This window comes from Lytechinus pictus, chromosome 2 (genome assembly GCF_037042905.1).
Source record: "Lytechinus pictus isolate F3 Inbred chromosome 2, Lp3.0, whole genome shotgun sequence".
Lineage (NCBI taxonomy): Eukaryota > Metazoa > Echinodermata > Echinoidea > Temnopleuroida > Toxopneustidae > Lytechinus > Lytechinus pictus.
Genome location: NC_087246.1, coordinates 54,512,279 through 54,577,187, shown reverse-complemented (window position 1 = coordinate 54,577,187; position 64,909 = coordinate 54,512,279). Strand labels below are relative to the sequence as shown.

Here is a 64,909-nt window from a genome sequence, read left to right as displayed (position 1 = left end):
AAGGCTGTTTTCACAAAATATTGCTAAACTTTAAACTTCAATAATTGTATTATTTGTTATCCGATTTTGATGAAATTTTCGGCATTTTGCTCAGTGAATTATACTCTATGTATTAAGATATAAATATTTTCAGAATGGACCATCCCTTTAACTCTAATTGATCTTCGAGAATAAACACATTTGAGTAATGATATAAACCGTGATATCGTGATTATTAAGGGTTTTTAATAAAGGTCATGATCAAGATGGTGAGCTCTTTGTATTGACATAATTTCCCTTGTAGACGGAATCGAATTTAGGGCTGAATCGCAAATAAAGACTTTGTCCATACTAATTGATAATTTTATAAATAACTTCCCCTTAAAAAAGTTATGTTCATCTGGCCCGCCTACCCTACTTCTCTTTTTCATCGTTCTCCCCATCTTTCATGAAACTTCTGAATAGGTATTGAATTATAAGATATGTAGTAACTTTTCTAATAAAGCGCATATTTGAGTAATTTTGTTTCTAATGTTGTATGTTCGTACTGAGTATTAATGACCTATTGCAATTTATTTTTCAACCCCCACCCCTCTCCCTCTACCTCTGTCACACACATTTTCTCAATCAACACATCTTTCTTTCACTCACCCCTTTCCCCCTCTTTCATCCTACGCTGTATCTTTCCTTGGCTTTCATATAATTTCTAACCCAAAAGAACAAGGCCCTTTATCGGATCAAAGACATCTAAATCAGGGGAGCCGGAATCGGGAGGGGGCATATAGCATTTTCAACTCAACAAATAACGAGGCAAGAAGAAATATATATTTCTATTTTCCATGACCATGACCAAAAATTGTATAATAAATCCTTCAAAAAAACACGCTCCCTCGCTTTCTAGAAACTTACATGTATAGCAAGAACAATAACATTCGATCAAAATAGCATTATTCCTCCACTCCTGGAATATTATTCGTCAGGACGACCGAATTGCCGCCCAAAACTACTTGTGTCACGAGTCCCCTCCCCCAAAACAGGTTAGCCCCTTGGATGCCCCCAATCCAGAATTGCTTCCGATGTGCTTTACTATACTTTTCCATATCCCATACACACATTCCACAGAAAAATAAATTCAACCGACAAACAACCATTTGCCTTTATGGAGCACTTTATTGAAACGTATTTTTTTTTCATTTTGCTACTATACCTGAAAAACAAACAACACAAATTACATCAACATCATATTTTTTTTTTAAGGCTTGCGCAGTTTACATTTCAAATAAGTTCACACACATAACGTAAATTTTACAATAATCTACAACTCGGGCAACAATATAACGATTTTTCGTTTAAATTACAGGTCCTTTTATCTAAACTCTATACATCACATTTTTAAACCCTAGCATATTATTAGTTAACACCATCATAAAGCTAATTGAGAGAAGAACAATTTTAAAGGGTAATTCTACATGTACGTATATGGGACTTTTTAGTTTGCAATCCCAAAGGTGATTTTAATAGGTGTAACTTTTGAATAAAGATATTCTATCTTGGACTACATCAACCGAAGATAGTTGCCCGTTTAAGAATGTTTTCAGTACGACGAAGTTCAATATTTCTTGGCTATATATACATGTTCATAATGTAGGGGCGTCTTCCTATCATAAAGAATAAGACACAAAGTACAATATTCGGGAAAATGTGACAACGGAATGTACGGAAAATTCCGGATTTTATCAACAGAAAGTACCACTCATGACTCTATCACAAATACATTCATAACTGACATCAAGAAAACTATGCCTGATGTGGATTTTAGCAGTTCTGTCATTATCATCACAACAATTTATTGTCACAACTACTAACACAATATTGAACAAACAAAGTGTTTCGGTGGTGGAAATTACTTCATTTGACCATTGCTCTATGGAAGATGAATGAAATTTGCATTATAATACCTTTCTTATGCAGCAATACAGGCTAAATCAGCGTGCAGTACGAGCACTTTTTTCTTTTTCATTGAAGACCTTCTTTGACTTGCTATATGATAAATTGCAATTCGCAAAAATAATGATGTACGTTATTGGTAGAATTAAGACTTCTCACTATCACAATTAAAATCATAACAATTCAAAATTCAATGTACAATCCATCAATAAATCAATATTACAACATGAAAATATTGTGACCATTGACATCAAGGTTTGTTATTTCACAGCAAGGAATAAACATCGAAAGAAAACAAAAACTTTATCATCATGGTGCTTCTACTGTACTCGTTGACCATTAACTTTTATTCAGATTTCAGACTATTTCCACCAAAAATATAAGAATGTCATTCATAAAACAATGACGTTAAACGTACTTGGTCATTTAATCCAATATCACGTAAAATTAAATTGTATTCTATGAGAATGTCGACTTCTTTCAGAATACGAAGATGTGAAAATGTAACCTATCATGATAATATCATTCAAAGTTAACAGAGTATAAGTATATATTCATGAACATATGAATAGGGTATGCATTACGAAATATAAGTCCAATTTACACACTATTTACGGACCAGTGATACACATAGCCTTGAACAGGTGCAAATTTCTGAAAGGTCCAAGATTGAACCCCATAGGTTTTGCTGTTCATCCCAACATTCTCAGTGTGCCTTGGTATTATACCCCCCCCCCTGGAAGGTGCAAAGTTTACATTTATATCAAAATGCGCCAACTCCTCTATGTAGATAAGTCAGCCCTTTTCGAACCACCACATGGAACGCTTTCAAGAACATAGAAAATGTATTGTCAAATGCCCTTCATGACAATGAGCAACCAAGTAGTCTTTGTCAAAAATTGGTGATATCAAGACAGTGGCTTCATCCTGGACGCTGGACAAACGACATATTTGCAATTTTTCGTCAGCTCCGAAACCAGGGACGAACTGCTGTTCCGGTTCACCAATTTTCGACAAAGACCTCCAAGCTGTTCATTGTCATTTGACCGGCAAATTCAAAACTGTGTTTTAGAATTCGTTCCGCGTGGCGGTGCGAAAACTCGCGATTGTGAGAGATTTTCCGACATAGCACAAAGATTTTGGACAACATGTAACCGAATCTATCAACATAGCCAACAGTGAAAGGTCGCGAATCTTTCTAAACACCAATTTAGTCCGCCTCTCATACGTCTTACAATATACATGAATTTCTTCAAACGCTCCTCTACTTTTTAAGTCTTAGATCTGGTGCATCTCATACTTCTTATTCCTTAAAATTCTTTGGATATCGCACAATACTGTTTGACAGGACTGATACGACACACACACATACTTCATGATTTGAATAGTCCAGTACTCAGCATTTTTTCACACACATTTTCGCCATCTCCAAATGGCAATAGTAAGTATATTTATATCATGATGAGTGGCGTAGCGTATATGGGCGGGGCGTGGGTGTCTGGTGCCACAAACCAAGGTGTATAAAAGAGAAAGATATTATATGAGAGGCAGGGGAAAGGTTAGATAGGGTGAAAAGTCATGATTATCATGGCCATGTCTTATAAGACTCTTATTAAAACAGATTCTGATTGTATTTTATTGCAAAGTTGATCCCGGCCAATCAGGTGGCACCGTTCAACAGCCTTTGACAGTACCTTGTAACTTTGCCTTTGACAAGTCATGCTTGATAACGAGTTTTATGAAAACAGGGCCTAGGACCGTGGGCGTAGTAGGCTCTGTATGAAGACCCCGTCTCATAAACATGAGAAAGAAATATGACTGATAATTAATCTCAAACTTTTTTATAAGGGCCCCGAAAATCGACTTCACCCGTCAGTAATTGTGTTTCATTTTCAAAGTAAAGTGCCCTACCCATTACGTTACGCCATTTATCACAAAGAGGTGAAGAACTTTAATCCTAAAAACTACCATGACTACCGAAGATCCAACTCCTTGAGTAATACTGTTCACGCCTGTCGTCGTGGCGATTGTTAAATACAAGTACACGTATGAAAAAAATATTTTCCAAATGAGAAAGGAATCAGAATGAAACATTCATGTCATACATGAATCTTTTGCTTTTCATCCAAAGAGAATTAATATGAAATATATGGGACGGTTTTGTTGGGTTGATTACGACTAGATGTATGTGCATATCGAGTTGGATCTACGGTAGTACTTGTACAGAGTAAAAAATGTTCACATTCACATGTCATCCTTCTTTCGCCATAAAAAACCCCACTATTGATATTCCAAATCTTAGAAATTTTCGTCCAAAAGAAAGTGTTGTTCATTCTAAAGTGTTGTTTTTACTGTACAATTCAAACTACGATTACATCTTCTGGCTAATTTTAATATTCATTGGAAATTCTAACAATAGCTATAACAATATTCATCCATAATAAACGTCTCATAACTTAGATTAGTTAGGTCTATCGCATTATTTCATTATCAATTCTTTTCATTTTCATTTGAAAACTAATACACAATAATAATGTATATATATAACCTAATTCGTGTTCATTTAGACTGATAGTGGCACTCATTTAGCGTAAGGGGTGATCAATCGTTGGAAATGTTGGAAATACCTACTGTAATTATGCTGCCAAATTCATTATCGATCGATTCAAATGACTTTTGTCATATTTCAAATCAAAATGTACCTCAATCAACCATGCATCCTCATCAGAATCCAACACCGATAAAAACTCAAGAATGTTTATTTCAAAATTGTTTCCATGACAACGAATTTCGTCTACATACAAACAAAATGAGTGATTGGACAAGCCTTTGTTTTGATAGTATACAATTAAAAAGTTTTCTAAAAATGATAAAAAAAACTACAGAATCTTCTCAATGTATTGCCCCCTATTCATCGAACAATTTCTTATCTACAATTCAAAAAACACCAGTGTATACCAAACAGACGAAAAACAATCGTTACCAAAGTTTGCTCCATGCAGTTCCAAGGCATTCTCTTGTATAACAAACATTCAGAAAACATCCATTTGCATCGCTTTTGTTTTGAGTCAGTGAAGTAGTATAATAATCGTCCTGAGTTCCAAGTAATTTTGTTTCCATAATCCCATACACAACCACATGTCTTTCTCTAGATTTTCGCATGATTGTTTTCATTAAAAATAAATAATATTGTAATATATTTCCGGCATACGAGCCCCTGTACAGATTAAAAAAAAGAAAGAGCAAAAGAAAGCAGAAAGAAAAACATTGTAGTATACTGTATCAGCGCTGTCATAAACTAATAAACTGATATAAGTATATAAGAGGAGAGCAAAGATAATGTGACAAAGATTGTAAATTACAAAAGTTTTGATCCAAGAAATGTGTGAATTCATAAAAAAGCACAATATTGACACCTACCAATTAAGACAATACTTGCCAATGAAGTGCAGGCAGATTAGAGACATCAGAAATCTCGTACCCAACATAAAAAAATACTCGCTCAAAATGCACATCGATCTACATAAATTCTGATACCATAGCATACATAGCGGAAGCGAGTTATAATATCAAATCCATGGAATCATAATTATCTTGAGAATTATTTATGTCGGTTTAAGGAATTCAGTTGGGCCTACACTTTCAGATAACTTTTGTGAATAAAGTGTCGACAACCTGTGTAACCGATAGTCAATTTGCGAAATAAATGAAATATTGAAATTAACCCGAGGACATCAACGATTCCTTTCGAATTTGTAATTCTTTGTTTTCTTCATTCATTTTGAAAAAAAAAAATACCCTATAGCCTACTAGTACTAATCATTGCAATAGTACCATGTCTGGTTTTTATACATTCAAGTATTTCAGAAAGCTACTACAATATTACTGAACTTAAAGAAAACTAAATAAATGTAGGCCCATTATACTATAACTATAATATGTTTGGATAACCATACTAATACATTGAAGATTACGCAAATAAATAAATATCACTCAAGATCGCAATTGATCAGAAATTCAAATCAAACAAATTTTATCCGCAAATATTTGGAATAATCTGCTCTGTCTATAAATAGTAGCGTTTTGTACTATACAGTATATCTCCATCTTATTTTACCGTGAACATGTGGACCTGTGGTGTTGATTGATATTCATGACCACACCAGTCATTTAGCTTTGGTGTTAATTTTTTTTATGCTAGTTCAACACGTATACGGGTGTTATTAGAACACCTTTGGTTGTTGCTGTAACACTCTTTGGTGTTATGTTGAATCCTAGGGTGTAATCTTAACACCTATGATGTGTGGTCCATCAAGGACACCAACTAGTTTCTCAGTTTTAACACTTCAGTTATTTACAGTGTGGAGGTATGATCAAAGTACAGAGAATATTTGAGGTAAGCAAGTAAATACAAAAGAAAAGGGGTGGTTTCTGAATTTAACACGAATTCACCCCCATATCAAAGATTCCGCAAAAATTCTGAAGAGATCGCAGCAACTCTTAAATTCTTAGAATAAGTCTCTAAATAATGAAATGTGAAAATGAAGCTGTAAAGAAGAAGCAGCATGCACTTCTCGAACTACAACTCTGACAAAACATGACGCTTATATAGCGAATACAATTAGTCACATCAAATAGGCAATGAATATGTACACCAGAGTAGTAAATAACTGGATAAATATATTCCATCCGTGGATAGTAATCGTATTCACAAAATGTAGAATGTTGATACATCAAAATACAAAATACCATGAATAGAATAATTCATATATTAGCACATCTGTGGAATATATTAACTCTTGTATAATATACACTACCACATCGACACACTTTAAGACTTTTTTTTCTTTTTAAAGCCTGTCCTTGGCAATGTTATATAGACAGTGCGTTGCATTAAAGCGTTACCATGGCTACAATTCAAATTCACACTCAAAACGGCATTGTTATAACATATAAACTAAAGCTGGTATAACGAAAAAGTTATTGTATACATTCAACCCACATTCATAAAACACTGATGAATGATACATTTGCACCAAATGAGTCAAATGCTAAATTCGAATTTTGATTCTGTTGAAAATATATCGCTCTGCGTTAAAGTGATAGGTATGTACTTATGATATCAATGTTGGTAGAAGAAGAAGATGACGAAGAAGAAGAAGAAAAATAAGAAGAGAAGAAGAAGGAGAAAGAAAGAAAGAAGAACATAGAAGGAAAGAAGAAGGAAAAGAATGGGAAGAAGAATAATCATCATCCGTGAAAGTACAGTCCACTGGGTTGGTGTATCGTCGTACATGGAGAATTGTGCAGGAGTATGTATATGTACAGTACTGTGGAAGAAGAAACAGAAGGAGAAGAAGAAGAGCAGGAAGAAGAAGAAAAATTGGGAAAATAAGAAATTGGAGAAAAAGAGAGAAGGAAGGAAATACTACGCAGACCGCAACACTACCCAACGACCGCGTATGAAATTTTTAACTAAAGTTTTAGCGCCATCATTCCGACACAAATTACTGAGAATAGATGAGAAATTAGAAAGTATATTCAAACAATAGTGTATACCTCACTATAGACAATTTTTAAAAATTAAGGCTCTGTGCAAAATGACTCGGCGATATTTTCTTTGGATGTAAGGTAGTTTAGGCCAATATATTCTATACGAAATTTCAATCCGTAAAGATGCAACTAAACATTGCAAGTTGATAACAACTACAGTACCTATGTTGACATCATATAATTATAAATATAATTATATATATATAGATGCGACGAGACTGCACGTTACTCGGTAAACATCTGACACACATTTCTCATTTTCAACTTTAAAACGAGCATAATGATGATTGGTGTGATGTTCAAAAGATATATATATATATGACGATTCACATTTGATAGTAGAAGACAAGGTATTGGAGTATTTTCAATCTGCTCAATTTCTGACAAATTAAAGCCCAAACAATCCAGCCGAACACCTGGTAAAAAAAAATCACATTGTAGAATATCGTACCGGCTTATTCATGATAACCCTAATCACCTGCATTTTGATATCATTCAAAGCATTTTTGAAATGCTATTTATTCTCAAACTGTGCACAGATTACAACTCTATAGCATTCTTTCAAACACCAATATGAATATGAAAAACAATGATAGAAATAAAGGAAATAAATATATTTTCACCACTTTGACTGACGTTTCATACACCAATATAGAGACAAAAACCTACAAATGAACATGATGAACCTGCGCTGCAATACTGACCATGTATACAATATACAGCATCATATTTATTGTACCTGTTATACCATATTACTTTCAGAAATTCGAATACAGTGCGCTAGAAGACTTCTTTGTATCCTGCCATGTCAATATGAGTTTTTGTTTTGAGACTGTGACGTCAGAATTTCGGAGATCCAAGTTTGGGGGGTGATATCTGGAATATGGATTCTTTTTTTTTCTTGGTGACGTCTAACATGGATAATGCAACGTAATCTACTTACCAACCTCAGTGTTTATATTCATATTCGAAGTACTTTTTAATCTTCGTTTTTTATTTAGACATGAATCCATCTAAACATGCTAAAACTAAAACCCGGATTGAGTGAGAAAATACAAAATAGAATCAGAGTACGGATAGTATAGTGTTTGATGGATTTATCCGAATCAGTTTATATATTTTGTAAAATCAGTATCTCATCCTTTCGATCATTATCGGAGACACTGACAACCGATTGGTAATAAATACGTAAAAAAAATGAAGGCCTATCTCGATGATCTATAAGTTTGAAATCAATATGAACGTTAAATGACGATTGGAATACGTCTCATCGTATTAACGTGAATGCACTGATCATCTTCGATAATGAATGGGAATGTTATTCATGTTGACGCCAGATTTCAGATTGAAATGTTTTATGAAAAATCACTTATTCTCACTCTCTGGACTTGGGTCGAAAATTGAACTGCAGAAGGTTGAACGCATAATATCTCACCATTTTATCGACTGGTAGCTTCAAGCATCATTTTCGATTAATTGCCCCGCCAAATTGAAATATTCGTTTACAGAAGGTGCGCACCCCTCTTCTCTATACGAATATTCGATTTTGGTGCATCATTAAGTATAGGAATCAAATCTAGAGCCACGATATTATTTTCTTCAGGATTGCTTTTACATAATCGTGCAATTTTTAACCACATCCCTTTTTTGTACAGGGAGGGGTAGTAGAAAGAAAAGTCGGCATATTTCATTTGCATTTTGGCAAGGTGATTTAGCATTTTAAATTTCGTCATGCATCGTCAACTATATTTTTAGGTTCAAAACTGATTCAATCGTCATTATACAGTGCGTATCAAAAAAAGTTTACACTTTCAAAAAGCCCTGGGAATTAAAAAATATACAACATGTGGGTAATTTTTTCACATATAATCTTGAAATTAAAAGTTTTGACAGAATGTTACATTTGAGTGAGTACTGTCCATTTTGTAAAGCTCGCAGAAATCTGTTTGCGCAGAAATGCTCGTTTTCACGCTGTACCAAGGGGAAAGGGCGAAATCAAACTTACCCTGCGAAACATTTCTGATACATTTCCTTTGCACTTTTAGTCAATTGAAATAAAACGGATACATGCAAGCATTTTGTTACAATTTTGCCACCCAAATTGAAATTTCTTCACTTAGTAAACACAACCTTTACCCTTTTGTGCCAGCTGGATCTGAGGACATAACTGAATCTGAACAAAAATTTATATCAGACATCTCCAGCATTTTTTCACTAAGTTTTTATCATTTAAAGTGGGTTTACATTTCATTTTTCATTTAATACTTGTTTCTCCACACTTTTCCCAAGCTTGACAATGATTGACAAAATGAAAATCAAGCCTAAGCCATTTCATGTAAATCACAGCTCAGTGTAAAGCAAATATCGTCACGATGGCCTCGGTGTGTGGTGGAGTGGGGTGGGGCGCAGTGCACTCTTCAAAGTGTTTTGGGCAAGGAAACAAATTAACAAAGTTAAAAGATATCGCCATATCAATTTTACTAGCTAAATTCCACGTGTTCTTTATGATTACGGTCTACTTTTATTCGCATAACTATTTAAACATTCTGCGCAAATCATTTTTCACTAACTTTTCAAAAGTAAGTGGTGCTCACTCAAGCGGAAATATTTTTTGACAGTTATATAGTCATTTGCTTAAATGGATCTGAACCAATGTTTGAATGTGAAAAAATCTTCAGGATATTACAAATATATAATTTTACAGGATTTTTTCTAAGTGTAAACTTTTTTTTGATACGCACTGTAGATAGACTGATCAAATCAAATTTCTTGAGTGCGAGAACATCATCTCCTCAAGGTTTCAAATTTGATAATTTTTCAATCTGCTACAATTCTTCTTCTGATTATTAAGAAACAATGATTGGTCCGTTGCGTTCAGTTCATATCATTTCTAATTATTCTCATACATCTACAATTCCCCATCAAAATTATACCCTTTTTGGTTCAATTGTTTTTCATAAACGACTTTAGATCTCACTCAAAAATTATAATTGGCTACCTAGTGCCTTTGGTGCATTCTTAATGTCAACAATCCACGAAAATACTAATGCGTTACCAACGGGACCAGCCTAATCGTTTCTTCATTATCGGCGTTCCTCAGATTAAAATCTCCACAAATTATCTAGCCTAAGTTTTTTTTATGAGACAATATTAAATAAGCCCACGTTCATGGCCCTTACTTTCAGGATTGTACTCATAATCACGCGAGACAGTAATCATCAATTAGTTGATAGAGTAAATATCTAACCCCTGTCCTTCAGTTCATGAATATGAAGTGAATTTCTATGAACTGAACGGGTTTTGGCACCCTTTATCTTGACTACATGACTTCTCTATCAAACTCGTTACCCGTCAGTAGTTTGGTCTTTTGATGACCCCTTACGGGTCTCCCTGATTCCCAACAGCCTCTTGAGCACCGTTTTCCACTCCGCCTTCTTCCTCCTCCTCGTCCCCTTCATCTACCACATCACCAGGAGAAGCTCCGCCATCATTCTCCTCTTCATCCTCCTCGTCATTCTCATCCTCTTCCTCTTCTTCGGCTTTTTCCTCGTCCGATTCGGGCGTACCCGAAGTTTCGCCCGACTCGCCGCTGGTATTCGGGTCACTTCGGCTGCTTGCCGTCATGCCTTCGGAAGGTTCTAGTCGGTTTTCAGGCAACCAATAGTGTACCGTGCTGTCTATCACGTGACGGAAGTGCCTCATGACACGGTTTCCAATGGACTCGTATGGCTCAGCCATGATCTGCATTTTTTTTAATGATACAACATAAGAAATACATCGGTGTACCAAAAAAAAAGACTTTACATATGGCATATCAGGTATTAAGTATATCAGTATTAATGGGAAATCTTTGGGCTTCTCCTTAACATGGCACCAGTGGCGTACAGATGGGGGGAGGGGGCTTGGGGCGAAGTAAAATATATATTATTTTTTGAAAATTATGCCGAAATCTATCACAAATTGGATTTTTGGAATAAAAAATGTTGACATCTTTGCTAGCTCACTCGCAACTTTTTATGAATTTTCCCAATACGTTAAATCTGACTCCCTCAATTTTTTGGGCTCATTACGCCACTGCGTGGGATCTACACTAAATCTGACTTTGACAAAATCATGTCATTCTGTTGTTTAGGGATCTGAATTCACATCTCTCGAACAAATACCAATATTACCAATTTGTAAAAAGATATGACGTTTCATTCAGAACGCAATTGAGCGTAATATTATAATTGCTTGCTGTAAATGTGTTAACTTAAAAATCATTTTATATTGTACAGTGTACAAAAATACTTAAGTTTACGACGAAATTATCAATTCTTAAAATATGATTCTCTTCAAATTGATATTCAAATGTTCTCGGGGAAGAATGTATACAGTAATACAGTAAATACAATATTCAGTTCTTGTTTTGTAAACATGTAAAAAAAACGTATAGCAAGGGAGAAAAATAACTGATTTTTGTTACCTCAATTTCAACCTCATGATTGCCTATGACAAGCATTGCTTTATATAGTTGCTTCTCGACGGTGGTATGAACTCCTCTGCTCTGGATCGTACCGATTAGCTCCAGATCTAACCGGTTTAAAATCTCTTGACGCGCCGTCACTACGTCACTCCCAGAATCGACCATAAAAACTTCAATTGAAAAAGTATATAAAAGAATTTGTTCAAGAAATTAGTCACACCGTTATCGGTGGTCATTCGGAGAATTTACCAATAGCAACATGACATTTGGTTCTGTTATAATTTCTTCCATGAATATTTACATATATTTGACATACATCATCTAAATCAAATTCTAACTTTACGGCTAATTATCTTCACCTTGCTCCCCAACATTCTCCCGTTACAACCTTAACCCCCCCCCCCCCGATCCTATGGCCCGAATTCAGAAAGGTTGTTTTTTAAACCATCGATTGAACACATGGTTTATGCAGATTTCATGAATAAATTAGGCTCATTTACTGCGCCAATGTCCAATGCTGGCAAAGACAATGATTTTATTTACCCATGTCACCCTAATTCGGGTACTGGGGACACTATCATCGAACATTACACATGTTACATATTCAAAATAATTTCATAAACAATTATACTCACGAAGTATTTACAAATATATACAATCACATATCTACAGAATAATGGAATAAATACGACATGAAATCAGAAACGTAACGGTCAGTGAAAGGAATTTTGTGTCTTTGAATCGATTGTTGAGAGAAGGGGGAGAGACAGAAAGAAAAGGAAGAAACGGAAAGAAAGTAAGAAAAATAAAAGGGAAAGAGAAAAACCCAAAAAACAAAAAGATGAATGATGGTAATAACAATAATGTTAACATATACAATACTAACAACAATGATAATAAATGATAACAATAACGGTAGATAGATAAATAAACCAATGAATGCGTGTTATAGGATTGAAAAAGTTGGAACTGCAATGCAAAGGCACCGATATGTGAATATAACGTGAATATATATTTCTAATATAGTATATTGGACTTTGGCATAAAAATGAATCACAAAATTGATTTTAAAAAGTTAGAGAGAAGACTAATTTCCCTTTACCTAACGATTGTTCCATGAACGTGTCTTCAAAAAGAAAATGTTAACAAAAATATTTTATTCATTATTTTATTAAACTTATCCATTATAATGCTGCAAAATTTTGATAAATTTATTAATGTCGACATTTTGGAAGAATTGAAAGCTTAAACGTTTTTAATGCCTTTGGACGGCTTGTATAGGAACCATCAATATATTTGTTTCTTGCTTTGGTCACAGTGCGCTAAACTGACGCCTGTTGCCGTGGTTTAGTCCGCTATTTTATTCATGAGTCCACTGTTTTGGATTAATGAGTCCATTCTTCTTTCCCCCTTATCATGATCACTTTCTATTTGTAAGGTTTTGGCTAAAGTACTCACGCATTGTCTAAGAAAACAAAATATGTTTAAAGCAATATTCGTGTCACGTTTTGTCGTGAATTACTGAAATTCGGGTCACCACTTACCCTCTTTGAATGTTGGACCATCTGGTTTGAGTGATCGTAGAGTTGCATGGATGCAAAGAAAATCGAATTTGGCGCCCTCTAGCGTTGGTGGTTTGCCCCAGTATCCAATAGCCAGCGGTGTGGCGGACTCTGCATCTTCTATCCTCCTTCTCTTACGTAATTTTGGCACTACAAGAAAGAAAGAAAAAAATGTCATATTCATCCATGGATATTTGTGAATATTGTCTTTATACTTTTAAAATTAAATAAATATTCAACTGCGATTAACATGGCAAGACTTTTATTAAATTGTTATCAATGTCTGGCATCACTTTCTCATACATATACACAACAAAAAAGTAAGTTCCCCCTAAATCAAATTGCTGTAACTTTTGAACGGAATTATTTTGAGATGATATTTTGTGGGTGGTTTTCTACAGTCATTAAGCAACTCCTGGAGGAAATTGAGATTGATCGGTTGAGTCATGCATGAGTAATTAAAGATTGAATTAAAAATGACTATTTTTGAAAGTCACAAAAGTCGTTTCTCAGATTGTGCAAATACAAAGTTGGGCAAATGTTGTTTTTAGGTGAATTTTATGGTGCTATGCTGTTTTACTATCCATCATTTAGCCACTCCACACACAATTTTGATGTCGTATGTTCATGTTTGAGTGAGCACAATGTATTGCAGGGGCCGCGGAAGCGGGGGAGGGGGCTTCAGCCCCCCACTTTTTTCCAAAAGCATGTACAAAAATGTAGAAATGACCATACGATTTTGATTTTTTTGCATGGTCAGCCCCCCCCCCACTTTGAAAACCGTTCCGCGGCCCTGTATTGTGCCGTATCATCATATAGGTATATGATAGTATCTTCTACAACTTGTTAGATCATGTTAAAATTTGAAAATGTTGGTGGCTTCCCCATATTAAAAGTCTGGATCCACCACTGATTTGTCCATAAATTAAACTTATCATGAGAAATTGTTATAGGAAAATAATACATTTATGCAGTATAAAGAGGTGATTCGAATGTGCTCGCTTAACCATGAAAATGTTTAAAGTTCGGAAAGTGTGTGGTGATAGAATGATGGATGATGAAAACAACAGCAATTAAAGTCACATTTGAAACCGAATTTGCCCCCAATATTCACTTTATTACCCTTTAAAATGAGTCTGTGAAATTGAAAATACCAATTTTCCCACTTTGATGCGTGCTCACTCATCCATAAATAAACAAATCGATTTCATTTTTGCACAGAATTCTGCCCATAGGTTGATAAACATTACTGCCAAATGACATTGCTCAAGACAGCCTTGAAAAAAAGTTCCACCATATTGAAAAGGGGGTTACTTATTCTTAAACATATGCACCCATAATGTACACAAGTCTATGAGAGAGGAAGTAAAAATTTTAACAAATATGAAATGAGGGTTTGTTTCATGGACGGTTTTTGTTACTTCTACCAACAGTTATTTCATGAAACTTCGCACATGGCTTCAGAGTAACAGTATCTAAAAGGCGCGCACACCAAAATAACCATTCGATACGGCACAGAGTGGGGCCAAGGCCTTGAACTTTCTTCTCATTTGCATAACTTTCGAATATTGTGTGCTCACTGACGCATTAAACATCGGGATTTTCATAAAAATCAAATCAAATGAACTATACAAGGAGGTTTGTGACAGATATCCATAGTTACAAATTGCATTTTTTCCAATAACGTAAAAAAGAGCTAATCGCATTCCACATGTTCATTCAAGCGTGAATGTTTATTTAAACGCCTTTGAATCATTGAAGCATGTTAATTGGTCATGAACATAACGAAAAAGTTGAGAAAAGATCATTTTCAGTTACCAAAATGTAACAATACTTGCCTATGATATTTGAAAATCGTATTTTTTTTTTCAATAAATGTTCATTGAACCGTGAAACGATGAATATTGTTGAAGATACTCTTCCCAAAAATAACTGTCATCATATTCTATCATTTTATTGATAGAAATGTGTAAAAAATCAAATTATAGCAAATTTGAACTTGTGTTTATTCAACCGTGAAATTTAGCCAAAAAAGTTGTATCGTCTTTTAGAAAGTACCTTTTACAAGCCTTCTGACTATTTTTCATGATGAGAATGTGGAATTAGTTCCAATAAAATGGAATCAAAGTCATGATATTTGGCTTGTGACTTTTGAAAAGTGACATTTTTGCCTTCTGACGGTGCTCACTGAAGCATGACGTAAAATACGTCCATAATATTTACTCAGAGGGTAGCTTATAAAATTACCTACACACTCATGTAAAAATATATTAAAAACTCGCATTGGTTTCGAAATTATTGATGTTTGTTTAAGGGGGGACTTACTTTTTTTGTTGTATATAGTTACGTTGATAATTATAGGGAATGAGCATTAAATGTGATTTTATCTAATGGGGAATGTTTTGACAATTATAATGCATGTAGAATATTTCGTGTGAAATTTTTGGTTTGATGTTTAAGATCAATAAATTTCCATTGCTGCAAAACTACCATTAAATGTGAATGTCTGCTGTCTTTCTATAAAGTCATTTGAAATAGACAGAAGATAAATATATATGTGTACTGAGTGGGTCGCATGACTACATAAAGAAAGTTTAGTGTTTCTTTTGTAAAGATGATACCCCTCTATATTACAAAAGAGACATCATATTTGTATGTGTTCCCGTGTATGCGAGACAAGTGTATATGTGCTTTCTGATTAAAAAAACATGTATCAGAATATAATTATTATGATTTTATTCACAACTATCTGGAGGCCGCCCTTAAGCGTCATCATCCGAAAGACGTGAATGAGGACCTGATTTAATCTTTGAATCAATTTGTAAATACCATAGCTGGGTTACAGACTAACACCACAACACCCATTTAACTACTTTAAGTAGGTTTCTCTTTAAGTTTTAAAAGGTATTTTCGATGCATTAAGAATGTTTTGTTTATGTTCCTTTCTTCGTTCATTGTTCGTATACTACGCGTATACAATCCTTCATAATATATTTCCAAACTTTATGACTTTATTGTAATCCAAAACAAGTGTTAAAAACAAAATATTACAATGTATAGCTGCTCTATCAAGCATAGTGTAAAAATCATAGGTGGTGCGTGTTACTCGGTCTATTATCCAAAACAGTGATAAAATCTCGTTGACATGGATACATCCGGCTATAAACCTCCAAGTGCGACGTCATCATTCAATGGGTAACGTCATCATTAATACAATGATAAGATGAGCGTGTCACAGTCAGAATAGAAAACAATTCACTCGGGTTTGAAGCAGTCACTATATATATATATATATATATATATATATATAAATGTGTAAAGTTATACACGTACAACAGCTTTGGCAACTCTTTTATTTAAATATTGTAAAGAAATGGATGAAGAGAACAATATATATATATTGTTTTATATATATATATATATATATATATATATATATATATATGATTGGCAATAAAGTTTTTATTATTCACTCGAATTTTCGACGGTCCTCCGTCTTCTAGTTTACAATGTGGTATCAGATCAATCATTATTATGTATATATATATATATATAAATATATACATGATATCAATAATTAGTATTATTGTTATTACTGTTATTATCATCATTATTACTATTTTATCATATAAATCAAAATAAAGAATAACATCATTTAAGATGCCCACAAATTTCTTAAGAGCGCTTTTTATTATTTTTTTAAGGTGAAGTGAGCCTTTTAAATTATGACATGACTATACATATTCATAATTATATGTGCATGTACGTTGTTTCAGTAAATAGAACACTTGAAGAGATACGTGGGATATGAATATGAAGTTGTTAAAAGAATTCTTAATATCATTAATTTAGGTTTGCAAAAGAACTGCACTCGTTTTTTGCACGCAAGTCTTTTTAGCAACCAGCTCAGATGAAATAGAATAAAACCATTAACGAATTCTCAAATATATTAACGTCAAGGAAAGTGAAAAGTCACAGATAATTTTCTTTTCTATGTAAAAACTAAGGTGTCTCTGGATTCATTATGACAGTTTTATATGTCTAGGAAACTAAACGATGGAATATATATTAGATATATATTTTACTGCAATTGTATAAAAGAGGGATAACATCTGGTGGTGTAAAATCCACAACCACAAATATGGTAAAAGGGCGATGACCACTATCCATAGAGATGCATTATCTCTGTGCCGCTATCCAGTCCACATCCACTTGCTAAATAAAACCATGTCCATAATAAAATTAACGCGCGCCAAAATTGGTTAGCAAAAAAGGTATGGGATGTTTCCAAGAAATACACACCAAACAAACAAAAGATGCATGAAAGTCATGTGGGAAAATTATCGTGGCGGAATAAGCTATTTGACGAACAAAAATGATCGTTCGATGTTTGGAGCCCCTCCGCGCCTTCCAATCATCTTTTGTGTTTAATCAATTACAAACGTTGAATACGAATTCATTTTTTAAGGGCGAGATGTGTCATTCAGGCTTTGTTTGGTTGTTGACTTGCCTTGTATTTTTTCGTCAGGGTGTATAAGTCATTCACCAACTGAAATTTATTAATGGCCATCTCGAGTCCGTTGACCACAATGGAGATTCTTTTCCAGGAAATGTTTTCCATCAAGCAGGGCTGCGATTAAAAGTGCACCAATGACTCTCGTTCTAACATATTTAACATAACGTATTATAAAGCGAACGTTGTTTTTCAATTAATATATTAAAAAAAAGGATGAAAAGGGAGAGTGACTTGTCATTGGCATATCTAATTTGTATGCTTCAATATGTATGTTGCTGTTTATGTGTCATCATATACTTAGAACTCTGCTGACCCATAGCCCCCCCCCCCCAATAAATAAATAAATGAATAATAACAAAAATAACACTAGATTTTAATTCGTCATGCGGACGAATTAGGTGGTCTGTCATGATTTTTCATTCATTGTCGGCTAATGTTGTATAAAATGAATCCCGGGAATGAATCATTCAGATATGATTGATAATCTTGATCATAGACATCAAAGGAATAAATTTTGACCATTGCTAAATGTGATTATAAATGTAGTGATGACAATCGTGATGATTATAATGATGGTGGTGATAATGCAATATGTTAAATACGAAATAAAGTTAGGAGCACGTAAAATGCCGGCTTAAAAACTCTCCAAAAATCTCAGACGATTTTACCGAAATTGGCTTTCCAAAATTGCGCAATGAAAGGCGCCTTAATTTTCACAGCAGCTAATTTTTAATCGACAGTTTGATGTTTTTTATGCAAATTCTTGTTAAAAATTCTTTGTACTTTGAGCATTTTTTTTTTAATTTCACCCACTGACATTTCACAATGTCAGTGGGTATTAATTTCACAGAATACTTGAAAATTCATAGGTGATACTTTTTAAAAGCTAAAATATCTTAAATATTTTTGTTCAAATTTTCTGCTACATTTCAATAGATTTTAATGAGAAGTTTCGTAATGCTATAATTTCACAGCATTCACCTCAAAACTCATGAGTGATGTATTTGATAAAAGAACCATATTTTTTTGTAAATGTTTGCCAAATTTCTGAAAATTTTTAAACATTTCAAATAATATTTTCCGTCAAAAATTTTCAATATCCATTTATTAATTGTGTATGACTTTGACATTTACTTGAAAATTCTTTCTTGATGATTTTTACTGAAAAAAAGTCAGGTAAAAGATTCAAATACTGGCAATTTTCCCGCAAAATTTCGGGAACATGTGTAATTAACTAAATTGCACAATTTTTTCATTTCACAGAAGGTACCTGAAAATTTGTTATATGTTATATTAAGTAAAAATGAACAAACAGAAAAAAATCCAGGAATTTCCGCAAAATGTCCGGAATGAAAATTTTCAACCCAATAGCGTTTAAATATTGCAGCATTTACTAAAAAATACATAAATGATGTTTTACAATGTTAAAATTGCCCCTTAAAAAGTTCCGGCAAAATTACAAAAATTGTCCTACATAAAAAAATGCAAGGCAAGTGGGCTTGAAATTTTCAGGAAGACTGTACAATTGGTTAATAAAACATTTCTCTAAAGAATTTCTCAAAAATTACGTCCAGAAAAAATTTGCAAAAATTTAAACACATCATAACACATTGATGCTGTGGTCAAAAGTCAAAATTATTCGCACGTTATTTGTAGAGAATTGTCTTCACTATACGATATCAAAATTTGGAAGAAAACTGACCAGTAAAAACGAAGATACGGTCAAGTCATTGACGTTTGTTGCGGAAATATGTAATTTTCACTAATAACTTAAAATTGACGTAATTACAAAATCTCCAAATGAAATATTGAATATATAAAAGAGTGAGAAAAAATTTGGGGTCAACGGACTCCCTGAAGAGCTACAGTGAATTTTATATAGGCATATTTTAGCCCATTTACGCGCGCGTAATGCAAATTTGAATGGACGCGCATTCCCGTATTATTGGTCGTAAGAGGCTGAATGAGGTATCAAATTAATCAGAAGATAATGAACAATGGAAAGACATGAAAGAAATGATGACTCGAAGATGCATAACGATGGTAGGTGCAAGAACGCGCACGCATACCTGTGCGCGCGCAAATTCTTGACATGCTCAAAATGACCAGAAACGTACCCAAACTTGACCACGGTCGATTTGGGGAAATTTAAAATTTTGACGCGCGCGTACGTGCGCGTCGTGACCTTTGCATGACCTCTGATGATATGTCCTGATGACCTGTCACCTGAACTTGATATGATGCAAATATGGATGATTTTTTATGATTAGTTGCGATGATATGATCAATCATTTAATTTTACAAAATGGCGCCTAGATGACGTCATCATGATTTGATAACCTTGAAAAGTTTCCATTCCCATGTCCATAATGATGCCCATACATGACATGAAAATCAAGGAAATTGACATGCCCGATTTTGAGATAGAGGTGGACAAAGATTTGGCAATAAAAATAAATAAAGTAAATTCTGACGAATATAATAGGTGATCTGTCATCTTAATGACAGACCACCTAAAAAGGACCCCAAAAAAAAAAAAAAAAAAAAGGGGGTCCAGCGAGGTTTGAACCACCGAACCCTGGTATACCAGTCAGGTGTGTTATCCAGTCGGCCACAGTGTGTTCGACAAGCACAGAGAGCAAAATAGGAAACATATTGTCAACTTGACATTGAATGTACATTCTTGCAATTCCAAATTGGCATGATGACAAAACTCTACAAATTCTAGTTTTGAGAATAGTACAAGCTTTAAAATGAAACAGTGGAGGTATTGTCTAAAGGATACATTCTAAGCTAAAACATATTGAAAATTTGGCGAGAACAGACCAAGATTTACGGAATTAAAATCAATTTAAATGACTGTGGTGACATCATGAAACAGAAAACACTTGTTCTTAGTTCCGACGCCATTTTGATGACGTCACGATGTAATTAAGAGTCAAATGTGGCATGAAATCATATCTCCTATTCATACTCTATTCGAATATGAAAAGAAAAATTGGGGTCAACGGACTCCCTGAAGAGCTACAGTGAATTTTATATAGGCATATTTTAGCCCATTTACGCGCGCGTAATGCAAATTTGAATGGACGCGCATTCCCGTATTATTGGTCGTAAGAGGCTGAATGAGGTATCAAATTAATCAGAAGATAATGAACAATGGAAAGACATGAAAGAAATGATGACTCGAAGATGCATAACGATGGTAGGTGCAAGAACGCGCACGCATACCTGTGCGCGCGCAAATTCTTGACATGCTCAAAATGACCAGAAACGTACCCAAACTTGACCACGGTCGATTTGGGGAAATTTAAAATTTTGACGCGCGCGTACGTGCGCGTCGTGACCTTTGCATGACCTCTGATGATATGTCCTGATGACCTGTCACCTGAACTTGATATGATGCAAATATGGATGATTTTTTATGATTAGTTGCGATGATATGATCAATCATTTAATTTTACAAAATGGCGCCTAGATGACGTCATCATGATTTGATAACCTTGAAAAGTTTCCATTCCCATGTCCATAATGATGCCCATACATGACATGAAAATCAAGGAAATTGACATGCCCGATTTTGAGATAGAGGTGGACAAAGATTTGGCAATAAAAATAAATAAAGTAAATTCTGACGAATATAATAGGTGATCTGTCATCTTAATGACAGACCACCTAAAAAGGACCCCAAAAAAAAAAAAAAAAAAAAGGGGGTCCAGCGAGGTTTGAACCACCGAACCCTGGTATACCAGTCAGGTGTGTTATCCAGTCGGCCACAGTGTGTTCGACAAGCACAGAGAGCAAAATAGGAAACATATTGTCAACTTGACATTGAATGTACATTCTTGCAATTCCAAATTGGCATGATGACAAAACTCTACAAATTCTAGTTTTGAGAATAGTACAAGCTTTAAAATGAAACAGTGGAGGTATTGTCTAAAGGATACATTCTAAGCTAAAACATATTGAAAATTTGGCGAGAACAGACCAAGATTTACGGAATTAAAATCAATTTAAATGACTGTGGTGACATCATGAAACAGAAAACACTTGTTCTTAGTTCCGACGCCATTTTGATGACGTCACGATGTAATTAAGAGTCAAATGTGGCATGAAATCATATCTCCTATTCATACTCTATTCGAATATGAAAAGAAAAATTGGGGTCAACGGACTCCCTGAAGAGCTACAGTGAATTTTATATAGGCATATTTTAGCCCATTTACGCGCGCGTAATGCAAATTTGAATGGACGCGCATTCCCGTATTATTGGTCGTAAGAGGCTGAATGAGGTATCAAATTAATCAGAAGATAATGAACAATGGAAAGACATGAAAGAAATGATGACTCGAAGATGCATAACGATGGTAGGTGCAAGAACGCGCACGCATACCTGTGCGCGCGCAAATTCTTGACATGCTCAAAATGACCAGAAACGTACCCAAACTTGACCACGGTCGATTTGGGGAAATTTAAAATTTTGACGCGCGCGTACGTGCGCGTCGTGACCTTTGCATGACCTCTGATGATATGTCCTGATGACCTGTCACCTGAACTTGATATGATGCAAATATGGATGATTTTTTATGATTAGTTGCGATGATATGATCAATCATTTAATTTTACAAAATGGCGCCTAGATGACGTCATCATGATTTGATAACCTTGAAAAGTTTCCATTCCCATGTCCATAATGATGCCCATACATGACATGAAAATCAAGGAAATTGACATGCCCGATTTTGAGATAGAGGTGGACAAAGATTTGGCAATAAAAATAAATAAAGTAAATTCTGACGAATATAATAGGTGATCTGTCATCTTAATGACAGACCACCTAAAAAGGACCCCAAAAAAAAAAAAAAAAAAAAGGGGGTCCAGCGAGGTTTGAACCACCGAACCCTGGTATACCAGTCAGGTGTGTTATCCAGTCGGCCACAGTGTGTTCGACAAGCACAGAGAGCAAAATAGGAAACATATTGTCAACTTGACATTGAATGTACATTCTTGCAATTCCAAATTGGCATGATGACAAAACTCTACAAATTCTAGTTTTGAGAATAGTACAAGCTTTAAAATGAAACAGTGGAGGTATTGTCTAAAGGATACATTCTAAGCTAAAACATATTGAAAATTTGGCGAGAACAGACCAAGATTTACGGAATTAAAATCAATTTAAATGACTGTGGTGACATCATGAAACAGAAAACACTTGTTCTTAGTTCCGACGCCATTTTGATGACGTCACGATGTAATTAAGAGTCAAATGTGGCATGAAATCATATCTCCTATTCATACTCTATTCGAATATGAAAAGAAAAATTGGGGTCAACGGACTCCCTGAAGAGCTACAGTGAATTTTATATAGGCATATTTTAGCCCATTTACGCGCGCGTAATGCAAATTTGAATGGACGCGCATTCCCGTATTATTGGTCGTAAGAGGCTGAATGAGGTATCAAATTAATCAGAAGATAATGAACAATGGAAAGACATGAAAGAAATGATGACTCGAAGATGCATAACGATGGTAGGTGCAAGAACGCGCACGCATACCTGTGCGCGCGCAAATTCTTGACATGCTCAAAATGACCAGAAACGTACCCAAACTTGACCACGGTCGATTTGGGGAAATTTAAAATTTTGACGCGCGCGTACGTGCGCGTCGTGACCTTTGCATGACCTCTGATGATATGTCCTGATGACCTGTCACCTGAACTTGATATGATGCAAATATGGATGATTTTTTATGATTAGTTGCGATGATATGATCAATCATTTAATTTTACAAAATGGCGCCTAGATGACGTCATCATGATTTGATAACCTTGAAAAGTTTCCATTCCCATGTCCATAATGATGCCCATACATGACATGAAAATCAAGGAAATTGACATGCCCGATTTTGAGATAGAGGTGGACAAAGATTTGGCAATAAAAATAAATAAAGTAAATTCTGACGAATATAATAGGTGATCTGTCATCTTAATGACAGACCACCTAAAAAGGACCCCAAAAAAAAAAAAAAAAAAAAGGGGGTCCAGCGAGGTTTGAACCACCGAACCCTGGTATACCAGTCAGGTGTGTTATCCAGTCGGCCACAGTGTGTTCGACAAGCACAGAGAGCAAAATAGGAAACATATTGTCAACTTGACATTGAATGTACATTCTTGCAATTCCAAATTGGCATGATGACAAAACTCTACAAATTCTAGTTTTGAGAATAGTACAAGCTTTAAAATGAAACAGTGGAGGTATTGTCTAAAGGATACATTCTAAGCTAAAACATATTGAAAATTTGGCGAGAACAGACCAAGATTTACGGAATTAAAATCAATTTAAATGACTGTGGTGACATCATGAAACAGAAAACACTTGTTCTTAGTTCCGACGCCATTTTGATGACGTCACGATGTAATTAAGAGTCAAATGTGGCATGAAATCATATCTCCTATTCATACTCTATTCGAATATGAAAAGAAAAATTGGGGTCAACGGACTCCCTGAAGAGCTACAGTGAATTTTATATAGGCATATTTTAGCCCATTTACGCGCGCGTAATGCAAATTTGAATGGACGCGCATTCCCGTATTATTGGTCGTAAGAGGCTGAATGAGGTATCAAATTAATCAGAAGATAATGAACAATGGAAAGACATGAAAGAAATGATGACTCGAAGATGCATAACGATGGTAGGTGCAAGAACGCGCACGCATACCTGTGCGCGCGCAAATTCTTGACATGCTCAAAATGACCAGAAACGTACCCAAACTTGACCACGGTCGATTTGGGGAAATTTAAAATTTTGACGCGCGCGTACGTGCGCGTCGTGACCTTTGCATGACCTCTGATGATATGTCCTGATGACCTGTCACCTGAACTTGATATGATGCAAATATGGATGATTTTTTATGATTAGTTGCGATGATATGATCAATCATTTAATTTTACAAAATGGCGCCTAGATGACGTCATCATGATTTGATAACCTTGAAAAGTTTCCATTCCCATGTCCATAATGATGCCCATACATGACATGAAAATCAAGGAAATTGACATGCCCGATTTTGAGATAGAGGTGGACAAAGATTTGGCAATAAAAATAAATAAAGTAAATTCTGACGAATATAATAGGTGATCTGTCATCTTAATGACAGACCACCTAATAATACTATAGATTTCCTCATCAAATACAATATGGTGGTCTGATTAACATATTAAAGCTGATTTATCAAGTTTTGATTTGAAGATTCACAACTGACCATACCATTATCTGGAGTACATGAAAGAACATAGTGTCTCACAGTGTGATCACAGCGGCCCGTATTCTGAAGTCGGGTTTAAATTAAACTCGGGTTTAAAGTTGTGGTTTAAGTATGGATAGCCGACTGTGACATAATTCACTAACAGTAGATATATGATATTTCAGCTCATTTGACTCTCAAATCTTTCTCAATTTTCGAGGAAGTATGAATAACAGAATTGTCTTCACCATTGAAGAATCAGGAAAGAGCACAGCAAACATAAGAAACATACAATGTAATAAAAATTTTGACACTTAATGGCTTTCCATAATTTTAGCACAGAGTTAGACCATGGTCTAAGTAAAACCTGATTTAGAATACGGGCGAGTGTATTCACATAGTGGGCTATGTGAAAATATTATTCACACTGTTAAAATGCTCAAATTCAACAGTGTGAAGATATGTTCACACTGTGGACATCTCGACAGTGTGACTGTTCACAGCGTGTTCACATGGTCGACTATGTGATTCACACTGTTGAAATGCTTAAATTCAACAGTGTGAAGGTGATTTCACATTGTGTTCCACACTGTGAACACTCTGTGGGACACTGTGTTCTTCCAGTAGTGTGTGTACTATCTTACCTACCTATGCATGAGACTATTGTCACAGTGTATTCACAATAAAACAATCACAATCATGCACTATTAGTATAATAAATCACAACCACAATCCCGCACTAAATTAAAGGACAAGTCCACCCCAACAAAAACTTGATTTGAAAACGAAGAGAAAAACCAAACAAGCATAACACTGAAAATTTCATCAAAATCGGACGTAAAATAAGAGAGTTATGACATTTCAAAATTTCGCTTGATTTCACAAAACAGTTATATGTACATACCGGTCGGTATGCAAATTAGGGAACTGATGACATCACTCACTCACTGTTTCTTTTGTATTTTATTATATGAAATATTTTAATTTTCTCCCCATTGCCATGTGAAACAAAGTTTTATTTTCCCCTGAACGTGAGGAATTACCATTGTTTAACATTAGATGGTTCTGTCAAGTTGGTCTTTATTGTCATATCTGTAAAAAATTGAATATTGTATAATTCAAACAAATAAAAACCAAAATAAATAGTGAGTGAGGGACATCATCGATTCTCTCATTTGCATGTGACTGATTTGTGCATATAACTGTTTTGTGAAAAATAACCGAAACTTTAAAATGTCATAACTTTCTTATTTTACATCCGATTTTGATAAAATTTTCGACATTATGCTTGCTTGATTTTTCTCTATTTATTGAAATAAAAAAATTCTTGGGTGGGCTTTACCTTTAAACACCCAGACAATATTTAACTTCTTCGCTTTGCCTTGATAAGTTTAGGTACCACTCTTAAATTGAGAAATATAGTCCCTTTCTTTACGTTCAAAAAATTGTTTGCAAAGTAAAATGTATAAACAAAATTAATTATGTTTCAATCTGTGATACAAACTATCGATTCCTCTAGCTGCGATATAGCTGCATCCAAATCGCTTTGGAAATGATTTCACCAATGGAATTCCCTACTGGAAAGAACACAGTGTCTCAACGAGTGTGCCACAGTGTGAATCACGTTTTCACAATAGTCGACCATGTGAACACGCTGTGAACAGTCACACGGTCGAGGTGTCCACATTGTGAAAATATCTTCACACCGTTGAATTTGAGCACCTTAACAGTGTTAATAATATATCATATAGTCAACTATGTGAACACACTGTGATCACACAGTGTGATCACATTGGGATACTTGCTCACTATGAAAAAATGCAACAATCACGAACTGTATCTGCTCCTTGCAATACCTCCATCGTTTATCATAAACAGGAATTCGAAACAGTAAATATTTACATATGGAAGAAATAAGAAAATGAATACAATCAAAAGTGAATTAATAGGAATTGACAGGAATGTTGACAAAAATATATAATCAGAAATAAACTAAAGTAATTCCAATGACGTGTATTATTCAAGAAAGATAGAATACAGGGTTAAGTGTTTTCATCTATTAATAATAATAATAATAACAATAGCCAATTTTTATATAGCGCTTTTCCCAGAATGGCTCAAAGCGCGTTACAGCTTATTATTACCCCGGTCATTGGATTCATTTCAATCCCGCACGAAAAGTGCACAATTTCCACTCCCTGGGGAGCATTCCTTGCATTCATCGCAGCCTCATTATGGCGCTGGCAAATTCAAACAGAGAGATGATGTGCTTTCATTTTTATAAAGTAAACAAAATTAATTGATTAAAAATAGGGACAGAAAATGTTCATAGAAAATATTCCATAGAAAATGATTTAAACAAACCAGAGTTGTATCAACATCAAATTGTTGTCATCTTGATAGAATGTATTTTTAAGTCACGACGGGGTTAACGGTGGTCAATAGCTTTATATATCGACTTGATTAACAAAGTGACCTTTTGACTTTCATAATATGATTGATGACGAAGCTTGGTATGGATAATAAATGAGAAGATGCTGACTGATCATCCGCTGATGCAGAGGGTATATTGACTCATATCCTTTACTCACGGCTTTCCAAGAAACCTAGAATCAATTTACCGGAGTAAACACAGATAGAATATATTATCTGTCAAAGGGCTGGTATCAAATCCCTCCTGCAATTGGTTTTCTGAATCAGAGATTCGGTGCTTCCGTGTTTAAAAACTAAATTATGGAATTAGAATGGCTATGTCAGCATATCAAATCTCTTTCTTGGAAACTTGGAAAGTAGCATGAGAGAGAGGTGATTATTGAAATTTTTGAATATGAAATAGTTTATCTGGAGTTCAATAAACTTTAGGAGAATCAAGTTCATATCACTGAAAATGCTACAAAATCATAGTTTGTCTTCAATTAGCATATTATGCTCTACATGTAAAACCACTGAAAAAAATCGATCGACAGAGTATTATTTTACTATAAAACAAATTTTGGGGGATAAAGTAGTGAGCTTACGATGTATTTGTTTTATCATGCGAATTTTCCACTTTGCATGTGTGAAAGTAACCCTAGAAATGTGCAATCCCTTTTCTTCTTCTCCTCCTCCTTACATCGACCTACTTAAATTGACGATATTCATTTGGAATATCTCTTGTGAATGTTAATGTTCCTCAAATTGAATATAAATAGATGTGTAATTTTAAATATAATTGGAATAAAAAAACTCCTATAAATATGATTTATTTGTATATTTTACGAACATTTCGATACACAAGGATCAACCTTAGTAAAACTGGAATGTGGCCATGTTGTGTAATTCACATCAGGCTTCGTCAACAGCTCATTCATATAACTGCGTTAATATACTCAGACAACCGTGGAGTGTTAGCAAAATAGCCCCTAGCTTCAATTCGCTATACGGCGTGCATGTGAGTGACCGTAGCTGACCATTCTACGACCCCCACACGAGATGGACGTTAAGGGGTCACGTGTTAACTTCTGGAATGGCTTTAGAGAAAGCTTTGTATGCTACGGCACGGCCGAGTGGAAATGTAATATTTCGGAATCAATGGCATTGATTCTTAGGAGGCGATAAATATGGTCTCATATTTTATCATGCTAACGCGGTCAATCCACCACAGATACTAATTAACGTGCTATCATAAGACTTATCTTCTCTGTATAAAAATATTTTTAGTATTTTCATATCTAAAGAAGACGAATGATGATCATAAGACTTATCTTCTCTGTATAAAAATATTTTTAGTATTTTCATATCTAAAGAAGACGAATGATGTGAAATGATTTTTTTTAATTTACATATAATAGTAATTTTAGTGCACGTAATTTCTGCCTCACAACATTTACAAAATTGAATACGGGTTAATTTTCGTACGATTTGCTTTAAAAAAAAAACATACACTGATTGAAAGTGTTTTAACATCTACCCTAGAGTACAACATGTACAATGCGATGCAATGAGAAAAAACAAGAATTGACTAAAGCTTAAAAGTAGTAAATATATCAGCAAACATCAACACAAAATCACATTTCCTTCATGTAATGGGGTCTTTATTAAATTCAATTCAATCAATCAATTAATTAATATAAGTGATAATATAAATGATAATTGAAAACAAATAGGGTTGTAAAAGAGAACGAATCACATCTTTAACTTTCACCTAACGAATACAATGCGGTCAATCAGATCTTTTCTATAATACTCGAGGGTTTTTTATGCTTGAAATCTCACATTGCTGTAACGCAGAACATCTCCTGTAAGAAGATCGGCCTTAATAGATTCGGGCCACGACCTTGTGCTAGTGAATACGCGAACTCGACTATAACCTAATCCTACTTCGCCACATCGTAGTCTACACAAACAGACCTAAATACGTCTACAGTTACGAATGCTTGTGCCAATAGAAACAAATGATGATTACATTACACAGAAAAGAACCTATTGATAAATAAACATCTGGGGATTAAACAGATTTATATTTTCAATGACGCCTGTATTTTATCTGATTCGAATTTGCCAGCTATGTCATCGGTGACGTCACCATTTAAATTGGTTTCCATCCGTATATATCTTGCCAACGATGGCGCCACCGCAAGACGTTTGAACCCTTTTCCGTCATCGAATATGCCAACATAAGCTCAATTCTTTGGATTTGACGTGTAAATTTGTAGTTATTTATTAAAACAATGGGTTTTTTTTTCATTCCAACAATTTGTTGGAGGTTTTTACACATGGTACATGTCAAATAAAGTTCCATGTTGGCATGACTTGTTAAACAGGTGCATGGCACCATTAATCCATTACAGAGGCTGCATCTCCTGCAACAATTGGTCATTGAACGCTTTGCTTTATCAAATATCAATTATAGAAAAAATATTCAAATTTGCCAAGTTGTTTCGACGATAACCATAACGAGCTATTTAAATCCTCACGTCTGTTTGGTCATTCGTAGTGGTGTACGGACCATGGTTTGGCTGAGAATTGCCAATAATTCATTAACAAGACACGCCGTCAAATGCCCCCCCCCCTCCCTGCTGACTGAGGTCATTATCCTTTATCACATTCAACTACTGGGTCACTTGTAGGTCACGTGACGCCCATCTACAGTCACGTGTATTTCCTCAACTCCTAACCGCAGAAACTAATCAACAGTACACTATAAACCCAAATGAATTAATTCCGATGAAATGGTACTTGCCTTCATACACCGGAGTTTCCACCAGGGTCTAGGCTAATAGCTCTTCCAGGAATTCCACTGGCGTGTACCTTAAATTGATGGGACTCTATACTACGATTCGAGAAGTCATTATTTCCCTACCATCTGACAACATATATCTTAATGTGAGGCGGGTAGCCATGATAGCAGTGATTAGCTTGCCGCGTAGTGATGCGAAGGTGATAATTGGAAAGCAATGGTCTTCTCGTGAATGCAGCCCAAGGTTACTTACGTCTAATGACCTTTGCTAATATGAGCTTTGGAGATCTTCATTGGCATTATTATTGATTGAAGACTTGCACAAGATCTATGAGATGTATGTGCATTTTTCTAATATTATAATGGTTTCCGTTGATGCGCTCCTCTCGAACTTTATCGAAATAGCTGTTTTCTCTTTAGAAATATCCATAAATTCTTCTTTCATCAATCCAACTTCAAATTTCTGCTACCCTTCTATAGGGCGTTCACTTTGAAACCATTAACATATTTTACATGGAGCTCTTTCCCTTTTTTGTATTCTTTTTCTATACATGTTGTAAGCCTTTACTTGGGATTAGAAGCATTAGCAGCACCAACAATAGCATCATTGTACACAGCAGCAGCAGTAGTAGTGATGGTGGACAAACAGGAGTCGTAGTAGTAGTAGTAGTAGAAGTAGAAGTAGTATAGTAGAAGTAGTAGTAGTAGCAGTAGTAGTAGTAGTAGTACATGAAAAGTAATGTCAGTATTAGAAGTAAGGGTGATAGAAGTTGTAGTAGTAGTAGTAGTAGTAGTAATAGTAGTAGAATGAATAGTAGTAGTAGTAGTAGTAGTAGTAGAAGTAGTAGTAGAAGTAGTAGTAGTAGTAGTAGTAGAAGTAGTAGTAGTAGTAGTAGTAGTAGTAGTAGTAGTAGTAGAAGTAGTAGTAGTTCTAGTAGTAGTATAAGTAGTAGTAGTTAGTAGGAGTAGCAGCAGGAACAATAATAGAAATGATAATGACGGTGACGTTGGTATGGTGGTATGGTAGCAGTAGACATCTGGGGCCCGTCTTACAAAGAGTTGCGATTGATCGGATCAATCGCAACTATGGAAAGCCAGCAAAGTCAACATATAAAATTTATGTTTGTTCAAAAGATTTTCTAGATATGAATGTATATCCATAAATCCATTGATTTCTTGACAATTTGGTGCGTCCTCCTTTGTTTACAAAGGACATTTTGCAAATTTCCTGTAGAAAAAATTATGACACTGATGGATTTCCATAGAGTTACGATTGATTGGATCGATCGTAACTCTTTGTAAGACGGGGCCCAGTACTCGTAGAAGTCACAGCAGTTGGAAAAAAAGAGGTAGCACAATATAGTATATAATACAGACGTCAAGGTATGTGGATGTACTTCTTATGGTGGAAATTATCTTGGAAGCGATTTTCTTTAGGAAACGATATTAGACTTCAGTTATGATAGCAACATTCTCTTCAAAGTTGATGAAATGTTCTCACCTTGGTCTATAAATAAACTGGTTAATCTGAAGTCACTTTACAGCGTAAATGTGTTATTTTTTCATTAATCTCGAAATTACTCGCGATCTACAAAACAAATAGTGAAAATACACATTTCCATTCCAAACTCACTCTTTACATATTAAAACAATTTGAATCACTTTCCAGGCAAAATTTCACCGCGTTTCATCATGGACCTAGGTCCATGGTTTCATCAAGAACATGATCTGTAAGTCGATGAACTCTGCTTTTTATGCATCGCAAACAGCGAAATAAATCAAGTAACTTCGCCCCTTACTAGCACAAGAAATGACAACTGACTTCGGGTACAGGGGTAATTAATTACGATAGTTCTGTCCTTATTTTAAAACAGTTTCTTGTTTTGTTTGTTTTCATCTAAAGATGATTCCCCTTTCTATCTCGCTCCATCTTTTCATATCATTCTTTGTCTCCTTTTCTTTTATGTGCTATGTTGTGGTTGGTCAAGGCGTGCGAGGAATCTTAATGAGAAATGTGTCAAGAGACCGGACGAACGACCAAGTGGGACACTCGTTACCGTGCGCAGACGATACCCAAGGGCGTTCCATGACATCCAAAAATAATTTCTTCCACATGCCAATACTCTCTCCCACGCTTTTATGGTGCGGAGTTTTCCTGGTTTCAAACTGAATGCTCTTATAGAGAATGATGTAGATTATAAACATCATCAAATCACTATCCGACGATACACTACTTTACAATATATTGTTGTTGTCAAGGCTCAATATCCTTTCCGTAAATTTGTTTAATTTCAACGCATCCATACAAACTAAAAAAGGGGAAACAATAGCGTTTTTATTTTGATAACATTTTGTTCTTTAGTACATCGTAATTTGTGCCGGATTTTCTGTTACGTCTGACAATCTGATATCATTACCAACTGCTTCCTTCATTCTTTAAAATGGGACAACAAAATTAAACAAACTACCAAAACTCTTTTAATAACAAGGTGTTGTATTTCTAACATTACAGCAAAAACATATACGATATAATTCTTCGATTAATAATTATTTAGTGCATCTGATTATCAGTTTACATACACAAGCAGTCATACGACTCTTCAAAATTTGTGTTCGAAGTTTAATAGGTTGTTTTCGCTGGTACATTTTATGTATTTCTCTAATAAATTTGTTTGTGATATTTTTATCTTCCTTTAGACGAATGATTTTCAATCAATTCTAAGTACACTTAATACTTGTTAAGTGGAGATTTTTCTATACAAATATACTGCATTTTGCAATTATATAAGCCACTCTGATTAAAAATCGGTTCTGAATGATTTCTCTCATACATTGGTGCCCCATGCATAGTATTAATTTGCAATCATAAAATAGCTTGATCAGAATTGAAATGTTAAAAACACTCTCCGTTTCATCAACGGCGCATTGTCCATTTGTTTATGCTCTGTTTTTGTCTATAATAATGAGATTCAAAACACTTCATTTTTATGCAAACATATATTTGTTAAGAAACAAACAAAAACATGAAATCACATCCATGAAACAAAGAGATTAATACTCTCGTTTAATTGAAGCGCTTCTTTTCGATGTGAGTAACCCACTCCCAGCAAGGTTATAAGATTGAACACAGTCATGTAATACTCCGCAAAACACAGTAAAAAGGAATTTCCGCACTGCGACGCAGAACACTTTCAAGAACAAAGAAAATATATTGAAAATGCCCGTTAAATTATGATGAAAAGTTTGGAGGTCTTTGTTGAAAATTGGTGAACCGGAAGAGCAAAATAATTGCAAATAATGTCGTTCGTTCAGAGTCCAGGACGAAACTGCTGTTTTTATCCACCAATTTTTGACAAAGATTTCGTGGTTGACCTTTGGTATGAAAGGCATTTGACAATATACAGTGTCTATGTTCCTGAAAGCGTTCTGCATAGTGGCGCGAGAACTACCTAGTGTCACCAAATTCTAGTGGCGTCTTGTTCAAGTTAAGATCCCCCTGGGCATTCCCATGACCGATAGATAGTGAGAGGCCTATTTGGCCTAGATGAATTCCATGCCCTAATTACGTCCAAACAAGCCCTCTCCTGATCGCGTGTAACAATGCAAATCAAGATGGGGGAAACGAGGCAGGGCAGACAGCTTCAAGTGGAAGAACAAATCTTGGAATTTGGGTCAAATCTTCAACGACAAGTGCGCGGGCACTTCTGCCGCCAAAATATTAGTGTTGGTCAGGTAACTTTAGCCGTAGAACGATTTAATGTGCCCGACTCCTGTGTGCAGCAGACGACAGGTAAGGAGGCCACGATACGATAATAGCAAATGTTGCCCTACATTTTGGCGGGATAAATAGGGTTGTTGTAAAACCAGGGTGATATCGAGTGGGTGATGGCCAATGCCCTGGTTATTATCATCGTAAAGTCGTGAAAAAGAGAATAAAATAGCGTTTTCCTCTATGATGTTAAGGTTCAACGCGTTTCTTAATTGTAGGTATCCCTCGCAAGCAACATTATTCCGTGTATTTCATTATTTTATAAGAACTATGCATATACAAAATTTGTAAAATTCTCGAAAGTGATTCCAGATTTTACTCACGTTCGAACATTATCTTATTATTTATGTTGATCAAACCAAATGAAAATCTTGATATCTGCGTTCAATGAGAAATATGTTTAGCGATACATTCAATTATCTCAATAACGATTGTTTCATTCTCGGTTTTCAAAATTCTTCGTAAAGGACTGAATTGAGTTGAGAATGTGGAAAAATATGTTGCTTCTTTGTTTTATAAAGAGACAGTCAAACTACTTCCCATAAAACAGAGGTAATTTAAAAACATCTTACCTAAAGAAGTTTCCAATAACTTTTTAAACGCTATTATAATTTTAACGTTTCATCGAAAAATATCACCATCAAAACTTTGGGGAATGTAATGACATCATATGCACGTGTAAACACGACATATTCAAGCAAGGGCAGTGCCATAATGTTGATATGGCGTGGGGGCAATCACGCCGAAAAGTGAAGTCACTTTTTCTCAACTGAATCGAAAACTCATGTGTGGGGGTGTGTCTGTGTGAGAGAGAGAGAGAGAGAGAGAGAGAGAGAGGGGGAGATCTCACCCCCTCACCTGTGGAGCGATTTTGATTGTCATTCTGTCATGATTATTAAATTATTGATTCACAAATTGCAAGACCTTAATATTTTACCGCTAAAATAAATAAACCTCAGATAAGCACAGTTCCAACATTGATTTAAACACGGGGCAAAAAAAACTATGATTGATAACTTGATAACCCGGTGTTCTCGGGTAAAAGTAGGTTTATGGAAAAGAGACGTTTATTTCATTTAATACAAAATCTGCGCATTGTTTTTATGAAAAAGAAACCTTTAACTTATAACCAGATGTAGCCTAAGCTGTATTGTATGACCGTTGGTTGACCTCGCGCACATTAGACTTTAACGTTGACCATACCACGTTAGAAGAAATTGAGTAAAAAAAAAGTCCCGCAAACTCGGAATTGAAAATTTAGCTGTTATCTTCATTTGTATTGTCCAGTAAAATAGCACTGCACGAGGCAATGCCCAATTTTTTAATGAAATATGGATTCTCGTTTGATACATTAAATTAATGTATCAAACGAGAAGTTTTCATGATTTTTATTAAGCTCTTGAAATATGAAATAATGAGAACGTACTCGGGAAACACAAACTAACCCTTCAAAACTTGAGACAATTTTTTTGTATGTCTGTCATAAAAATGAAAAAAAAAAAACAGATACAAGTACACTATCGGGTTGTAAAAAACACACACACACACACTGAAGATTTTGAAGGTTGTGACATACTGCTGACAATCCAATCCTGTATCAAAATGTTTGCAGCAAAGTTATTTTAAAGGTCAATTCCACCACAGCAAAATGTTGATTTGAATGAATAGAGAAAAATTAAACTAGCATAACGCTGAAAATTTCATCAAAATCGGATGTAAAATAAAAAAAGTTATGACATTTAAAGATTTCGCTTATTTTTCAAAAAACAGTGATATGCACAACTCAGTGACATGCAAATGACAGAGTCGATGATGTCCATCACTCACTATTTCTTTTGTTTTTTATTGTTTGAATTATACAATATTTCATTTTTAACAAATTTGACAATATGGACCCACTTGACTAAACCATATAGTATTAAACAATGCTAATTCCATATGTTCAGGGAGGAATTATTGTTGTTTCACTTGACAATGAGGAGAAAATTAAAATATTTCATATTTCATATAATAAAATACAAAAGGAATAGTGAGTGGATGATGTCATCAGTCTCCTCATTTGCATACAGACCAGGATGTGCATTTAACTGTTTTGTGAAATTAAGCGAAACTTTAAAATGTCACAACTTTCTTATTTTATATATGATTTTGATGAAATTTTCAGTGTTTTGTTTGTTGGATTTTTCTCTTTTTATTCAAATAAAATTTTTGTTGGGGTGGACTTGTCCTTTAAAAAATGGTCGAAAGCAACGGATAAATACCCTGAACTTGGCCTTTTGATCTTGAAAATAGTGAATGAAAATGCTGAAGCAACAACACCCACCCGTTCAAGAAAAAAGAGAAAGGAAACTTAATATTTCGCTCTCAGAACCATAATCTATAAAAAGATGAGACGATGAGATATCAAAATTCAGTATTATTGGATTTAAAAAATCTTGGATAAAAAAATGTAATATTTCAAGGAGAGTATGACAAGAACACCCTTTGGGGCAAATTGACTCAGATTATTGGAACCTTAAACTTAAATACAAATAAATAAATTCAACTCTGAGACAGCGATAGTGAGAACCTAAGGCTGGTGAGGGTTTCACAGAACAAAGAAGTTCAAAGCGCGTTCCAAGCGTGTGTCAGTGTGAAAGATGAAACCACCCCTTTTTGCACCAAAGACATCAAATAATGTTGGTTAGGTTTATCGAACTTAGACTGGGTTAAAAATCACACCAGGGGCAGCGATCCTGGGGGGGGCACAGTGCCCCAGCCACTTTTTGAAACACTGATAAAGTGCCCTTTTTACGCAATGAAAATGCCCCTCATGAACGTGTACTGCGCCCCTTTCTTCGGAAGAGGACCCGTTTAGGTGTTACCAAGTGCCCGTTCTCGTATAAGTGCCTTTTTTATTCAAAAAATTCCCCCTCACGGACGCGTTCTGTGCCCCTTTCAACCTGAAAAGGACCCGTTTTACGCCGTTAGAGAGTGCCCTTTTGTCATCTTTTAGGTGCCCTTTCTTGTATCAGTGCCCCTTTTTACCCCCAAAAGTGCCCCTCGCGAACGTGTTCTGTGCCCCTTTTACCTGAGAATGACCCGTTTTATATGTGAGCAAGTGCTCCCTTGCCTTCTTGTAAGTACCCTTCCTCGAATCAGTGCCCCTTTTTACCCAAGAAAAATGGCCCTCATGATTATGTCTTGTGCCCCTTTCACCTGAGACGGGTCCTATTTATGCCGTTAGCAAGTGCCACTTTGCCTTCTTATAGGTGCCCTTTCTCGTATCAGTGCACCTTTATACCTAAGAAAAGTGCCCCCTCCGAACGTGTTCTGTGCCCTTAACGAGTGCCCCTTTGCCTTGTCATAGGTGCCTGTTCTTCATAAGTTTCCTGAAAAACCACTCTTTTCATGCCCGACGAGCGCCCGGTTTTTTTTTTATTTAGGGCCGTTCTGCTTCCTTCTGCAAGTGCATTATGAATTTAAAAACTTGTAAAAATAATCCTACGTGCCTTAAGTTTCATGAGTCATGTGAGTGGGGTTGATAAGTTATTTTTCTTTGTTTTAAGATCATGACCGTACGCAGCAGGGGGGGGCAGTTGTCCCCCCCCCGAAATTTTGAAAACTCACATTATTTTACTGCAGATTTTCACAAAATTCACCAAAAGTATGCTCAAAATCCATCAATTCCAACTTACCAAAATGCAAAAGCGCCTTAATGATAAGCTCGGCCGCTTCGCTCTCTCTGTATTTTTTCCCCAACAAGTTTACGCATGTTGCCCCCCAGCAAAAAAATTTCTGCATACGGCCATGTTTAAGATAATGCCCTTCTTGAAAGAAATTGTGCGATTTTTTCCCTGTGCCCCCCCTCCCACTTTCAAATTCGCTCCGCCGCCCCTGAATCACACAATTATTGTTCCTTGTTGCCAAAGTCTATTTCTCTAATTATCTTTAAAAGTACTGAATGGCTGCCTGAACCAAACCAAAGAAGGTGTGCGCATTTGAAAATTTGACGATCCCCCCCCCCCAAAAAAAAAAAAAAAATGAATAAAAAATAAATAAACACATAAAAAAATAAATAATGAACGTGATTAACTGCCTTTTGTATGTTATCCGACTGTGTAAATTGTTCTTATATGCACATTCCATTAATTTAACAAATTTTGAGAACCACTAACATCGCTTGTCCGTGGTGCCCAGCCGAAAAGCGTGGCGACCCGCTGTAATAGCGAGATTCATGAAATTGATCTCAAACTTGAAATGGAGAGAGAGAAAAAAATATTGAACGAAACAAGATGTTGGGCGCATGAAGGAGGATGAGAGAGAAAGAGAGAGAGAGAGGGAGATAAAGAGAAAGAGGAAGGGGAGAGAAGGAGGATGAGAGGGGGAGGGGGTGAGAAAATTTTAAAAACGAGGGGCATGCGACATGCAACCGATTTCATGGTTGTGTGTGCTCAAGGATTATAGCTGTCTTACAAGAAAATCAAGGTTCATGGCAAATGGAAAGAGCAAGCTGGCTAAGGTTGAAAGCAACCAAATAGCGGAATAAAAGGGAATTATAATATAGAATTCGAATACTTTTTAACAAATGTGAGAACAGAATATAAATGAGAGGTTGTTGTTTGATGTTTTTCGGTGCTTTCATTCAAGAATAAGAAAAAAAAAAGAAAAAAAGAAAACACTAGATTTTTACAGCAAGGAGCAATGTTGAGATAGCACTGTACCATGAAAATTGCTCAATTGAACTAATAAAAGTACAACATGGAGACCTTTGCCTTCGCTTTTGAGTAAACGTCTGACTCTTATACCCTTATGTTACTATTCAAGACAGCGAAAATGCGATGACTATACAAAACTATGTGGACAAATTTATTTTAGTTCACAATCGTATTTTTTTGCATCCCACGCACAACGTTCATATCCATGTTTATTAGCCCCTGGAAAAGCAAAGTAGTGTTTTGAAATATTTACTGACTAATAAATGCCATGACTGCTAGTAAAAAGAATAAGACGTGAGGGCAATGAGGAAAGAAGAACAGAGCTTTTTAATCATTGCACATGGGTGAGAGAGATGAAACAAGAGAAAGAGTCCACGCCAGAAAAGTGTTAAAGTTGAACCAATATAGAAGAATGAAAGAAGCATAATGCTAAAAATCTCATTAAATTTCGTGTGGAAAACAAGAGCTTTGTATTCATTATACATGGCTGCATGGGTGAGAGAGATAAAACAAGAGAAAGAGAAGGGGTGGGGGTGTGTGTGTGGGGTGTGGTGTGTGTGGGTGTGTGTGGGTGTGTGATGGAGGGTGAGCAGTGTGAAGGGGTTGGGGTTCAGGGAGAGAAGAGAAATGGGCTGGTCTTTGTTTTATATACGGGCATCCATTAAAGTTTGATCAAAAGAAAAAAAAACTCAAACGGCTTTATATACATGTACTGCGTAACTACATGATAACAATTGTGTTTTTGTAAGCATGAATTATATGTCTCAATACTAAATGCCCGGGAGGTTTGATATCTGAAAGTAATACATAAAATGTTACATTAGTGAGGGTTTACGATGGGCGAGACCCGATCAATCAATCGCCGCACACTAAAAAAGTCACTAATCTATCATCTAAACTACCTAAATATATTTGATAACTTTGCAAAGTGTGACGTGCATGAGCCTACACAAAATGAAGTCATAAAAATCAATTTCAAAATCAGCATCATGCGCTTAAAAGTAAAAGTAGATAAGCGACCAGGTTTGCCAGATGTGTTTTCCCCCTCAAAGAATATGTAGAATGCACTGTACCCCCAGTACACAAATAGGGATACAAATATGAGATTTCCTTGATTATGCTAATTTATGCATGAAATTAGAATTGTTAGGTCAGGGGCCCGTTGCAGAAAGAGTTGCGTTTTGAAACGCAAGTCAAAAATGCGCGCTGTTGATTGGTTGAAAATCAAGTTGCGCATGATTTTTGGAGTTGCAATTAGTTGCAATTGATTGCAACTCTTTCTGCAACGGGCCACAGAATACAATATTTTCTGGTCGAGGCAGTCTTCGCGGCCTTCTTAGCAAAACTTTTATGAAAAAATACGATATGATTTTATAAATTTCTTATGTATTTTTTTAAATAAATCTTTTTTTCTTAGCAGAAATTATTTGTGACCTTATAGTGATTACGTGATCTTGTAAAGATTACCAGCTGAAAATCTTTTCACTCAATACTTTCACCAGCCACTTCAATATTCGATCACAAAATCGTTAAAGGTGTACTTCAAGCTGACAATAATATGATTTGAACCGAGTAAGTAAAATCAGACAATTGAAACTCTGAAAATTTTATCAAAATTTCATGTATTCATGAATATACAATGAGCAAGCTGATGATGTAACATCCTCACTTATTCTTTCGCATTTTATTATATGAAATAATATATATTTCTCATATTTTATCCTCCAATAATGAAAAGAAAAATGGATTGACAAGTGTATTAATTGTAAGATAATCATTGTTGCAACTTGTGTGTCATAAGAAAATATGAAATATTTATGACTTCATGTAATAACATTTAAAAAAAAGGAAAGAGGGGGCATGACATCATATTTCCATAGCCCACATATTTCCATATCTATGAGGGTGTGCATATAACTGTTTTCTCCAAACATTGCTAAACTTAAAAATTCAATAACTTCGTTATTTGTTATAAGATTTTGATTAAATTTTCAGGGTTCTGCTAGGTAAATTTTACTCGATTTATTTAGATACAATAATTTTCCGACCCGGAGTACCGCTTTCATAACCATAAATGGGGGCGTCGTGGTTTAGTGGTTAAGACTCTCGTCTTTCAATCTGAAGGACATGGGTTCGATCCCAAGCCATGTCGTGTTTTCCTTCAGCAAGAAATTTTCCCACATTGTGCTGCACTCAACCCAGGTGAGGTAAATGGGTACCGGCAGAGAGTAATTCCTCAAAAAGCTGTGCGCAATTGGTAGATTAGCTTAGCCGGGGTAATACTGTATGACAGCGCCTTGAGCACCTAGCAAAGGTGGATACGTGTGCTATACAAATCCTATATTATTATTATTTATTTAAATGGAGTCGCTCGAAGATTAAACACAATTTGGAAACAAATATGTTTACTCAAAATGGTTAGGTGGAAATAATCCTTAGCGAGAAAGATTCCACGTCAAACTTGGCATTATAAAATTGGTTTATATCACCACGCTAGCATCAGTAGTATAGGAAATCCATGGAAATCCAGTTTTATACACTGGATAAAACAGAAAAAATGTGACAGATGAAAGCAAATAAACAGGATTATTACACGAAGTATGCGGTCACATAAGATGGTATCACCAAGACAACATGCAAAGATTATTATGGCAATTATTAGTGGCAGTATGGATACACTGGGTACCAGGTCTTAAAGACGTTCAACTAGGCAACGAAATAGTAAGGGAGCCAGCAGCATCTGCCTAGCTGAGAAGGTTACCAATTTCCATCTTCATTGTAATATAGTATGTATACCCCTTAAAGTGATTGGCTAACATTGATTTGACTTTTTTAAAATCTGAACTAGAAGGTCACACTTGTCACCTGTGTGTGTGATATGTTACAAAAATGTAGCCCAGAAAAAATTGCATCCGAAAATCATTATTTAGTGCTTCAAAAAGTGAAATATAAAGTGACCGGACACCATCTTAATTTCATCCCATACACTTATGTGTTCCATTTAAGCGTCTTAAAGACGCCTTATTACAAAATTGGGTTTTGCCTTGTATTTTTAGCTTTTCATTTTCAATAATGATTGTTTTCAGGGTTTTTTTTAGTCCTAATACATGTACTTGTACACATGTTTTTTCTTGGTTTGAGAATTTTTTTAATCGGCTGCTCACAAAGTTAAATAATACCTTTAAGTATAAGGAAATGCGCGTCTGGCTGGTCATCGGTGGTGGGGGTGGTCAGGAGGGCGTTGAAAAGGATCCCCAAAATTAAGCTAGCCTATAGCTGAAAAAGCAACTTTATGAAATCGTTGGGATATTATCTTGCTTAGCATCAGGGTTATTGCCAGATATTTTTGGTGGTGGGTAGTAGCCGCCAGACGCAACAAAAGAATTTATAAATCTTAAAGGTAAATTGTGTCATTGGTTTATTTCAAAACTTTCTTTTAAATTTCACTCTTTGCTTTCCACGATATTCATAAACAAGTTCTGAGTCCATACAATGTATTGCATTGGCCAGAAAGAACTGTTTTTATTCTCAAAAAAATATATAAAGATGAGAAGATTTGCCGAGTGAGCTTTTTTTTATTTATTTTTAAAACTAACATAAAAAATGAAGAGCGCCACCTTGAGACCAAATGACATCAATACCTGCTCATGAATATTCATATCCCTAGCTCTCGCCTCTGCGCGAGTCTCAATCAAGTGCCGATGGTACGGACGCATGGGCGGGTACGGAGTCTGTACACCGTGAATGCACGGGTTTCTTTCCCGGTTTCTATTGCATTTCGTAGAAAGCGTGTACATTGAAAACAAAGTCTGACGGCTTTTTCATTTGCTTCGTTGATCTGTATTGTTTCTCTATTTCTCCAGGGTACGGAGGGAGGGAGGGAGGGAGGGAGAAAGGTGCTTGTGAAAGCCAAGGGAGAGAAAGGGCTATATTCTTATTTATTATATTTTTTCTAGTTCTTTATATGTATTTTTGTTTTGTTTCCGATTCACTGAATTGTTATCATTTTCTTCAGGTTCTGTATTTTGATGTGTTCATTATTATCACGTGTAGTAATATACGTTGTAATTTCTTAATTGTTTAAATAATAGGCCTATGCTACATTTTTTTTAAAGGAAAAATTAGAAATCATTTTGTATTAGCTTGGCCGCCAATTTCGTTATTTGCTTTGTGTGTCCTATAGCTCTCCACCACTGAATTCGTCAATATACTGCCTCAACGTATTTATCAATTAAATTGGACAAATACCGCGTGGCCTAGTGTTTTTTTTACAATATCCAGGGGCGGATCCAGCTTTCACTATAATAAAGAGGGAGGGGGTTGAAAAATATTTTCCCCGATCGATCCGCAGCTCAAAGCTATTTTTTTGTATCTATATAGTCGTAACAGTATACTCATAAGCCCTATAAAACATGCGAGCGCGAGGTAAAATTTTCGGAAATCGTGTATTGTGTCCTGAAAATTGACGGATCCATGCAGCACGGGCCGGCTGTGCCCCCCCCCCCTTCAGAGGCACAATCAATATTTCTTATGTAAAAATATATCGATATAATCATTTTTTTTTGCTTGTCAAATTTTCCTCGGGAAAATGTGCCCCCCCCCCTTTGAAAAATCCTAGATCTGCCTCTGAAGATTAATCATAATAAAACAAAATAATCATAACGGTACGTAGGGCCTATGGTGCACCGGGTAGCGACTTCAGTTCCGTAAACTGTTCTCCCAGCGGGCCATGCTAATACCCCGGCTTTAGCTGGGCTAACTGCGCTCAAGCATTTGAATTAGTAAATGGTAGTTCCCTTGTTTGTTTTACTAAGGACTGTTTTTGTTTATATCGATTAGCTGATATTTCTTTAATTTGATATGAATAATACCTTTTTATTGTAATCGCTATTTTACTATGTTTTATTATACAAGGACCAAGATGAAAAAAACAGTAATTACAACTCTGATCTTGTGAACCTTTTTAAATATGACTGAATGAATAAATAAATTAATTGGTATTGATAAATAGATATTCCATCGAACCTGAGGCAATGCGAACACGAAGCGCGGGCTAAATTGTTTTATGCAGTGACATGCCCCCCCCCCCAAGTCTGAATTACCCTTACCTTATTTTATTCATTCTTCCTCCTTATATTTTTTCTTCTCCCCCCACCCTCTGCTTTCCATTATATTACTTGTTTCCCTTTCTTTCCCCCTATTATGCACCGCCAATAGGGTGGGGGCGCCCCGTTGGCCTCCTGGATCCGCCTATGATACCGGTACATCAGGCCTGTATATTATAAGCAATTGATGTTTATGTAACATCGATTAACCCCCCCCCCCGAAAGTTTCTCTTTGTATTTTTCTTTTCAACTTGTTATGGTAGTATGTACTAAACAAGTATCACGTTTGATTTTGTCCAACTTTGTGACCAAAACTTTAGTACGGTTTTCTCAGTGAAATTGATGATGACGTCTCCTGGGTGCCTCCCCCTTCACCCCACTCCTCCTTGGTCCTCTGGGCTTGGCGAATAAAATTGCGTACATATCATGGAGAGATATATCGAGGACATACAGCTAGGCGGAATTATTTGGGGAAGGGGTCTTCCATTTCTTTGTTATTCCGAAGTTCCGATGATGGTTCAGCGAATGTGCTCTATGCAAAATCACGTTTTGGCACGACTTCTAAGCGCTGGGCATGTCAACGGACAATAACAAAATAAATGCAAACATGTCATGGATCGAAATGGTAAAAAATATATATTTTAAAGAAAACCATCGTTATCAAAATTTGATGCAGTCAAACCAACATGTTTTGTTAATACCAGTTTCAACTTACATTAAAAATTATAACCCGAGGCCATATTAGCACCGGGGGTGGGGGGAGGGGGGGGGCAGAGAGCACTTGCACCCCCCCCCCCAAAAAAAAAAAAAAAAAAAAAAAAAAAAAATCTCAGTAGGAAAAAAATCTTTTTTTTCAAAATGGAAAGTGCCCTTCTTTCAAAATGATGTGTGCCCCTTTTCAAAATAAAATACCTTTTCTTGAAGTCGAACAATACATTTTAGGTTAGAAAATCACAAAAATTTTGGATCGCGCTTCGCACTCACATCATTTTGAAAGAAGGGCACTTTCCATTTTTTCCCTACTGGGATTTTTTTTGGGAGAGGGGTGCAAGTGTTTTGGTTACAACTTCTGCTTACAATGTTCAATTTTCAAGTTTGAATATCACAAATTTTCAGCTCGCGCTTTCCGCTTGCATCAATTATTGTTTATTCTTGGTTTCAAAACTTAGAATGTCCATCAGGTTGAAATATCACAAATGTTCGGCTCGCGCTCGCATCAATTATTATTTATTGGTTTCAAAAAGTGCTTAGATTGTCCAGTTTTCAGGTTGGAATATCGCACTCGCGTCCATTATTCAGTTAGATACACATCTTTTTCATGACAACAAAAACAATAGCTCGGAATGCTTGATTTTCAGGTCTTATTAGTACATGCAATGTCCAAAATTTTGAGCCCGCGATTTGCGCTCACAACATCTCGCAAGGATGCTCTTTTAACAATAATTTGCGCGGTAATAATTGACAAAAAGCGAGTTTCACAACTTCAGATTTAAAAGTGTTTCCAAACCGCTTGCTTGCTACGCTCGCTCCCGGAAAAATAAAGCCTGATTACATATTTAATCAATCAGAAAAGACTTCAAAAAGGCTTTGCTCAACTTAATAAGTATAAAACGCACAACTACTTAACGCAGATGATAATCTCATGGTGAAAATTTCAATTGCATAAAAAATACATATTAATGCCCTCTTTTGCCCCCCAAATGAAAATACGTTCCGCCGCCCCTGATTATCATCCATCGCACTTGCTGGTATTTTTATTTATCGTCATTCCCCCCTCTCAAAGAAAAAACTTATACTTTTGCCCTTTATTTAGCCTGCGATGGAACTTGCAGGAAATTTTATTTAAACGCGAGCATATCAAACAGGATGCAAATGGAGGTCTATTCAGCCGGGCATTATTTATACGCTTTGGATTCTTGTTTGCCTAGAAAATGTGAATATTTCAAGAGTTCTTATATTTTCACTACATCTTTGTCCTTATTTCTCTATATCCGTAGCTCCACCATGCGCGTATTCGAGGGCCCTCGGGGCACGCCCCCCCCCCCCCGGGTAGGCGAAAAAGGGGCGCCAAAAATAGGGAGAAAAGGGGAGGAAAAAATGAGGGAAAGAACAATAGAAAGATAAAAGGGGGAAAGAAAGAGTGGAGGAAAACAAAAGAGGGAAAGGGGAGCGCCGAATTGATATTCGCCCTAGGGAGGGGGGCGCCCAATTGATAATCGACCTATAGGGGCGCCGAATTTAAGTCCAACATAGATAGGGGAGCCGAATTGATGTTTGACATTGGGGGCATCGACTTGATGTCCGAATTAGGGAGGCGCCGAATTGATGTTCGACCTTGGGGGTGCCAATTGATGTTCAGCCTAGGTGGGGGGGGGGGCGAATTAATGTTTTACCTCGGGGCGCCGTATAGATGTTCCACATAGGAGGGGCTGCATTGAAGTTCGGCATAGGGGCACCGAGGGGGCGCCGAATTGATGTTCAAACTAGGGGCTGGGGCGCCGAATCGATATTTTCCATAGTGTTGCCGAATTGATGTTTGACATAGGGGGGCGCCGAATTGATGTTCAACATAGGGGGTGGCAAATTGATGTTCAACCTAGGTGGAGGGGGGGGGGGCGAATTAATGTTTTACCTCAGGGCGCCGTATAGATGTTCGACATAAGAGGGGGCCGCATTGAAGTTCGACATAGGGGCACCGAGGGGGCGCCGAATTGATGTTCAACCTAGTGGCTGGGGCGCCGAATTGATATTTTTCATAGGGTTGCCGAATCGATGTTTGACATAGGGGGTGCCGAATTGATGTTCAACCTAGGGGGTGCCTAATGGATGTTCACCACACGAGGGCGCCTATTTTATGTTTGTCCCGGTGCGCCAAATTCAGGTTCAATTAACCAAGGGAGAGGGGGGTGGGCGCCAAATTCATGTTTGCTCGCATCAAATACTCATCCTGTTCATGATTACCAAAAGTGCCTATAATTTTAGATCAGAATACAAAAAAAAATCATCCTACTCTACGTTCTCGCATTAATTGTTTAGTAAGGTGACGATCCTGTTCATGGTTAGATAAGTGCTTAGAATGTCCGACTTTGGATCGAAATATAAAAAAAAAATCAGCTCGCGCTTCACGCTCGCATAAACTGTTTTGTTAGTGCTCATCTTGTTCATGATAATCGAAAATGCTTACTCGAATGTCCAAATATTAGGTAAGAATATGAAAAATTTTCATCTCGCTCTTTGCGCTCGCATCAATATTGTTTAGTTAGATGACAATCCTGTTCATGATTACCGAAAGTGCTTAGTCGATGTCAAAATTTTAGGCCAGAATATCAATAACTTTTTAAGCTCGCGCTCCGCGCTCGCACAATTGTTTAAATAGATACCCATCCTTTCCATGGCTATAAAATATGCTTAGAATTTCCAGTTTTGGGTCAGAATACCAAAAATTTTACGCTCGCGCCTCTCGCTCGCATTAAATGATTTGTTAGATACCCATCCTTTTCATGATTACCCAATAATGCTTAGAATGTCCAAATTTTAGGTCAGAATATCAAAAAAATTTAACGCACGCTTCGCGCTCGCATTAATTATTTAGCTAGATACCTATCCTGTTCATGGTTATAAAAAGTGCTTATCATGTCCAGTGTTGGGTTGGAAATTCAAAAATTGTCAGCTCGCACTTCGCGATCGCATAAAATGTTGACAGATACCCACCCTGTTCTTGATTACCAAAAGTGCTCATAGATTTTTCAAAATTTTAGGTAAGAATATGAAAAATTCTCATCTCGCTCTTTGCGCTCGCATCAATATTGTTTAGTTAGATGACAATCCTGTTCATGATTACCAAAAGTGCTTAGTCAATGTCAAAATTTTAGTTCAGAATATCAATCACTTATAGGCTCGCGCCTCGCGCTCGCACAAACAATTGTTTAAATAGATACCCATCCTTTCCATGATTACAAATTAGAATGTCCAGTTTTGTGTTGGAATATCAAAAAAATTAAGCTCGCGCCTCGCGCTCGTATTAGATCATTTGTTAGATACCCATCCTGTTCATGATTACCCAATAGTGCTTAGAATGTCCAAATTTTATGTCAGAAAATCAAAAATTTTCAACTCGCGCTTCGCGCTCGCATTAATTATTTAGTTAGATACCCATCCTGTTCGTGATTATAAAACAAATGTAAAAAGTGCTTATAATGTCCAGTGTTGGGTTGGAAATTCAAAAATTGTCAGCTTCCACTTCGCGATCGCATAAAATGTTGATAGATACCCACCCTGTTCTTGATTACCAAAAGTGCTCATAGATTTTTCCAAATTCTAGGTAAGAATATGAACAATTTTCATATCGCTCTTTTCGCTCGCATCAATATTGTTTAGATAATACATATACCCATCATGTTCACGGTTGCAATAAAACTCAGAATGTTCGATCGGAAAAGAGATGAAAATATCCCCTCCCCTATTGGCGAAAGCTGGATCCGCCCCCGGTTAAGAAATTACAGCTCCCGCACATAATTTTAGCATGGTCTACCACTCTGATGAGAAGTTGAACTAAATTGAAACCCCAAAATGCTTAAAATTCTGTGCTTTCTGGTCGCATTTATTTTTTTCAAAAGGTGGTTAAAACATATTCATGGATGTTTTTTTTTCATGAACACATTAAAAAGTGGTCTTCGATGCATTTTTCACGTGATTATGAAATACGATAATTCAAACTGCATTTAAGGCACCTATGATTGCCGTGCTGGGCGGGTCGGGGTGCCATTTTCCGAAAAGTTCACAGGGGCGCCAAAATAGTCGGGCTCAATCATGGATCCTGGATACGCGCATGTCCGTTGGGCATCGTTTCCAACATTGTACCTCCTTATATCTATACCGGCGTGATACTAGGCGCTAGTCCATGGATCGGATCGGTTTACTTCCATTTCGTCGTGATGCCAACTCGTCCAAATGCCAACTCGTCTACTATCATTATTTGGTCTACCATCAGTTCGTTCACTATCCACATGCATGCATTCCGTCTAATAACCATCTGATCCAATAGTCATTTAGTCCATATACAATTTGGTTATTGGACGTGTTATTGTGCAAAATGAATGAAAATGAATTGGATACTGGACTAACTGGACCAAATGGTTGTTCGATGAAATGTTGATGGACGGATTGGCATTGCATGGACTAAATGAAAGTAGACCATGTGGTGAATGGATGAGTTGGCAGTTGACGAATTGGCAATTTACCAATGGACCTACTAGTACTAGGCCACTGAATTGAACTTGTCATGTGCCATATCACCTAAACTGCTTCCTTATATCCGATACCCCCTCCATCCTAAAGGGAAGGAGGAGAGAGAAGAAAGGAAGAAAGAAATAGATTGTTGAAAGGGAATCAAAAGAACGATCAAAAGGGAATTTGAACGCAACATAATATTATACTCTGTTATTGTTTGAATCGTTTCTCTCTCATGAAATTTATATTTTGAATATATATCGTTTCAGTCATTCTCATTATTTTACTGCAGAGCGAATTACAAAACGTCCTATCCTCGTTTCCGCTAACCACACATGACATTATTTATCATTTTATTATTATCATGCAATGAAATTCATACTGTTTTTACACGCTGCGTCGGCTGCCACTTGACTACCTTGTAAATATTTTTCTGATGATATTCAGTTGAAATCAGTGGCGTTCAAAATAAGGCTTGGTGCTGTATGGATTCCCAAATTTGTCACGGCCAAGAAAAAAAAGGAAAGAGAGAAGGGAAACTATTATCTGAATATCATGTCAAAATCTATCATAGATTACCAAAAAAAAAAAACAAGATTTGTGCCCTATATGTATATCTGGCCCCTTCATATTTGTTATGTTCATTATTTACGCCACTGGTTAAAATTAAATTCAACTTAAAACATTTTCCCTTTATCATTGCATTATACATTCATGAATAGTGAAAGCATGTTCATAACATCTTTCTGTATTTTTCGCTGTTTATACAATTCCTAACCTTAGGTTGTGTGTATTCCTTATGTTCGCATTCTCAATGTTATTTTCTCTTTATTTCAATATTATTCTCACAAACTTTATTATGGTATGCATATTCAAGAAAGTATTACTTGTTTGCTTGCCCCATGACAGCTTTGCCTTCACTTTTGCAGATCGGAGTGTCTCTCAGTCAGTATTCAGAGCTATTACTGTATTCTCCTTGACCCCCCCCCTGTGAGTTGTAAACAGTGGCGCAGCTACGGGGGGGCCTGGGGGGGCACATGCCCCCCCCCCTGAGATTTGGTGTGCCCCCAGGTGCCCCCCCCCCCTGAAAAAAATTGGCACAGTAAAAAAAAAAGGAGAAAGAAGAAAAAAAAGGAAAAGAAGAAGAAAGACAGAAGAAAAAAAGAAGAAGAAAATAAGAGGAGGAAGACGAGTGAATGAAATAATGTGAAGGGAAGACTTGCAAAAAAAACCAAATCTTTCATGTTACTATATAAAACTTTTGCTTGCGCTTCGCGCCAGAATTGCCTGTTCAATGAAATTCATATCTTGCTCAATAGGCTGATATGGAGAAAGTTTTGAAGTCAAAATACAAAATATATTTTAGCTCGGACATCGAGCTCTCACCAATTTTTTTTCATTAACAAATTTAAGTGTTCTAGCTGTAAAATGTCCCTTTTATAGTCTACATATCAGCATTTTTAAGCTCACGCTGCGTGGTCAAATTGTTTGATTTGCCAAGTTCTTATTGTCTACGTGTATTTCATAATGTTCCATTAAACAAATGTATTCAGACTGCCCAGATTCTAGGTCTAAATCTAAAACATGCGCGATAGCCTGCATGTTCTTTATATTAAATGTACTTAAATTATCCAGTTTCACATCAGAATATCAATAATTGTCTGCTCACGCTTCACGATCGCCAATTAACTATATCCTATTTATGATTTACAAAATATGAATAGAGTGTCCCGCTTTTAGGTCTAAAATCTCAATTTTCTTCCTCTCGCGCTTCGCGCTCGCATCAATTGTTCAGTTACATACCTATCCCATTTATTAATACAAAAAGTACTTAGAATGACAATTTTTTAGGTCGGAATGTCAACAAAAAAAATTCTCGCGCTTCGCGCTCGCATTATTGAAATATATACCGTCTTCGTGGGTAACTGTAAGCAGTCCTTAACAGGTCCCTTTTCGATAATGCTAGAACAGTTAATAAAAAATTCTGCTCGCGCTTGGCCTTCGCAGTAACCATCTAGTTACATACAAATCTTGTTTAGGATCACACATAACATTGCACAGAATATTACATTTTCAGGACAAAGTACATTAAAGTAACAAAAAAAAAACGCTCGCGCTTCGCGCTCGCACTTTTTATAAGGCTTATGAGATTATTTCATGTTTATGTTGTCCTATAAGAATAAAACTAAGAAGTGACTGATCGGGGGAAATATTATAGGTGAAGATAATTTCGGGCCCCGTCCCATATTGGCGAAAGTCGGATCCGCCCTTGTGACACATACACACACAACGGAAAAAATGGTGCCCCCCCCCCCCCCTGAAAAAGCAAGGACCCCCCAGTGCCCCCCAAGGAAAAAAATCCTAGCTACGCCACTGGTTGTAAAACACCCGGGTAAAACACCCATAAAGGCAAAATAATATATTTTTATCGGCAACATATTTGCATCACATCACCATAAATTAAATACATCAGAATAGGCGTATACCCATTGAACCTCGCCAGAATGGGCTTGCCCAAAAATTTCAAACACAAATTTCTTTTTTTCCCCGAAAGTCATCACCGCTTGGAAGTAGGCGACTTTCCCGCCCCAAAATATTCTTATTCCTACAATAGTGCAATCCGTCACGAACACCATGCACGATTGGCCTTTGATAACTGATCTCCAAAATAGTTGAACCATATTCCAACACTTTCTACGATCAATACGATCGCCTTGACTGATCTGATACTTTCTGATACGATTAATTATTCCGCGATTATATGCCTCTTGGAAGCGGGGGGGGGGGGGGAGCTGGGGATGCGGCATGTATTATTTTCCATGGGCAGCACCCCCTGGAATTCTGATAGGTGTCAAATTTGAGAAATGTATGGAATGACCAATGATTTTTTCTTTTGCTTTGTCAATTTTTTTTCTGCAGGTAACCCCACCAAAAAAAAAATCGTGACAGTGTGAACTGAGCACATTTTTTTTTCAATCATAAAAAATGATTATTATATTATTTTCCCCATGAGTTGTGAAATTTTGACACGCCGGGATCTCCTTGGTCCCAATCCCAATATGAAGAATACATTTCCTCGGCTATAAAACAACAGTTATCATTCGTTTTTCCTATATTTATAGCAGGAAAATGGGAGTCCCAATTCCCGGTTCCACTTTCATTGCTAAATAAGTCTACGTTATGCCAATCAAGATGTGAGTGATGTCTTTGTCCTGCTCACGTCGCCACGCACCATTCACATTTTTTCAACAGTTGAACTGCTCGGGCACACACTGTATGCGTGTATCCCGGAGGCCTATCTTCCTCTCATTTGTTGCAATAAAAGTTCATCTTTCCATCTATTTTTAATTGTTTATTGTTTATTTAATAAGGGGTAGCCCATTCAACAACAGCTCCCATGGGGCGCCCCTATCTATTATTCGTCATTGGTATCCATTTGTCTTTGTCCATCCATTCTTGGAGTTAGGCCTATACATTCATCGGATGATCCATTCATATATATGCCTATTCATCCATCTATTCATTATTTCAGTCATCCATCCATCCATCCACTGATGGATTGATTAGGCCTATAGGCTACCCCCACCCTCCCCATACTGGAGAAATACTCTGCGACCCATTCTCTGGAAATCCTTATTGATACACGTTTCAAAGCAGACGTAAATCCCCTCGGACGTTGCTTCTCCAAGTTTGCTTAGTCTTCTTTCACGTACTTCGTTGCCCTGTTTCAAACGGCATGACTTGTAAAGTTCTGTTGTAAAACATGCCGGTCGGCCCCCGGGGTCGGCTCCGAAATTCACCCCTCTGCATACCTAGAGCGCAACGGTTCTACCATAGACCATAGCGCCGCGCAATATGGAATATACTCAACTTCTCATTACTCCACATCTAGCTACAAGCTTTCTTGTGTGGCTGCAAGAATAAGAGTTTTCTGAGAAATCTTGCCCCTTACGTCTACCCCCCCCCCCTAATTTTGTTTTGCTTTCGCTCATGACGCCTCTGCTCTAGATCTGCTTGTAAAGATTGACCAAATAAACACTGTATTCTAAATTTGCAATTTGATGCATTATGGTCGCATACATGCACACACTGTCACGGTCTACACGATGTAGACTACGCTACATACTTCGCATCAACAGGTTTCTCAGCTCACCTTTTGACCTCGCAAGTTCAGTCTAAACAACGAAGAATAATCCTACTTTCATGTCAATACTGTGTGTCCTCCATGGTCCCATCAACTTTTATCTTCCTTTTATGTTTTACTATTTTGTATCCCGCCCTGGAAATAATCGTTTTTCTCTTCGCCCTTCCCTTTCTTCATACTCGGCCCTAGACATAATGGGGATGGCCGTCTATATATACATGTATATACATATGAAAATTTTTCATCTCGCTCTTTGCGCTCGCTTCAATAATGTTTAGTTAAAAATTAGATGACAATCCTGTTTATGATTACCACATGTGCTTAGAATGTCAAAATTTTAGGTCAGAATATCAATCACTTGGGCTTAAAAAGTGATTGATATTCTGAACTAAAATTCTGACATTCTAAGCACTTTTGGTAATCATGAACAGGATTGTCATCATAGATGTCTCTGATTGTCATCTACCTAACAATATTGATGCGAGCGCAAAGAGCGAGGTGGCCGTCAAATCAAACTCGGCCCTTGCCCTTCTTTGGGATTCTCGTATCTCTTTTAGTCTTGGAGTACTTTCAGATTCATGACATTAGATTCCGAAAGTAAGCCGTATTGGGCAATCCTTCGCTTCGTCATTCACGTTCGATAATCCTTATTCACGTACGATACAATCATGGAGCTATAGCTCCATATAATATGCTTGTCCAGTGTGTGCTATCGCTAATAGTGGATTATGTTTAAAGGAGAATGAAACCCTTGAAACTAGCTGAATCCATATCAAAGAGAAAAATCAAAGAAACATATTGTTGAAAGTTTGAGGAAGATTGAATGAATAATAAGAAAGTTATGAGCATTTGAATATTGAGATCACTAGTGCCATGTAGATCCTCACATCGGCAATGCGACCAAGATCTGTGATATCACACACGTACAACTCCCTCATTACTTTAGTACTTATTTCACTTATATTCTCATTTTTTATAGAGTCTATCACAAGGTTAGGTGTTTTCTTTATGAGATGACAAGTACAGAGGTTTCACAACATTATATCATTGATGAATCGTTTGTCATATGATTAGAATGAGCAAAATGAGATGTTTTGGGGTATATTTTCAGTGTCCGAATGGGAGAGTTGTACGTGTGTGACATCACAGATCTTGGTCGCATTGCCAATGGGAGGATCACCATAGCATTAGTGATCTCGACATTCAAATGCTCATAACTCTTTTATTGCTAGTCCTATTTTACTCAAAGTTTTGTTGATCTTATTCTTTGATTTTTCTGCTTTCACAAAAGCTAACTTGCTCCAAGAGTTTCATTCTCCTTTAAGGTAAACGTGCATGCAGAGCGCAAGCATATCGCTAGCTAGTCCACCTCCTGGACTGTTGGTATTTTGTACGATACGACTACCAAACACAACACACTACATCCCCATAACACGCATACACACACCCCCTGAATAGTCACACGAAACTACATTCTTTTACGGGGAAAGTGAATCAGTGGGTTAGATGAATCACTGGGGGTAAGTGAATCAGTGGAGGGTGTGTGTGTGTTGGTTATGTGTGCGCGTGGGGGTACCGGTACGGTCCGATAAGGTTTGCCCCTGGTTTGCCCAATCAATAAAAATTGTCCAGGACGTGGACTAATCGCTAGCCGGCTAGCATCGGCTCATTGAGCTTGCACGCAACGTTCGGAGTTTGCTTCTACTCAGCTACTTCTGCACACAGCGCTGCACTTTGTTGATACGGGGATTTCTTGATACGGCGCATGCGCCATGACGTATTTCATCAATATGCATGAGGTTGTAATGAATATGCATGATTCGAACGGTGTTCTAATATCAATTTATTTGTTAACTCGAGAGGGCGGAAACAAAATATATCGGTTAAACGATATATTATAATATATATTTCACCCCTCAATATCATGAAAACAGAAGAGTTATACCAATTTCTTTTGAGTGATAAAGTAGAGCATTGATATAGATATTTAATGAAAATAATATCTTTACAATTGATTCACTGACCTTGTCTGAGATCAACCAATCATACACTATACCTTTAAGGGGTCTGACCTTGTAAAATAACGTAATGCAACATTCAATCAGCAATGTATTATCTCCATGTGTTTAGTCTCAGACCTCATACCCTTTATATTTGTTTGTGCTGAAACCCTGATTCAGCAAAACTTCGGCATGCAGTGGAGAAAGGGGCTAATGGGCGGTGGTTGGGTGGGGTGTGGGTAGGGGTGGTGAAGAGGGAGGGGGAAGGAAGAACACATGGGGAAAAGTTTATCTAGCTTGGGGAGGGGTCCTTAAAAATGACAAAAGCATCCCCCCAAAATAGATAAATAATAATAATAAATGAATAAATAATTTCAAAATATAAAAAAAGAAAGATCGTAACAACTACGAATATGGTGTGGTTCTAGACTAGAACGATTTTTTTTTTGGGGGGGTGCTTCTACCGGGGGCCTAAGAATTGTCTACAATGGAGGTGTTCCCCAATACAATGGAGGTGCTGGCCATCTTCATGGGTGGGCATGGATAAATGCCAGCAGTCATCGGTTGATTTTCCGATCTTGGCAACTCTAGCCTGAGTCAGGTAGACAGTAAGATGGATAGTGATGGTGTCCGCACACTTGGATTGGCAATGTGTCCAGGCTACGGATCCTCGGCGGCTTGGTCTCGGGCTTATGAGACCGAGACCATAAAGACAGAGAAGCCCTATTGGCAAGTGCACCCGGCTGTCTAGTATCAGATGCCTGCTTCACTGTCGTCTAAACCGTTTGCTTCCAAAGATGGTAGCCTGGGGGTTTCATAGAGTCGGGGAAGGCCGAGTTGCTGTAGAGCAACACGATGGCCTTGGCACAGATGTCATGATCGAAGAAGCATCCTCCGCTCTATACTGTTCAATTTGGTGCTTAAGATCTGCCACAAGAGTAGAAGCTTTTCCCGGATGATCATGAGGCTTACTAAGAAGATGTCTGTTACCGCTTCATCGGCAGAATTTGTTAGTAGACCCAGAATCTGCTTAAATAGGTGGATCCAAGCAGTTCAACATTGCTCTGGAGAAATATATGTTGGAACAACCAAAAATCATTCATGGAACACAGAAGGTTTTCCACAACTCACTTGCGATATGAAGTATCACCCTTGCTCCTAGTGGAGAGGTTCCAATGAGGAAATGCTCTATATCCCTTGGTGATGGCATCAGCGGCATAGTCGTACTGGAGATCGTCAGTCTTGACAATGCAAAAGTGATAATGGGAGGAAACAATTGTGCAATTGGTTCGCCGTTGATCTGCCATTAGTTACCATTGCTTTGAAGATGTTGATGAAGCACAAGGATGACACTCTTTGTGGGGTTGATCTAGTACCTCCATTCCTCATCGAGTCGGGGAAGGCCGAGTTATATATAAATATATATATATATATATATTATATTCACAAATAGTTGAGTAAATGCAGTAGAAATAAAATCGTAGATTCTACGGCATTTACTTAACTATTTGTGAATATTTTATTCCATATGCCGAAGCAGACTATTAATATATATCTATATATATATATGTGTGTGTGTGTCAGGGTGTTTCTAAAAAAAAGGGTAACCGCAGTTCAAAGGTCAGCTTTATCAAGAATACATGATTTATTCTAGTGATTTCTATTTCACATAATCGAGTAACTCAACTTAATTTCGCACCTTGCTTACGTCACAATTGCCACGGGTCACAGAGTTATGGCCCATCAAATGCGAAAGGTACAAAACCTTCTTTTTCAAAGTTTCTAGATTTAAATTCACAAGCAAGAAACCCACTTTGTTGTAAGGTTTTGGTTTCATCAGAGTTTGCCCTGCAAATTTCAGTGAAATTGTACCGTTCTGATATTTTTTTTCGCGAGTGAATGTTACATAACTGGCGTCTAGCTGAAATTTTGGTTGAACACATCCTCGGTGACTTGTAGGCACATGTTTAGCATGTGATGGATGTTCTTCGTCACAATCCCGCAATGGTTAGAAGAGCAATGCAAAACATGTAACGTCGACAGGGGAGGTACTGTGAAAACTTTGAATGTGTTGGTGCAAAATAGATGAATAACGGGTTCAATATAGATTGAAGGTAGGCAGTTAAAGGTCAAGTCCACCCCAGATAAATGTTGATTTGAATAAATAGAGAAAAATCAAACTAGCAGAACGCTGAAAATTTCATCAAAATCGGATGTAGAATAAGAAAGTTATGGCATTTCAAAGTTTGCCTTATTTTTCACAAAACAGTGATATACACAAGTCAATGACATGCAGATGAGTAGGTCGATGATGTCCATCACTCACTATTTCTTTTGTTTTTTATTGTTTGAATTATACAATATTTGATTTTTTACAGATTCTAAAATAAGGACCAACTTGATTGAACCATATAATATTAAATAATGCTAATTCCACATGTTCAGGGAGGAATTAATCGTTGTTTCACTTGACAATGAGGGGAAAATTAGAATATTTCATATTTCATATAATAAAATACGAAAGAAATAGTGAGTGGATGACGTTATCAGTCTCCTCATTTGCATACCGACCAGGATGTGCATATAACTGTTTTGTGAAATTAAGCGAAACTTTAAAATATCATAACGTTCTTATTTCACATCCGATTTTGATGAAATTTTCAGTGTTATGCTTGTTGGATTTTTCTCTTTTTATTCAAACCAACTTTTTGTTGGGGTGGACTTGTCCTTTAATATGTCAATGGCAGTCACTCACAATGGGATATCATTTCAATAAAATTTTAAGGGAAACACTCTAATGAAGCCTAATACTTACAAAAAAGTTGGTTTCGTGCATATACATTTTTGCAGGATTTTCTGCATTTATTGGAATAATATACAAAACAAATTTACAATGCATGAGACATGGCATAGAGTACGTATAACCAAGTGACAATCTTATATAATGACGGGAGAAAGACATGAATACAATATAGAAAAACAACTTAATGGGGAAAATGCAGAGGCAAACTATATAAGCAAATATACACTTGAAGCATAGCAGCCAAAAAAGAGAACCTTGGGTAACATGAAAACCGATAAAAATAATTGCGTGTGTAAGATAAAAATTAATGTCACGAATCATCAAAGAAAGGGAAAAAAGTAGAAATTGAAAAATGAGGTGTGTGTGGTAGTGGGTGCAAATGCACGTGAGAGATTTATGAATATCTGGATAAAAGGTATTAAAACCAAAATCTTGGAAAAAGTAGTTTCATATATAAATATATATATATATATATATATATATATATATATATATATATATATATATATATATAGGGTAGATAGCTCTGGGGAACCTTGATTTAAGCTACGCCTACCATTGTTCTCTTCATCCATTTCTTTACAATATTTAAATAAAAAGAGTTGCCAAAGCTGTTGTACATGTATAACTTTACACATTTATATATATATATATATATATATATATATATATTAAATTTTGACAGATCGTTACACTTGAGTGAGTATTGTCCATATTTATAAAGCTCGCAGGAATTGGTTTGCGCAGAAATGCTCATTTTCCCGCTGTGTCAAGGAAAACGCCGAAAACAAACTGACCGTGCGAAACATTTCTCATACATTTCTCATGCATTTTTAGCCAATTAAACATTTTGTTACAACTTTGCCATCCAAATTACATTCTCACCCTAGGTAAGCATAACCTTTAACCTTTTTTGTGCCAGCTGGGTCTGAGTACTTAACTGAATGTAAACAGACATTTATTTCAGACATTTCCATTTCCATTTCCTATACTAAGTTTTTTATCATTTAAAATGGGTTTATATTTCATATTTCATTTATTACTTGTTTCTCCACACTTTTCCCAAGCTTGCCAATGATTAATAAAACGAAAATCATGCCTAAGCAATTTCAAGTGAATCACGGCTACGTGTAAAGGAGATATCTTTACGAAGACCTCGGTGTGTGGGGGAGGGAAAGGGGCGCCGCAATAAAGATCTATGAAAAGTGTTTTGGGCAAGGAAACAAGTTAAAAAGGTTTTATATCTTCAAATCAATCTTCCGAGCTGAAGTCAATGTGTTCTTCGTGATTAATATCTACTTTATTCATATAACTAATTCCAAGTTCTGTGCAAATAATTTTCCACTAACTTTTCAAAAGTAAGTGGAGCTCATTCAGGCGGAAAGATTTTTTAACAGTTATATCAGAAATTATAACAGTAATTTATTCACACTGTGCTGCACTCGACCCAGGTGAGGTAAATGGGTACCGGCAGGAAGTAATTCCTCAAAAAGCTGTGCACACCAGAATCGGTAGACTAGCTTAGCCGGGGTAATATCGGAGCGCCTTGAGCACCTAGCAAGGTGGATACGTGCGCTATACAAATCCTATATTATTATTATTATAATCGTCATTTGCTTATAGAGATCTGTACCAATGTTTAAATGTGGAAAAAGCTTCAGGATATTACAAATATATGATTTTCCAGGATTACATCTAAGTGTAAACTTTTTTTTGATACGCACTGTATATATATATATATATATATATATATATATATATATATGGCAAGTAACACCATAGCTTTTGTAATGTTTAAATGTGGAAAAAGCTTCAGGATATTACAAATATATGATTTTCCAGGATTACATCTAAGTGTAAACTTTTTTTTGATACGCACTGTATATACAGTGGCGTAACTACGGGGGGGGGGGGGGGCATGGGGGGCACGTGCCCCCCCAATCGGCTGGCAAAAAAAAAAAAAAAAAAAAAACGGGGAAAAGGAGAAAAAGAGGGAGAAATGGAAAGAAACGTAGTGGGAAATAAGAAATTATTGTTCATTATAATGTTATATTATGATTATGTTATGTTATATTACTTTAAAAAAATCATAACTTTATGAAACATAATTTGCTCAGGGCCTATGTCTTCATTGTTCCTGGCGCTCGCATCGTCTGTTTAACGAGATATATAATCCCGTTGTACTAAAACCTCCCGTTTTCAAGTCAATATACACCAAGTATATTTCCTCGCACTTCGAATTATTATTGTTTTATGTAGTTACATATGCTTCTTTTTCATGACTACTTAAAGTGGTTGCCCCATTTTAAGGTCTTAATATAAAACACTTCCTGTTCGTGCTTACGATCGCATTACTGGATAGCTGAGATATGTCTGCTCTTCATGAATTCCTAAAATCAGTCCTTAAAATGTAACTTTTTTTTAATCTGAAAATCAAACATTTTCAGCTTGCGCTTCGCGCTCGCATCATTTGGTTAGCGAAATACGCATGGTCTTCGTGAATTCCTACAAACAAGCCTTAGAATTCCCCTCTTCAGTTCTGAATTAAGTAAATTTCCAGCTCGCGCTTCGCAATATTTGATTAGTGAGATGCGTATAATAATCATGATTACAATTACTACAAAAAGTGCTTCATGTGTTTAGATGTAATTCTAGTAACATCAGCATGCACTTGGCACTCGCATTAGATGACTATGGTGAGATATGTGTACTCTTAATGGATTCCTTAAAAAAATAGCCCTTAAAATAGCCCTGTTCAGGGTCAAAATATACAAAAATTTATTAGTGAGATGCGTATGATAATCATGATTACAACGACTACAAAAAGTGCCTCATGTGTTTAGATGTAATTCTAACAAAATCAGCATACGCAAGCTTAGCACTCGCATTAGATGATTATGGTGAGACATGTATATACTGTTTGTTTAGCAAGACAGGTATGTATCATGATTACAAAAATTTGCTTATAATGTCCCTTTTTAGTTCTGAATATAAAAAAATTTCGCGCTCGCATTATATGATCAGTGAGATACATATCCGCTTTAATGGCACTGTCCTTAAAATGTCACTATAATACTTATAGGTCAGTATACCTGGCAACTAAGCGCGCTTCGCGTGCTCATTAAGTGACTCAAATTTTTTGTTTGTGCCCCCCAATGCCGTGACCCACGGTACGCCACTGTGTATATATATATATATATGGCAAGTAACACCATAGCTTTTGTAATGTACATCTAAATATACTTGCGTTTCTTATAGATAATATCAAATTAAAAAAATAGAAGATTGCAAAGGATGATCTTAAAGTGTGTGTTTCCGCGTGATGTATATTTGCGATAGAGTAAGGAATACAATAACCCAACTAGAGTTAGCTACGCACATATGACATCACGTGTATGTATCTCGATATATGCTGTTAACAAATTTGTTTTATTTATAGTACTTTATGACGGATGATATTGTATAATTTATATCGAAAATCACATTTTGTCAAAATGGAAGAAAATAAATGTTAATTTAAATGAATGATCCGGAAAATCACCACAAGTGTTAATGATTATCCAAGCTATACTTCTTAATTACTATTCATTTGCAGATTTTCAGTTAAAATAACAACACATCATAATCTGGGACCAGTAGCATCAAAGCTCAGCGATCAATCGTTGGCCTAAGTCTTACGATTGATCATACACAAAAACCAATGAAATCAAGCATAGGAATCACCCCCTGGACCAGTTTGCTAAGCTTTATGTTACAAGCCTCTGGAAATCATTTCCATTGCAATCGTGTTAATTACCATCTAATAAAAGATTCAACAAATATACAAGGAAGGAAAAATACAAAGATTTGACATAAGAGGTGGTGACGGTGAGGGGGGGGGGTGAATATATAAGTGACAAGATAAAATTGTTATTAGATCCCTATCATACTATCATGGGGATTCAAATAAAAAAAATGTTTTGGCAGCGAAATATGGGTTAACTTAACAACGGAGAAAACAAATGATGAATAATTTCGGAGCATTACAAGAAATGCATCTGTACACCATGGCGCGTACATTTGCCACTCTGTACAACATAGCGAGATCTCGGGCAGCCCATGACCTGTTACTACGTGTGCTGTAATGGACAATCGTCACCCCCTTGGTTCGAGACAACTTGACCGTCAAATGACCTTCATTTTGGTATTCCTGTAAAGCCAAGGTCCGCCGCGAGGTGAGTGGGTGCAAGTCGCGTGTGTGTCACGCGCTATTCAAAGGTCAGCCGAGGTCACGAGACGGCTTCGTTTTCGAGTTTTTGTGAGGTTTATTTTTTTATTGCCGTGCACAACGCCGTACGCGGTTCGCATTGAGCGTTGGCACACGGCTCGGTTCGGGTCGCATTGTTGTCTCGACCCCCTTTACTCTTGAACCCATGCAGACAAAAAGAGGCCCATTTTAGGGTGACTTTTCTTGCGCCTGTGCCTCTATTGTAAACCCGCATTTAAGAATTTAAAAAAGTGCAACGGAAACGACAACCTCCTGAACTTGCATCCAACCCTGGAAGAGTTCGTTTTATATCTAGGACTGCATACGTTATCGAACGTCAAATATAAATACAACACAGTTAAAAGGGTATTGCGAAAACAACTGTCAAGTTTCGGGTTTATACATAGTGGTTCATACGTTACAATTTCAAATTTTAACCCTAATTAGTGCATTTTTTATTTTTATTTGATAGACCAATAACATAATTTGAATTTTTCGTGTTATAAGCATAGGACTTTCCTTCTTAATTCTGAATTTCTATTTTCGGTTTAAATATGAGTTAGACTCAATTACTCATTTGCGAGAATATTAGAACTCTTATTCAAAATTTGATTTATGGAGAATTCACTTTTGGGTCGCACAAGGTTTATTGGTCTATCACCTAGAGGTAGAACCTATTGCATTGGAAAGGAGGAAAACTGGAAGAATCATTTTCAGTTATCCAGAATTCACAAGACTCTTCAACCAGTCATCATTCTGCATATTGTGTATGATAGTTTTAATATCTATGTTTGTCTCCAGTTATGAAACAATATCAATACAAGATGGTGAATAATCCACTCCTGCCTCATTCTTGTCAAGATGCATTTGGTAGCCCCTCCTAAAAATACACCAAAATATCTTTGTAGTGCAATTGTGAGGGAGAAATATGATAATAAAAAATGAGTTCATATTTTACACGTAGACCTACTACAGATAAATCTCTGATTGATTTATGGCACGATGTGGATTAGGAAAATCAGTTTCGTCGTCACGTGAAAACAGGGATATAATAGGTTGTCTTGTCACCATTCAATGCTGGTCATGGTACTTGAAAAATAAAAACGATTTCTGCAGCTAACCCTCTAACAAATTGTTATATGAATAGCATTTTTCATTGTTATATCATGTGTCAAACATTTTTCGATAATAATGAATTACTACTTCCCTACCGAGCCAACGACACGAACGGGGCAAATACAAGCTCGGAAATTACAATCTAAATCAGCTAGTCGATCAGATAAATACCCTCGATTTTGTTACAAGAATTCAATAATTGATTATTAGTTTAAATTAACAAGAACTGATAATTTATTTGATTCTCATAGTTGATTTGCGAAGCAACGCATATAGAATCATTGCCAACATCTATAGCTACTCACCTGATCATAGGAATCGGCACCTCGATTTTTCCAAAATAAAACACGCTCGCTACGACCAAAAATATCCAGCTTTGCTTCTCACGAAAGATAATGAATTATTAATCGTCATAATGATTTCTGTTCTGATCAATTATTCATAGACCAGTGGCCTCACAATGCTGTGGAGATAGTGGAGAAGAAGGACATGCAAATTCGAGTACACTTGCGCAAGAGCTCCGGAAGGCCCGTCGACGAGCAGATAGATGTACCATCTACACTGCATCGACGGACCTGACGCGCGAGCGCGCTGTCTGCGCACACACGAAATCGTAAGCTGCTCGTCAAGAATACCTTGCGAAATGTGAGGTGCAGGCAGCACATGAAAAACATTACTGGATTATTGTTGGTGCAGTTTCACGAGGGATGAAGATTACTCAGACATGAAACCCATGTTTCATTCTTTTACATTTATGTGCCTTGAAAATACCAATATTTTCTACATATTTTTAATTCTACATATTTTTAATTCTACGTCCTTCTTTTCCCCATGAGTACACAATGGTTTTTTTCCACCAAGTCTTTGCTCGAATAAGTCCATGAGGAGACACACTAGCATACCTGATGCGAGAGCAGGACAGTTTGGGGGCAGAGGGGCCTCTGGCAGAATTTCGATGACTTTTTTGTCTGGGAATTCCGAAATTAATGTTGACCTTTCTTAGGATTCTTGTCAGAAAAAAAAAGAATAGCCACTCGTGAGGCGGTTCGCCAATTTTCTCGTACGACAAAAAATGTTCTAAATGTTCTAAATAAACAAAAGCTCAAACCTAACCTAAAAGCTAAAACCTAACCTAACCTAACCTAACCTTTCATATATATTTATTCATATATATTTATATTTATTCATATATATTTTTTCGTGGCAAGCTAAGCTGGATATATATATACATATATACATATATATATATATATATATATATATATATATATATATATATATATATATATATATATATATATATATATATATATATAT

At 36.3% G+C, this 64,909-nt stretch overlaps 1 protein-coding gene across 1 annotated transcript; it reads right to left on the bottom strand.

The window, feature by feature from the left end:
* Positions 1 to 8,356: 8,356 nt before the first annotated feature.
* LOC129277578 (acidic leucine-rich nuclear phosphoprotein 32 family member E-like) lies at positions 8,357 to 56,646 on the bottom strand. Its single transcript, XM_064095692.1, has 4 exons — positions 56,559 to 56,646; positions 13,489 to 13,656; positions 11,945 to 12,114; positions 8,357 to 11,220 (listed from the first exon to the last, which is right to left on the bottom strand). The coding sequence occupies exons 1-4, from the start codon at positions 56,644 to 56,646 to the stop codon at positions 10,858 to 10,860; spliced, it is 789 nt and encodes a 262-aa protein (XP_063951762.1). The 3' UTR covers positions 8,357 to 10,857.
* Positions 56,647 to 64,909: the final 8,263 nt, after the last annotated feature.

What these genes read in the sequence shown, in the direction of transcription:
- LOC129277578 (XM_064095692.1), bottom strand. Translation starts at nt 56,646, where the DNA reads ATGCCGCTGATGCCATCACCAAGGGATATAGAGCATTTCCTCATTGGA. An exon ending in GGTGATACTTCATATCGCAA is followed by an intron (nt 13,657 to 56,558) that starts GTGAGTTGTGGA and finishes TCTTTCTTGTAG; the next exon opens with TGCCAAAATTACGTAAGAGA. An exon ending in TGGTCCAACATTCAAAGAGG is followed by an intron (nt 12,115 to 13,488) that starts GTAAGTGGTGAC and finishes TTTCAATTGAAG; the next exon opens with TTTTTATGGTCGATTCTGGG.